A 72,089-nucleotide genomic window follows, 5' to 3' on the forward strand; every position below is an offset into this window, starting at 1 on the left:
GTATTTATTCAGTCCAATTGAGACTGTGAATGGCTTTATACTTCTACAGTAAAACTCAGGAAAAAATATTAGTCTCAGTATTGAATATATATATGGGCAGCACGATGGCACAGTGGTTAGCACTGCTGCCTCACAGCACCAGAAACCTGGGTTCAATTCTAAGCTTGGATCACTCTGTGTGGAGTTTGCACATTCTACCCATGTCTCTGTAGGTTTCCTCCAGCTGCTCTGGTTTCCACCCATAGTCCAAAGTTATGCGGGTTAGGTGCATTGGCTACGCTAAATTTTCCCTCAGTGTACCTGGAGATGCTGGAGTCTGGCGACTAGGGGATTTTCACAGTAACTTCATTACAGTGTAAATGTAAGCCTATTTGTGACTAATTAATAAACTTTAAACATGAGTCTTCACCAAGTAAAGAAACAATTTGCACCTATAAAATGATTTTCATGAGCTCAGGGCATCCAATTAGGTATTTTAAAGTGTTATTGTAAACTTTAACAAAATATTTTGATTACCAAATCTAATGTTCCATAACAGCATGAGGTTTTATTTCAGTTTCACTCTCAGGAAAATTCTCTTGTTCAGGAACGAGAAAGTGACCGGAGACCTGATTATATTAAAATTGAAAATTTTACTTTGAAATATTGCAGTTGCACTAATACAAAATGAATAAAAATATGCATAAACTTTTATAATACAGAAGCTTTTAAGTCTCTAGACAAAGGCATTTTGTGCAATAATAGAAAGGAGACACACCTTAGAATTACCCAAATGTTTCCCTAAAGCAAAACTGAGACAGACAGACAAGTACCATTACAGGAATAATCAATTCAATTTTTTCCATTATATAATAAATAAATGAGCACATTACTTTATAAACCAATGTAATTTTCAGCACCCATGTAGCAAAATAGTCCACACTTTCAGGTAACAGTTAAAATAGAATAACAAAATGGGGAACAGAAAAGGTGTATGGTTGAGTCTTTATCTAAAAGCTACAGGATTGGTAAAGGAGGATGGAAGGCTATAGCAGATGACATTTAAATGGAGGCAGTTGAGGTGATGAGAGTTGTGCAAGAACAAAGGGATTGAGGGTCCAAAGCTAGTGCAGGAAACATTCAAGGGCTAATGGAATGTTGATCTTCATCTCAAGTTGGTTGAAGTAGAAAAACACTAGTTATTGTACAGACTCTTGGTCAGATCCCTCCGAGAATACTACATTGAGCTTTGGCTCCATCCTCAGGAAAGACGTGCTAACGCCAGAGGTAGTATGGGATACAGATAGAATGGTACCCAGGGATTATAGAGTTAAATTATCAAAACAAACCTAATCTTTTGCAATTAGAAAGGTGATCTATTGGGGGAGTACGGTGGCTAGCACTGCTGCTTCACAGCATCAGGAACCAGGGTTCAATTCCTGACTTGGGTCACTCTCTGTGCAGCGTTTTGCACGTTCTCCACGTGTCTTAGTGGGTTTCCTCCAGGTACTCCAGTTTCCTCCCACAGTCCACAATGTGCGGGTTAGGTGGATTGGCCATGGTAAATTGCCCCCCCTAGTGTCAGGAGGACTAGCTGGGGTAAATACATGGGATTATGGGGATAGGGCCTGGGTGGGATTGTGGTCAGTGCAGACTTGATGGGCTGAATGGCCTCCTCCTGCATTGTCAGGATTCTATGATTCTATTCAAGACATTTAAAATGAATTGCAAATCAAGGAAGCATAATTTTAAAATTGGAGCTAGCCATTTGCGAGTGATACTTTTCATAAAGGATAGTGGAAACCTGGAACTTCAGAGAAGACTGGAGGTTGGGTTGTTTCCAAGCCTGAAATGGATGGATTTTTGTTAGGCAAGGAGAATCTGGGGATATGAAAGTAAAGGCAGGTTGGGAGGGTTTGAGGTACAGATCAGCTGTGATCTGATGGAGTAGCTAAATAAGCTTGTGGTTGAATGGTCTACTTCTGTTCCTATGAAAGCCAAACAGGAATGAACAGATAGCAACGAAAATAGTACAGAAATGGTATTGTGCTCTTTTCACAGTTTTTGAAGTTGCTGACTGATCCATAGTTCATTAAAAGGTGGCTTATATTTGAGCATCATAACTTGCTCACTGTTGGTTCTACTACCAATACCTGAAATGGCTTCACAATGTGAAGCAATTACAAAAATTGTAGACAAAAAAATCAAAAATACTGTCAATGCTGGAAACTGGAAATAAATAGAAAATATTGAAGTAGTAAGGTCCAGCAGCATCAATAGAAAGCGGAAGATATGGTTAACATTTCAAGGTCACTGATTTTTTTTAAAATCAGAACCAATCTGAAGCATCAACCCTATTTCCTTATTTCACAAATATTACTTGACCTGTGAGTGCTTTTTTTTAAACAAATAATAGTCTGGGAAGACAAAAGATAGAACATCAAACTTTAAAGCTAAATGTAAACCTTTTTTTTAAAAAAAGGACAACACAGTCAACATTTAAATATTAAATAGTTGCCAAAGCTAGTATTACTCTGTTTAAAAGGGGAACTGAAAGCTGGATTACAACATTACTTTTCAACATACTATAATTTATAACAAGACTCTAAGTGCATCTGCTAACCACCTCCTCACTGATAAAGGTTACGAATTTCACAATAGAAAATCTAACAAGGGAGCAGACTTAATTTAGACAGTTTACATTTTACAAACAAGATGATTCAAATAAACATTTTCACTGAAGACCGCACACGTTTAACATACAATGCACAATGAAAAACAGAAAATTCAAAATAGATTAAATATTGACTGCACAGCACTATAAACGTGCTTAATTTGAATCTCTAACATAGAGTTGTGACATGTACAACTAACAGCAGCGTCAGTTTTACAACTACAGTAGGACAATGCTTGGAAGAACAGATAGCATAGAACGTGATATCACAGCAATGAGAAGTCACCATATACGAAAGTGCTGTTGCCCAGTACTGAATTTTTTGGTAATAGTCATGACTACAGTTTGCCATCAGACGTACGACGGGCCATCACCGAAACATCTCTCTTTACAAGACTCATCCAACTCTGAGTAAAGGTGCTTTAATTTTTTTTAAAAAGCAGAAAAACTGGCACGAATCAGTCCTTTTTAAAGAAATTGGACAAATCTGTGACTGTTACTAATTAGCACTGTAGAAGTTACTTTCTTAGTTATTTCCTGTGATAGCACAGGAAAAAAAACCAAACTGTTCAACTGCAGCAGCATTTTTTTTTGGAAGAACTGCCTGCTTCTCTTAGTGCCCATCATCTTCGGTAGGAATGTAATCGCATCTAGGATTGCTGGACAAGGCGTCTGTAGTGAGGTAACACTTTTTTCTCAGGAAGGTAAAGGCCAAACTCCAAAGCCACAAGCGTAGTGAACTCAAATGAAACCAGCTCTTTTGAGTTCAATCTTAATCGCTCTTCCAGTTTCTGTTCACAAAGATGAAAAAAGTAAAACTGCTGTAAAAATTGAGCACAGTTGTACCATGCATGGAAAACAGTTTTTTTGGTTAATAGAGGCTGAGTTCTTAACATCTGCGTGTTGACGAATTGCCATAACAAATTTACAAATACACCAAAACGCTGACATATTTATATTGAATCAGGACATCAAACCAGATAAGTTTAGGAGGGGGTACAGAAAAATCACTGAGACACAACTAGAATGAGAGGTAATGCATTTTGGAAGGTCTAATAGAGATGGGAAATATACAGTAAATGGCAGAACCCTTAAGAGTATTGATAGGCAGGGGGATGTGGGTGTACAAGTACACAGGTCACTAAAAGAAACGCAGGTGGCGAAGGTAGTCTAGAAGGCATATGGCATGTTTGCCTTCATCGCCTGGGGCACTGAGTTTAAAACATTGGCAAGTCACGCTGCAGCTTTATAGAACCTTAGTTAGGTTGCACTTGAAATATTGTGTTCAATTCTGGTCACCACACTACCAGGAGAGGGTATAGAAAAGATTTACCAGACGTTGCCTGGTATGGAGGGCATTAGCTATGAGGAGAGGTTGGAGAAACTTGGTTTGTTCTCATTGGAACGACAGAGGTTGAGGGGCAATCTGATAGAAGTCTACAAGATTATGAGGGGCATGGACAGAGTGGATAGTCTGAAGCTTTATCCCAAGGTGACAGAGTCAATTAATAGGGGGCATAGGTTTGAGGTAGAGGGGCAAGGTTTAAAGGAGATGTATGAGGCAGGTCTTTTTACAGAGGGTGGTGAGTGCCTGAACTCACTGCTGGGAGAAGTAGTGGAAGCAGATACGATAGTGACTTTTAAGGGGTGTCTGACAAATACATGAATAGGATGGGAAGTGCAAGAGGTTTTAGTTCGATCAGGCAGCATGGCTAGTGCAGGCTTGGAGGGCCGAAGAGCCTGTGCCTGTGCTGTAATTTTCTTTGTTCTAGAAGTTCTAACATTGCAGATTTCAGCAATGTCACTGCTTCTGATGACTTTTAAAACAAAAACACGAGTCCAATTAGGATTAATGGTTTGCATTTTTAAGCAAATTTTCATTTGAACTTTTAAGAATAAATAGGTTAAAAAGTAAAACAAAACAAGCAAAGTTTTAACCTTTAGGGTTAATCCTCAGGTTAACTCAAAGAAACCCTTTGTACAGCCATACTGTATTATCTTGTGCAGTAAACACTTAAGAGGGCTTACCGCACAAGATAATGTAGTATGGCTGTACAAAGCAGTTACTCAGATTAGCTGAAAGTATAGAATATATGCTGAACCCAAGCTCTGGAGAGAGTCAGGATGGGATCTTCAATTATCAGATATCCTCATCAACTGAGTTATGCTGAAGCTTACATTCATATGGTATTAATGCAATATTTACAATAATTTCATGTTGGTGTTGAAGACTAAAGCATCAAACTATTACTAGAAATACTAAAGTGATAAATTATAAAGATACACAAGTTTTATGGATATCTAGACAATTTTTTAAACAATTTTCCAACACTTTTTAAACAAAATTGAACATTAATATACTAAAGTCATTGAATCATGTACACCACAGGAGGGCATTTGGCCCATCAAGTCTATGCCAGCAATCTGATCAATCTCACTCCTCGCCTGATCTCAAGTTTATTTCCTCCAAGTGCCATCCAATTTCCACAGTTTCTGCTTTGGTCATTAGCACTCACTGCATAAAAAGGATCTTCTTCACATTTCCCTTGCTCCCTTGCCTAAGCCCTGAAAAAATCTGTGCCCCCGATTCCCCTAATGGGAAGGATTTCCGTTTGTCTATCAAAGACTCTCATAACCTCGTACACCTCTATCAAATCTCCGATCAATCCCTTTTGCTCCAAGGTGAACAATCCCGATTCTCCCAACATAATCTTGTGATTAAAATACCGCCAATCTGTAGACGTATTCTATAAATTGCCTCTGTTCCAGTTTAGTGACCCTCTTATCGTCGCTAGAATATGGTGACTGAACCAGACATAATACTCTTGTTCGGGGCCTATCCAGAGCTTGGGTTCAGTATAAATTCTATACCTTCAACGAATCTCAGAATAACTACTTTTGAAATTAAGCTTTATCCTGCCAACCCCACCCCATCCCCCACACAGCTGTTTTTAAACTAGTTATTTTTCAAGTTTGGATTCCATAATAATTGAGAGAAATTGGTCGGCTACTTACATCAATCAGATGTTTAACTTCGTGCTTTTTGAGATCACTGCTGATTTTAGCTGCCAGCAGTAAGCAGGCACCAGAACAAAGCTTTCTGTTCTGCTTATTGACTTTGCCTTGGAGTACAAGCTTCTCAAAGTAGACAAAGGATAAAGCCACAGTACAAGGTTCCAGGTTACACTCTTCTGCCAGGTTCCGCATCTCCCGTTTCAGACTGAAGAAAACAGAAAAACGTAAAGTTGCCTTTGTAGTAATAACCCACCAAAGTCAACAAAATGTACCCCAGCACGTATCAAGGCTTGGAACTCGCACATTATGGATCAATAACGATTAGAAATACTTGAACTGAAATAAGTTGATGTGGGTGATCAGTCCATTAAATTCAGTGTATCAATACAGTGAACACAAATCTAATGGAACACATGGTTGATAATTACTTCAATTGAAACATGGAAGGCTAGCAGAAAGGCTACCAGTCAGGATATCATTCTTACCCTTCTTGTAACTAGAAAGCAAAAAATTCAGTGTGATGGAAAAAATGCAGTAAATAACTTCAATAAACGTAATTAAGTCTAATCAGTTTAGCTCAGCTATATTTTGAGATTTATTCTTATCGTGACCTTATAGCAGCAATTAAAGTACAAGAACCACTCAAAGATTAACTCTTCCAGGCACAACAAGGCACAGACCAAAAACACAAAATGCTGGAAAATCTTAGCAGGTCTGACAGCATTTGTGGAGACAGAATAGAGACAATGGGCCTGATTTTACCATTTTCATTTTAAGTGCTGAATCTGCGCGCAATTCAGATCCAACTTGGGAATCCGCTTTCAGATGCCCCAATATGCACTCAGCCTGAAAACAAATCGCAAGTCTGAATCGCACTGTGGGCGGGGCTTATCGTGCCCGAAACGATCGGAGCTCTGAACTGCGCATGTGCAGTTAGAAAACAAATTTGGAAAATTTGTGTCAGACCACTTCCGGGCCGCAAAAAGCGGATAAAGCGGCCCGCGGGCAAAAAGTGGGAGCAATGGTCCCCACAGACATCACTGTCCCCATTATCCAGTCCCCCCCACCTGGCTATCCATGCCAATTGCGACCCCCTGCCCCCTTACCCCTCAATTGCCTGCAGACTGGCAGCGGACCCCCCGGCCCACCCTTCCCCCACCGGAGATCCATTTAACCTCCCCCCAGTGAGCAATTGGGTCTCCCCCCCACTACCAGAGATACACCTTACCCACCTCATCCTCCGTCCCCCCCCTCCAAACCACAGAATGAACTGGCCTCACTCTCTCCTCCCTGCCCCCCTTAAGAATGATTTGACCTCACTCCCCCACTATCTCCAGAGAATGATTCCCCCTCCCCCCACCAAGTACACTTGACCCGCCTCCTCCCCCCACCCACCCCGCCCCCCAGAGAATGATCTGACCCACTCCCTTCCCCCCACCACTGATCTGAGTCTGAACTCATCTCTTCAGCAGCTAGAGCACCAATTTCGGACTGATTCCGGATTGGCAAATGCGGTGGTATATGGGGAAATGCTGATAAACTTGGGCGGGCAGTTCATTAATTCAATTGAAATGCATGCAAATGCTTTTAGATCACCGTTGAGCCTGTGAATCGGATCATGGCCATTCCTGGGCCTCGGTAAAATGGCCATCGGCGCAGATCACGTTAATGGCCTCATACCAGACTTGATCACGTTTTCACGCACATTTGGTAAAATCAGGTGACCAATCAGCTCTGATCAAGGGTCATCCAGACTTGAACTGTTGGCTCCATCCCCTCTCCACACATGCTGTCACATTTGCTGAGTTTCCCCAGCATTTTCTGGGTTTTTGTTTCAGATTTCAGCATTAGCAGCATTTTGCCTTTATCTTAAGACAGACTAGGATGGACCCAGATCACTAGTCCATTCTGAATTAGTCAGCAATAAGACTTTAGGAGCATGACAGCTGGATGTTGTGATGATGGGGGTCGATAATTATGGCTACTTATCCAGAGACACCTACTTGAAGCAGATGTTGAGGGACAGGACTCAGGTCAAATAAGAATACTGGATGACAACCAGTGCCTGTGGGACCATAACCCAACAGTTCCAATGTTCTCAGGAAATGGGGGAAAATCAGCAAGAAATAACTAAAATGTTTCAAAAACTTTTTTTTTGTAGGTTTCGCGCATTTATCCTTACATTATCTTTTATTTAAAAACGTTACACCAGCTTTATATTTTTCTGTCATTATGTAAATTTACCTTCTTATCTTACTAAGCGTCAGCTTAATGTGAGGAAATTTCTCCTTGAAGGTTTCATTCATATCCTTTTTCAGGTCAGATGGTTTTACGTATTCAATCACTGTGGTCTGGCAAAAAGAAAATAAGCTTATTTGTGAATGTAATCACTAGATTATACAAAATGGCAGTAGATTTCTATTTCTCTATAAATGTTGAGTACTGCAGACACAACAATAGCTGTAACTTCACTGAGAATTTTAAAAATCAAATTGGTGGCAAGTAATATACAAATGAATTTTGCTCTGAACAAGGGTCATTCAGACTCAAAACGTTGGCTCTATTCTCTCTCCACAGATGCTGTCAGATCTGCTGAGATTTTCCAGCATTTTCCATTTTTGTTTCAGATTCCAATATCTGCAGTATTTTGCTTTTATACAAATTAATCTTGCCTGTTGAACTACCCATTCTGTAGAACAACCAATTGTTTTCAATGTTCTTTGCAAGTGAAAGATTAATTTACCCAAGTGGAATCTTGATATGAACACCAATGAAAATATACTAGGTATTTTAGTTAGTTATTGTATGAAATCATCAATTGAACGGAGAGATAAACTACTATGGCCACAACATACAAGCAGCAATGGATTTTCAGTTTGTACAATGAGCCTATCTTTATAACAAAAGATATAAAACAAAAGATACTTGTGCATGTTATACAAAAGTACATCCCTTCTTCAGATCGGTCACTGCTAAGCTAGCAACGGATAGTACCACAAGCCAAGACAGATCCATGGTTTGAGAGAAAGTTATCTAGACTGCACTCTGGAATCAATTCTCTCACTATTGGGAAATACCATGGGAAAACATTTGTATCCACGCAAAAATGTAAGGAAAAATAATTAGTATTTAACAAAACTAATCCAGTGGAAATATAGACAGCTGAGGTTGAAAGTAGTTTCAAACAAAAGGCTGTGAATCAAAGGAAACTGGTATACCTCTACAGAATTGGAAGTAGAAAACTGTATTTGAGACACAGTTGAATATTCAACTTATAGTATACTCAATATTGAATATTCAAAAGGTGTTACCATATATGATGCAAAGATCAGAACCCTTTTGTGTTTTCCACACGGCCACTGGGGGTCATCAAGAAGGTTAGGATCATATTCTATTAAATCTCCAGCTTCACTACCTAAATGGAGAGAGCAAATAATACAGGCCTGAGACATCCACTTTTATTTTCAGATGTTCAACATGTGTGAATTTAACATTGTCAGAGTAATTGGCTTTGAGCATAAACCACACTAACAGCAAAATATCACACAAGAGAAAATCCCAAACAGTTTAAGAGATGTTCAACTCTAACTACAGTGCAGCTTTTTTTTTTCCTTATTCTTTTATGGAATACAGACGTCATTGACAAGTTTTGCCAACCCTAATTCCCTTTGATTAGAGCAACTTGCTCAAGCATTTCGGAAGGCAGATCTGAGTCAACCACATATTGTGGGTTTGATGTCACAGGTCAGCCAGGCCAGAGAAGGATGGCAGATCTTTTTCCCGAAAGGACATCAATGACCCAGTCTGGGTTTGTATGACAATAGTTGATAATTTCAGGGTCACCATTACTGAGACTAGCTTTACATTCCAGATTTTGTCAATTAAATTTGAATTCCACCTAGCTGCCATGCTGGGATTCGAACCCATGTCCAGAGCATTGGCCTGGGCTTCTGCATGACCTGTTCAGTGGCAATACCAGCATCCCCTAAATGTTGCCTTGGAACACCATGCAAATCAGGTAGTGTTATCCAAAGTTACGTCTTTCATGGGTCTTGCCACACAAATACGCAATGGGGCCGCAGAACCAGAAACAGACAGAGCTAAATTTAACAGGGGTTTCTGTGCGCAGATTTAGTTGACTGAAGCTGTTCACCATTTCTATATGTCAGATAAGTGTTAAATATGAATATCGAACACATGCATGAAGTTTAAAGTAAATTTGAATAAACAAAGAATTTAGGAAATCAGCTCAGTGCAGCTAGAACAAATTGGCATTCCCAAAGAATTTAAAAGTGTATTAAAATATGCAAGAGCAAAAACTCAGCTAAGAAGCAGCAATTATGCAAATTTCTAATGTCCAAAATACCTGTATGACAGACATACAAGGCACACTTTCTCGGTCAACATAAACATTGTTAAACAATGAGTGCTGTTTAGACATGTATGTGTGGTGTGGTCAGCATGTTCTCCACGTTCTGCATGGTCCAGTTTCCTCCCACAGTCTGAAAGACGTGCTCGTTAGGAGCAACGGCCGTGCTAAATTGTCCCTCAGTGTACCCGAGCAGATGGCGAAGTGTGGTGACTATGGGATTTTCACATTAGCTTCATTGCAGTGTTAATGTGGGCCTACTTGTGACACTAATAAATAAACTTGAACAATTTAGTGCACATTTTCCTTCCAAATATTATTTAGTATGCCACTTTTATTTTACCTAAATCCATTGACATTGCAGCACTTCCATGTCTTCCTGGTGTAAAATTCCGATGCATGCTATTTCGAACCTGTGCTACTGAAGCTGGAACCTCGGGTGGAGCTTTTGGCATCACAAAGGCATTGGTTGGATAAAGGAACTGGGCATATGAAACTGACTGTGAAACAGGAAGAAATTCACAGTAAACAATGTGATTAATTGCAATGTTCAAAAAAGTATCAAAGTTTTGTAATTCACAATCAAGTTACAAAATTAATGTTATAGCTCAATAGTAAAATAATAGATGTGTAATTTAGTTCATCACTGAGCGACACATTATGTGGAAGAAAATAAATTGTGTATCCTCCAATCTGAGTGCAAAACAGAAACCGCATCAAATTTCAGACAGTACATCAAATAAAGGAATACAGATCCAGCAATATGTCCTTATGACTAGCAGAAATATATTTATCATAACCCAGGCTTCAATCGGTTAATTATACAAGACTGGACCCTTAGCACTTATTGAACTATCTTTAACTTGCAAGTGTTAGTTAAATCACTTTAAAACAATGCAACTATTTTGTTGAAAGTAGTAGATTTTAATGACAAAGCAAAATGAGAAGAAGCCATTAATTGGGCTAAAACAAACCTGCTGGAGAAACTCAGCAGGTCTGGCAGCATCTGTGGAGACAGAAGTAGAGTTAATGTTTTGAGTTGAATGACTTTTTCTTCAGATCCCAATGCTGAAGAATTGATTCAAAACGTTAACTGTGTTTCTCTCTCCAAGATGTTGCCAGATATGCTGAACTTTTCCAACAGTCGGTTTATAATTTCTGCTCTCTAGCATCCGCATGTATTTTGTTTTTATTAATTGGGCTGTTTTGTCTACACCTGGGAGGTATTTTAATTTTCAATTTGGACAAACAATAGTATTGAAGGGCTTTAATGCTGTACACCATCATTTATAGGCAGTTTTCAATGCAGAAGCATTTTTTAAAAAAAAGAAACCATGGCAATTAATTTTTTTTGTACAAATGTTATTGCAGGATGAGGTAATTTAAATTTGAAGACTCCCAATTAGCCTAAGTCTGTTGTTTAGCTGCTACATTCACTGGATCAACAATTATTTTAGACTCTGCACCTAAATTCAGACATTGAATGAGAAACATTCCTGAAATACATTCAACCTCTATGCACCTTGAAAGCTCAAACAACACCACTTTATGCAATACAGTTAACTGTTACCTTTACATCTACCCCAAGTTCAATTCCATCAAGTCCAAGCAGCATGTCTGTTGAGGAGGAAACACCACCAGAAGGGTTACGTTGCCTTGGTCCGTCCAGCTTGCTGTCTCTGTGTAAAGAAAACATTAAATCTAACTTTTTTGCAAGCGGTTGAAAGACACTGATGGTCTGCGTAAGGAGTGGTCTAAACATAGAATAGCTGCAAACTACACAATGAAAGGAACTTGTTCCTTTTATAGCTCTTATATAGAAATCAAAGCTGCATACCAATAGGAAATGCTTTCACAAAGAACAATAAAAAGCTTCTGAGAAGCTTATCAGACTATGAAGCAAAACCAGAATTCTGATTATCAGTTATGCATTGGCTGTTTTGCCCCTAACACACCCAAATTAGTTCTAAACTGCAGTGTACCAAAATTAACTGCCCAAACTCCAGCTGAAACTAGACCACAAGGCTTTTTCCTGATAAATGGAGGAAACTTTTTTTTCCTATGAATCTGCCAGCTTTAATTTTCCATTCTGCCCTTTGCAGAATGCTTGCTGCAGTTTCCTCTTTAAAGTATCCGTTCCCATGACAGTGGCCCTATAAATTACAAAAAGGAAGACAGACTGTGAATGCATCGCGCCCCCCCCACCCCCACACGCCACCAACAATATAAAATCTTTACTGACAAAAACAAGTGAAAATCTAAAACTTTAATGTAATTAAAATTACAAAAGGATTTTGACTCTTGCATTGTATTTTGGACATTTAATAGATCACGCTGTGAAACCTAAAAAGCAAGACTGCGGTTAGAATCATCAAGTCAGAATCCCTACAGTGCAGAAGGAGGCTATTCAACCCATTGAGCCTACACTGACAACAATCCCACCCAGGCCTTATCCCTGTAACCCCATGTATTCACCCCACTAATCCCCCTGACATTAAGGGACAATTTAGCATGGCCAATCCATCTAACCTGCACATCTTTGGAGTGTCGGAGGAAACCCATGCAGACATAGGGAGAATGTGCAAACTCCACACAGACAGTTACCCGAGGCTGGAATTGAACCCAGGTCCCTGGCGCTGTGAGGCAGCAGTGTGAACCACTGTGCGCCCCAGCAACACAGTCCTGCTTCCAGTGTAGCAGAATCAAAAGCAGTTAGTGGTACAGTTTCAGCCACACAAGCTGACTCTTCAGAAAATAGGGTCATTTTCCCTCTAGTGTAAAAATGATTGTTTTTACACCAGAGGAAAAACAATCATTTTTACACTACAAAAATGCACTATATGCACCAAGCAGTAGCAGAAACACATCAATTTCATCGAAACTCTACAGTGCAAAAGAGGCCATTCGGCCCATCAAGTCTGCACCAACCCCACCTCAGGTCCTATACCCACAACCCTACACATTTACTCTGCTAATCCCTCTAACTTACACATCCCCGGACATTATGGACAATTTACCACGGCCAATCAACCTATCCCACACATATTTGGACTGAGGAGGAAACCGGAGCACTCAGAGGAAACCTACGTAGACTCGGGGAGAATGTACAAACTCCACACAGACAGTGACCCAAGCTGGGAATTGAACCCAGGTCCCTGGAGCTGTGAGGCAGCAGTGCTAACCACTGTGCCACAGTACCAACTTTTGGTCTCAAAAAAATCAAATGGTTGCTAATCTAGATGTTAGACAACAGACATTTAGGTATATATTTTGTGCAATTAGTGCAATATTCTCAGAATAGAGCCAATACAGCACACAGTGATAAAGCAGACCGAGCCCAGAAACTGGGATGCAGGGATAGACATACATTTACATAATGTGTGCATCAAATCGATTTTAGCAACTTTTAAAAAAAATTCTAATTTTATACACAAGCTCACCAGCCTTCAGAATGATGGATCATCCTAGCTTGGGAAGGGGAGCTAAGTGTAAAGGCAATCATCTTTGATGGAAGCCACAAATGGAACATTTTTAATCTGGCCCTTAAATTGGCAAAGAAATTCAACCATAAGGCTCCCAATTTTCAAATAAACCCTCTGATCTGCCCTTGTGCAACTTTGATTTAGTTTGCCAATTAAATATAATGTTAACATTTATTTATTGGTTTCCCAAATAGGCTAACATTACAATAAAGTTACTGTGAAAATCACCTACTCACCACATTTGGTGCCTGTTCGGGTACACTGAAGGAGAATTTAGCACAGCCAGTGCCCCTAACCAGCATGCCTTTCAGACTGTGGGGGGAAACTGGAGCACCCAGAGGAAACACATGTGCAGGCACGGGGAGAACGTGCAGACTCCGCACACAGTGATCCAAGCCAGGAATTGAACCTGGGTCCCTGCCGCTGTGAGGCAGCAGTGCTGTGCTGTGCCACCGTGCTGCCCCACACACTCCTTATATTTTATATCCTATGTCTTTATAGATCATGAACATGTCTTAGTTGAAACAACTAAGAATGAATGTTTGGGGCTCCTGCCTCTCCAATTTCTCACCTATGTTCTGTGCCCCCGGTGATGTAATCTGAAACTATAATTTTCCATGTATACTAATGGCACACAGCTCACTACCACCTCACCCCTCCATTGTCAAAACTCCCATCAGCAATGAGCATAAATTTTGTCCAACCAACACCAGAAAGACCAAAGTCCCTACCACAAATTCCAACTCCTAAGCACACTGCCTCCATCGGAAGAACAAGAGCAGCAGGTTCATGGCAACACAGCCACCTGCAAGTCACCTGCCAAGATTTAAAGTAAATGGCCAAATGAACAAAGCACTGAAGGAAAAACATTTTCACACAAAGCTTGGAGTCTGGAAATGCATTGCCCAAGAGTATGGTGGAGCCAAGTTCAAATGAGACATTCATTTCAAAGGGAATTAAACTTATATGAAAAGGAAGAAAGTGCAAGGTTATGAGGAAAAGGCACGGAAGTGGCCCTAGGTGAATTGTTCATTTGGAGAGGCGATGCAGACATATCAGGCCAAATTGCCTGTGCTGTAACAAATTTGTGCAGTCAAACACAATGCCGCTTTGGAAATCTATCACCATTTTTCCAGTCTGGATTAAATCCTGAAACTCCCAATGTAATAAATAGCACTGTGGGTATGCATATGCCATACAAACTGCAGCAATTCACCACCAATTTCAAGGAGAATCACAGATGGGCAAGAAATGCTGGCTTTGCCAGCACACCCATTTCCCATGAAGGAAGAAAATGTTCCTTTCCATTGCAAATGAACAAGACGGTTCTCAATCTTGGTGTCATGTATAACCCTGAGATGAACTTCTAACCACATATCTGCGTCATTACGAAGATCACCTATTTCCACCTTCGCCCCTGCCTCAATTCATCTGCTGCTGAAACCCTTATTTGTGCTTCTGTTACGTCTAAACTTGTTTATTCCAATCCCACTGATCTCTCTCATTCTGGCCTCCTTAAGGTTGAGGTCATCCAAATCTCTGCTGCCCTCCTTACACCAATTCTGCGGACCCACTACCCCAGTGCTTATTGACCCATGTTGGCTCTTAGTTCAGATACATTTGATTTTAAAATTCTCATTCTTTTCTTGAAATACCTTGCTTCTCATTTCTTGTCTCTAACAGCCCTGCAACCTTCAGAAATATCTGCGCTCTCCAAGCCCTGATTTTGGTGACTCCAAAGATGGCTATACCTGCAGGAGAGTTATTTAGATTTGAAATGTTAACTGTGTTTCTCTCTGCACAGATGCTGCCAGGCATTTTCTGTTTTTATTTCAGACTTCCAGCATCCACACTACTTTGCTTTTATTTGGCTGCACCTTTAGCTGCCAACATCCTAAAATCGCTGGAATTTCCTCCTTTTAGCTTCTCTGCCTCTCGTCCCTCTTTCAAAATATTCCATAAAGCCTAACTCTCAACCCAGCTTTAGGTCACTGCCCTTATATTTCCTTATGTGACTGTCAAATTTTCTTTGGGTAATACAACTGTAAGCATCTTGGGTTGTTGTTACATAAATGCAAAGTTGTTGTTGTTTCTGATGTGATGCAAAGTGGTTTCAGCTTCATAAGCTTGGTAGTAGAAATTATATATTAAAGATCCAAACTAACTTTGAATGGAGCAAAACTACTCCCCCCGGGGCATATCACCACACATTGGCCTCAGCTCTGGACTGGAATTAGGATTCTGGCTTTGCTTTATGCAAAGTAACATTGCTTTTAAATTGATGCTACAGTGTGGTTTCAATGCACATTTAAAATGAATTGAGTTTCATTTGTGTAAAATGAAGTTTTAGAAAAACTGATGAGTTTAGTCAGTACAACAGATAATTGTGACTTTTGAATTTAGTTGAAAACAAAATATTCTTACCCCATGTAGTTAAATTCTCCATAAGGCAGTACAGAAAATGCTGAGCACAGTGATCTTTTAGCACAGATGAGAACTATCCTTAAATGAAACCGATAAAACCAGGTATTAGTTGACAATTGTATACAGGACTACATGCAGCAGAAAATATCATGGGGTAGTTATTAAGTGTAACATTCAAATACATTAAACTGAATTCTATTCAGAAAAAAAACTTTCACTGCACAATACCTAACTATAGCATATACGCAATATCTCATGATTTGTCCACAATATAATTAAAAAGCATTCACAGATTGTATGTTGGTTCCAATCATATAGTGTGAACATATTTGGATGTGTAAGTTTTGCTGGAGGGTTGCTAATTTAGCACCTCTGTTCAAAAAAAGATTAGTTAACAAAAGACAAACCAGCCTAACCTGCATGTATAAGCTCAAAGAAATTATAGGTTTAGTCAATAGTAGCAAACTCAGATGTGCGATAGTCAAGCCTTTTCTGACCAGTTACCTGAGCTCTTTGGAGGAAATAATAGTCTTGTACATGGGTTTCCAAAAAATGTTTTGATAAAGGTACTTGGAAACATTGAGCCAGGAAGCATAGATGGAATGTCACATGACAGATCACCTTAAATGATTAATAAATATTTTTCAGACTGGAGGGTACTTCAGGGCTTATGGTGAAACCAATATTCTTTTCAATTTATAAGGCAGACATCAAAAGTTAGATAAAAATCAGAAGAACTACGAAAATTGAAATCAGGAATGTGGTAATAGGTTAGTGAATTGCATAGATTGGAGTCATTTGAAATGTAATGTACACAATTGAAGTAAATAAATTCACTGGTTAGACTGCAATTGGAATAGGTAGTACTTTTGTGCATCTTATGATGGGGCAAAGCCTGGACAGTGTACAGGATACTTGTGGTGTGAATGTAGCCCTCAATAAACATGAAGCCACACGATATCAGGAGGTAAGTTAGTGAAGTGATAAGATACACCAACTCAAGAATTATTGCTTGTCATGCCACTTGCATGAATAACCAGTGGAATATGCCAATTTTCATATTAATTACCTGCTATTTCTCGTGTCATATTGCCGCATATTTTTGATAAAGTGAACTTTCTTTGTATTTTTTGGATGGGGCGATCCTGAAGAGGTTCTGCTTCTGCAAAACATAAAAAAAGTTTATTGATTAACGACACCAAGAATTATGTGACGAAAGCTGAGCAGACAGGATGTTTTACCCATACAAAAATTGCAGTTACTGAGTCAGTTATTGAGATGTATACAAGATCTGTTGTGTGACATGCCTATTACAAATTTGTAGCCAAGCCAAACTTCTGTGATCAGAAACTAAATGGCTGTTGGTATCTGCCTCTTAACACTCCCCTCTTCTATTATTTAAGTGTAACCTTACTGTAAAGTGGGAAAACTCCAATATCGCAAAGATCAACATTCTTCAGAAAGACCCTGGCTTTTCACTTGTTTGTGTTTGTATCAGACGAAACAATGGGACATTTTGAATGCAATTAAGGCAGTTCAGAAATGTACTCATTTACATTGTCATTTTTTTGTCAATGAATTCTTCTCACTCACATATGTGAATGTCAAAGCAAGAATTCAATAAAGTCCCTAAACATCTTTATCATGGTGGCAACTGTTGATGAGTTGCTTAAGGACAACATGGAGCCAAGTGACAGATTTCTAGTGGCACAGTTTATAAAAATTATAGTTCAACTTGTGAAAATATGACAGAAGCTTTGGATGGGGTGGTTGGAGAAGAAACAGCAGGTCCAGATTTAAACCGTGGTCCACCCTTCCTCAACTTGCCTTCTATCTTCTTCAAAATCTAAGTCTATTTAAACAATCATTCATGAATTTCCCACTCCCTCAAACATTGGGAAGCAAAAGTGCTACATCAGTGCCTTAATTGCATTCAAAGTATCCCATTGTTAGCTCTGACACAAAGTAGATGTAATATGTGAATTCCGTTGTTTTTCAGACTGAAATTGTATATTTTAATATATTACAATTTTTTGGACATATTCTAAAGTCGTTACAGCTGTTCCATGGAATACTATATGTTTCCACAGAAACATTCAAATCTTCTCATGACAGCCAGCTTCATGGATGCCTAATCATTTATTTAAAGCAGCATGGAAACAGGCAAATGCTAAAAGTTCATTTTTGACCAACATGTTTTTTCCCAGTTAACACGCACACCATAAAAGGTTCGCTTTGAGCACGTTGGTGGCATTCATAATGTTCTCAAAATAAAATTGGCTTGTACATTGCATACCTGCTGCAGCTGTAAAACTGAGTCAGTAATTTCTGATGTGAGTAGAGAGAAATTCATTTAAAGAATTACAGGCTTTCTTCCCCACTGTAGCACATAGTTAAAGTTGCCATTAAAAATGGACTTAGTTGTATACTCGACACTTGCAGTTTCACTGCTAAAACAGCACACGTTTCACTGCTGTACCAATTCGTAAATTATAGTTGACTTCCCAAACAACCCCACCTGAGATTTGCATACTGAAAAAGCAGAATAAAAAAGGGTAGAATTAGCATAAACGGGCCCAACATTGTAACCAGCAGACAGCAGTGACCAAAACACAAACCGCTGAGAAGCCAGGAGCAAGAATAGACCTCCTCTCATTCCCCCCCTTTTTTTGTTTTGTCATCCTAAGTAATATTGACAAATACAGGACCAGCTTCCACATGCACTCTCATGGCACTCAGTTCCAAATGTTTTATCACTTCTCTCAACCACTTAATTCTCTCTATTGTGAATTTGTGTAAGATGCCTTGAATCATTCCTAACTTTCTCTAGCTCAGCATTGAAATGATGGAAGCCAGCTGCTGGTCCCAGCCACAATCCCTCAACCCCTTGCCGTCGGTACAATCCCCTTCCCATTGATACCTTCCCCTATCAAACACAGGTTGAACCAGGCTGTTCACAATCTTGGTATCTCATTCATCCCTAAGCTAGTTTTCAGGAAACATTCTAGTTTCATCACAAAAATAATCTTACTATAACACTGTTTGCTTTAACCATACTGTAGTGCCTGTTAGAACCAGATGAAAGTGGCAATCGTTGCCATAGTTGACTATTCCAACATGCTCCTTGCTGACCTCTCATTCTAGACATCCAAACGCTCCACCTTTGCAACAAGTTTGTCATGCATGTCCTGCTTTCCCATAACCGTCATCTTCACTGACCCACATGGACTCTTTGTCACTAATTCTTTACATCCCCCAAAGTCTTGCTGCACCTTATCTTAGCAATATCCTCCAGTCTTAGATCCTCACCAAACACTGCTTCTCCATGTTACTCTTTTTATACTGCCCCAAAGTCATAAGGCACGATGCCTTCAGCAATTTCAGTTTAATGTCCTCTCAGCCAGCTTGTTCTTCTTTAAAAGCTTTCATCTCTAATCAAGCTTTGCCAATTTCATAGCCCCAGCTCAGGTTTTGTCTTCATAGCATCGATTCAGTGCTTTGTTAAAGGTGCTATAAATGCAAGTTACTGCAGAAATACTAATTTCAAAACCATCAATGCTGATAATAGAAGGTAATTTCATGACAATTGAGATACTGATTATATTTCTTGTCTATCTAGAGGAAGATAAAACACAAACTTCTAGTTTGCACCAATTATATTTTACTCATTGGTCCAGGAAAAGTAATATTTTAAACAATGGGACAGGCTGGATGGACCAAAGAGTCTTTCCTTTGTATACGTTTTATGTTAGAACTTGCTGGAAATGCTAAGATTCCCCACTAATTGGTCACTAGAGCATATTCATAGAATTCCTACAATGCAGAAGAGGCCATTTGACCCATCAAGTCTGCACTGACCCTCTAACAGAATCTTACCTAGGCCCTCTCTCCCACCCTATCCATCTAACCCCACACATTTATCATGGCTAATCCATCTAAGCTTGATATCTTGGGATACTAAGGGGCAATTTAGCATGGTCAATCCACCTAATCGGCACATCTTTGGATTGGGTGAGGAAACTGGAGCACCCGGAGGAAACCCATGCAGTCATGGGGAGAATGTGCAAACTCTATGTATTCATTCAAGGCCAGAATTGAACCCAGGTCACTGGGCTGTGGGGTAGCAGTGCTAACCACTGTGCCACTGAGATAACACTGATCAGCTAGATGGAGCTGGTGCAGAGATTTATAACATTTTGGTTAATTTTCAGAATTAATTTCTTACCATAGAAAATAATCAATTTTCTGATCTCATCTATCTTGCAAGTTTTGTTTTTAAATAGGTGGGAAAATTATTTCAACCCTAATCCATTTAAAAGTGTCACTGACATTTCTGCAAGAACACATAGTACCTTTGAATAAAATTAAGAAAATTACAGCTAAACCTTATTACCAATACAGAAAACATAATTTATAAAGTTTACTTTTGAATCACATCTCAAGGAAACAAAGGTCTATCACGCCACTTCCTGCAATGTAATTCATGTGTCCCTTCTGATAATATTGATTGGTACAGGTTTCTCAGTTTCAGGACCTGGGTTTGATTCTGGCCTTGGGTCACTCTCTGTGTGAAGTCTGCATGTTCTCCAGTGTTTGCCTGGGTTTCCTCCCAGTCTGAAAGACATGCAGGTTTGGTGGATTGGCCATGCTAAATGCCCTTAGCGTCCCAGGATGTGAAAGTTAGGGAAATTAGTAGGGTAAATAAGTGGGGTTGTGCGGATAGAGCCTGGGTAGGATGCTTTATCGGACAGGCAGTGCAGACTTGATGGGCCAAATAGTCTTCTTCTGCATTATAGGGTTTCTATGATTTGCTATGATACTTGCTTGGCAATGACAGTCAACACTGGTGTTTTCACCACATTATTCAGTCTAATCCTCTAATTTCTGACTTTGGTAGAAGCCATTTCCACCCTTTAACCATCTCCTGCTCTATCTTTCTGACCACATTTAATGCAACTTTGTTCATCGCCTTTGCTAAAGACTCTTGTGACCTCAAACAGAAATATGCTATTTCTTGCCCTTTATGCTTTTTGTTAATTTGCTCACTTTTCCCCAAACTCCGTTTCTCTAGTTCTTCTATATTTATACTGATTATCTACCTCATGGAAGTTGTTTTGAATTTGATCTAGTTTCTATTATTCATCAATGGAACTTCAACCTTCAACGCATTCCTTTTTCCTTCCCAAAAGATACTCCATTTGTGTCCCCAAGAGTCTCCTCATATCCTCTCCACGTCCTCCCCCCCTCCCAAATGTCCTCATTTATTTTATTTTTCTGCTCTTTCACAGTGTCTAAATATATTGTGGGCATTAATTTCCAAATATACCCCTATTTTTAGATTGCTTATTTCAACATCCAGAACCATTGCTGGAGAGTCAACATTTGAGTAAACAGCTCAAAGAACAATTTTAAAAATAGAAGTCACATCTCCTACAATTATGTTCACTATTGTTGATAAATACATAGCTTTAACCAGGCTATAAATATCCTCAATGCTTTATTCATTGTTCTGTTTGCAAACTAACAGAGTAGTGACCAATTCTGTTGCTCAAACTGTTTAAATAATTTCTCTATTTAAATCCTTATGCACTTGTTGTCTTTAATTTGTGGTATTCTTTTACCCTATTCCTTCTTAAAGTGTCAGACCAAGGTATATTTAAAAGCCACTGACTCAGCTGTAGCTATTTGTTGTTACAATGTCATGATTTTTCTATTTTAAATAAAGATTAGATGTCCATCCTCGCAGTGTAGATTTCCTTAGTCTGTTATTCTTCCTCCTTTTGGGTTTCCTGTTTTGTTTTCAAGTTTCTTGATCCCTCACGTCTATCTGAGGCTCAACCAGACTGTTTGAAACTTTGTTATATTTGACCATGAATTTATGACCAGATAGCCATGCCATTACTAAGACCACCTAAGATGACCTCCAAAATTGTCTGTCTCCAGCACAGCCTTAGCTCATCTATAAACTAAAACCCCCATCCATTTCCAGACTTGACTAGTCCAACACAGTCCTCATTGGTCTCCCAAGTTCTATACACAGTAAACTTTCGATTATCTGAAAGTTTGCAAGATGAAATTTTATTATGTTTGTTACTCTGCAATCCACAGGAAGATAGGAACAGGAATAGGCCAATCTGCTCGAGTCTCTCCCGTTCATGGATGATTTATATTCTAACTCCATTGGCTGCCTGGTCTCCATATTCCTTAATACCCTTGGCTAGAAAAAAAGTTACCTTACAAACAGCAAGAGGATCAAATAGCTTTACTTCATTCATATCTGACCCCTTATATTAACTGGATTTCAACCTGTTTTGAAAAGATTGGTTAAGTACACATGAAAGACTATATCCAATTAAGATCATGCGGGGTGCAATTGACGCAACCTGGTTACATTATACAGTGAAGAACTGGGAAGTACATGTACATCTGACCTATTTAATCATCTTGTCTGCCCATTTGGGTGGCGTGATAACACAGTAGTTAGCACTGCTGCCTCACAGCATGAGGGACCTGCATTTGATTCCGGCCTTGGGTGACTGTCTGCTGCATGAGGTTTGCACATTCTCTTCATGTCTGTGTGTTTGCTCCGCTTTCCTCCCACAGTCCAAAAGATGTGCAGGTTAGGTGGATTTGCCATGGTAAACATGCAGGGTTACAGGGATGGTGGGGTGCATTTGGGGGGGGGGGGGCTGCTCTTTTGGAGATGGTGCAGACTCTAAGGGCTGAATAGTCTCCTTTTACGCTGCAGGGATTGTTGATAGTCTTATTTGCCCTTACAAGCAGCTAACTCTGTGCTCTTGGTAATCTTCTCACTTGTAATGTTAGCTTAAACCTTGCCTTTTACTTAACCTTCTGTGCTGATATTGATTCCAGATCTGTTAACCCAAGTATAGATTGCCCACTTGGTATAGAAACAGCACTTGAACAAGTCCATTTGATATTCCTTAAACCTGTGCTTATCCTGGATCTTTTCATTGTTCTTAAAATCCCACACCATGTAAGTTCTGCATAACACTGGATTCAATTAATTAATTGAGTTTAAGTCCAATTTGTCGTTTAAAACCAAGTACACTTCAGCTTTGAATGTCGTGTAAACATTCAGCTGCCAACTCATTTGTTAGCCCCTCATTGCAAGTAACTTGTAAAACCCATTTAAACTGCCTCAAAGCAACAGTCAGCACAAACAAACAGCTAATTCAAACACAAAAGAACCATTGAAAAATCAAAAGCAAAGGATCTAGGAAATTAGAGATAAGACAGAAAAGTTGGAAAACTCTCAGATCAGGTGGTGTCTCCTAATTAGGAGGGAGAAATAGAAAGATAACGTATCAGTTTGATTACTATTCACAGAGGGGAAAAAAAAACAGCTAATTACTTTCCCATCTATCAGGTCAAATACCACTCGTTCTACCAACCTCCCAAGACAATGATGAAATAGAATGCCATTCTATCAATCTTTGTTTAGCTTTACATAAATAACTCACCTCTCAATGTGAAAACAATGTTATTTTCAACAGATCCTCTTAACAATGGTTTTCCAACCCACACCTCCTGTACAATGATGGATGCCAAGCTCAGAAGCCATGCACCCTGACATACTGTCTTCTATCTTCTACCGTAGGGAAAAGGATACAAAAGCTTTACGTACCATACGACTCAAGAGCAGCTTCTTCCCTGCTGCCATCAGACTTTGTGATTTGATTTGTCACATGAGTATACAGTGAAAAGTATTTTTCTTGTGCTTATACAGACAAAGCATACTGTTCACAGAAGGAAAGGAGAGGGTGCAGAATGGGTTACAGTCATAGCTTGGGTGTAGAGGAAGACCAATTTAATATAAGGTAGATCTGCTCAAATGTCTTATGGCAGCAGAGAAGTATTTGTTCTTGAGTCAGTTGATATGTGACCTCAGACTTTTTCCCAATGGAAGAAGGTGGAAGAGAGTATGTCCTGGATGCGCAGGTTCCTTGATTATACCAGCTGCTTTTCTGAGGCAGTGGGAAGTGGAGACAGTCAATAGATGGGAGGCTGGTTTGCGTGGTGGACTGGGCTTCGTTCACACCCTTTGTAGTATCTTGCAGACTTGCACAGAGCAGGAGCCATACCAAGCTATGATACAACCAGAAAGAATGCTATCTATGGTGCATCTGTAAACGTTGGAGAGAGTCATAGCAGACATGCCAATTGTCCTTAACCTCCTGAGAAAGTAGAGTTTTGGTGGCCTTTCTTAACTAGCATCGGCATGGAGGGACCACGACAAGTTGTTAGTGATCTGACACCTAGAAACTTGAAGCTCTTGATCATTTCCACTTTGTCCCCATTGACGTAGACAGGGGCATGTCCTCCATTATGCTTCCTGAAGTCCATGACTATCTCCTTCGTTTTGCTGACATCGAGGGAAAGATTGCTGTTGTCGCACCAGTTCTCCAGATTTTGAATGGTCATATCACATATTAAGCTGATCTTTCTTTGCACTCTATTGGTAACTGCAATACTATTCTACACCCTATACTTTCCTTCCTCCATCAATAAATGGTATGTTTTGTCAGTGTAGCTTACAAGAAACAATACTTTTCTCCATACCCCAATACATGTGACAATAATAAATCAATTCAATTATGTGGCAAAATGCACAGAATAAATAATTAGCATTTCCTTATACTTCTCTCTCACATAGTTGGGAGTCTTGTCCTCACAGAACATAAAAGCACTGTGATCATCCTAATTCACCAACTAAAACACTATGTTGAGAATATGTGATTTCTCTCTGCATATTGCCAGTTTAGTGGTCATAAATTGTTTTTCTTCTAATTAGGATTCAATTAAGCTTGTGCACTTCAAAGCAATCTAAAAAATGCAAAGAACACAAAATCATATAACTAATTTAAGATCTAATCTGGAGATAAATCAGCTTTGAAGTATAACTGGTTCAAACAACACAGGATCATTATCACCTATTTTGTTCACGATAAACAGCACTGCAAATGAGCTGGAGTTAGCCGTGGAATTGGATCAGCAAATGACATTATACCATTCACTAGCAAGGAGATAAATAAGTGTTCATGTCTAATGCACAGCATATTCACTCCATTTGCAATGAATGCTTTCACTTTGAAAAAGTTTCCTTCATAAAGCGAAATGAGACTTAAAGAGGATGGTTGAGAAGGAACAGCTGAATAAAAATGTCAGCTCCTCTCTACAACAGACTTATAATGCCCAAAATGGAACAACATACCTGGGCAAAGACAAAACCATTAAAGGACTAAAATACGCAACAGTAGTGGCCATTATGCTGGAAGGCAATGCCCCTTCTAAATGTCTTCCGCTATGTGCAGCCATTTTTAAGCATGGCTGTACATGCGTGGTAGCTTTAAGGGGACAGAATCTGAGCATCCTACACATTGTTTCTGAATTACTGCATGTAGTTTACAGGGAACACTGCTGGTAGGTTCCATTTATTTCAAATTCCAGATTTATACAAGCACATTCTTGACTCACCATTTTGCAACAAATTTCATTTATGTAGCATCCTGTGACACGTTAAAGGAACATAATCAATCAAACATCAACAATGACAAGGAGAAATTAGGACAGGTGATCAAATCTTGTTCAAAGAGGCAAGTTTTAAGTTGTGTCGTAAAAGGAGGATTGGAATGGAAGAGCCTAGTGGCTGGATGGCTTAAAGCACGACTGTCAATGATGAAACAAAGGAAGCAGAGAGTTGAAGGAATGTCATGTTTTCAGAGGCAGTTACAGAGGTAAAATGGGGTGAGAATATGGAGGTATTTGGACAGGAGAATGAAAATTTCAAAAACAGGCAAACCATTGGAGATCAGGAAACACAAGGTTGGTGGGTGAATGGTAGCTGGTATCATTTAAAATCCAGGCAGCAGAATATCTGATGTGCTCATTTACAGAAAGTGGAAGATAAGTGGCTGGCCATGAGACCTTCATGATAGCTGAGACTGGAAGCAATAAAAACCCAAATAAAATATATAGCAGATGGATAGAGGTATGTGATATTATGGAGCAGAAGTAGGCAGTCTTTATGATGAATATGGCATCAGAAGCTCTGCTCAAAGTCCAAAACGACGCATGCTGTGACATTGGCCCATGGGAGGGGATGAAATTAGTGGTTAGGGAACAGAGTGCGTGTTAGGGGATTTAGTTTTTCCCCCAACGTTTAACTGAAGGAAATTGATATTCATCCTGGACTGAATGTCAAGAGAATTAGTCCGACAACAGAGGTGATCACCAACTAGCTGGAAGCCTCTCTTAATTTTCATCCATGATTGAATTCTTTTAGCTTTAAGCCTTAATTCTATACACTGCAAACATTAAGAACCAAACTATACATATTGTAGTTGTTGAATAACTGTTCCCGAATAGAAATTGCCCACAAGAAATCTAATAACTGGTTTCAGGCAGCAGGAATCAATGGCAAAGTTTTCTTTCTCATAAGAATCACCAATGTTTGCAAAGAACAACCTGAAAAATGGATTCAAATCTTGCTTCCACCACCCCCCACAACCCTTACTAGTGAAGTACATGACATGTGCAGATGTTGGCTGTAAATAAATTAAATTTAGCTCAACAATGACCCCAATTTCAAATGTCAGCTAAACAATGAGACCAAGAGAAGCTTACAGCATTCTTTCTAAACAAACCCTTGGTGAAAGGGTCAAACTCGCAGCATATTTTCCCATGCATGCTTTTATAAAAGGCCATGGGATTAGCACAAACTTTTATTAGCCTGCAGTGACTGCACTCATATCAGAGACATCCAAGGACATTATTTATGCTAAAGAGTTTGTGAAACGGTTTCCATCTCATGAGAAATAGGATGGCTGCTCTTGGGCTTCAAATCCATTTCCCTATATGTTCCACGTGTCCTTTAACTCCCAGAGACACCAAAATTCTGTCTATTCCAGCTTTAAACGGATTCAATGATGGAGCACTCAATCATTTGGGATAGAGAATTCATTTGAGATGGAGAATTCCAATGATTCACAACCCTTTGAGTGAAATAATTTCTCTTCAATCCTAAATAATTATCCTAAGCCTCCCGCCGTTTCAGATTCCCTGACCTTCAGGAACACATTAATAAATACTAAGATGATGCAAATAAAATTAGAGCTTAACTTGCGTTTAAACGAGTAGCAAGACTCCCTAGGGTTGGAAATTTCACAGTATTCCTATTTCACAGAATTTCTATAGTGCGAAAGAAGTCCATTTGGCCCATCGAGCCTGTACTGACAACAATCTCACCCAGGTTCTAATCAATTAACCCCATGTATTTATCCTGCCAGCTTCTTGCCCCATACCCCCACCGCCAACATTGAGGGATAATTTAGTATGGCCAATCCACGTAACCTGCACATCTTTGGAATGTGGGAGGAAACCAGAGCACCTGGAGGAAACCCACGCAGACATGGGGAGAACATGCAAAGTGAACACAGACAGTCACCCAAGAATGATACTGAACCTGGGTCCCTGGCATACGTGAGGCAGCAGTGCTCACCTCTGTGCCACCGTGCTGCCCATTTGATGCTATGCAGCACCTAAATCCAGTGCAGCGTCAAATCAGGTGCAAAAATGTTCCAGGGGTTCTATTTGACATTCTGGACATTTCAAGCCAATTAAAACATATGCCCAAGTGATGCCTCACTGATCACTGAATAAAACAGCAACAACTAGGTAGATTCCCATTCACCCTGCTACAGAAAGGGTTTATTGTTTTAGTTGGACACATTTGCCATGTTGTACACTTATTGAAGGTGAAGCATTTCACTAAGGTTATGATCTCTTGTAGTTCCACTTTCAATATGACTGAAAATCAATGATACTAAAGATTAAATAGAACAGTCCTAAGGTCCTTGTGACCATCGGATGACTCACATTGAGGAGCCTGGAGAGCTAAATCAATGTTGTAACAAGAAAACAAGAACGTTGTGCTCCTTTTAAAGGCAAGATATTTTTTATTACAACCAAAAAAGGATTTAGTACCGGACTGGAAGGAAAGGTGACCACCAAGCAGAATGACTGTATAACTATTTATCAACAGAGTAGCTATTTACTCTGCTATCGATGATTGGGAAATCCCACGTTCAGCTCCAGGATTCATGCATTTCGGCCTGATTGGCTGCATAGGACCTTCCGAAACCCTTACCCTCTTAAAGGGGCTCGCTATTACATCTCTCCCACTTTAAATCCCTTAAACACAAGCTATCAAAAGTTAAATTAAGGCTTATTTACTTGAGTCACAATTAGGCTTACAGTAACACTGCAATGAAGTTACAATGAAAATCCCCTAGTCGCCACACTCCGGCACCTGTTTGGGTTCACTGAGGGAGGATTTCGCATGGCCAATACCCCTAACCTAAATTATTTACAATATAACACCATAAATTATTTAGCATAGTCCAATGATGTCCTCTCCCTTTTCGAGCAGCACAGCCCAAAATGAAGTGCCCCGTCTGCAGGGGTAGATTCAGTTTCACTTTCAGAAATCGGACTTCTATCTTCTAAAAGTGCATCAATGCAGATCCCTTCCCCAGTTCCCACAAATTACTCGACCCATCCTCAGAATGACTTGTTTTTCAACCATAACATTTTCAGAACAGCTAAGATCAAGTGTAGTATCGACATGCTGTGCTTGGTTGAAGTCATTAGGTTACATTTCAGCTTCATTTGAAGCAATTTTTTAAAGCAGCATCTCAGCCTTTTGGCTAAGATGCAAATAAGATCAAGCCTTTGAGGAGCAGCTATACCTATTCCAATCAGCTTGGATCATGTAGATCAAGCCCAAGACAGGTGGTGAGAGCCCTGTCTTGTCAGCTTGCATCGGGAATGTCCCAACTCGTTGGGACTCTGAATTGGATTGGAATAAAGTTTAAAAAAAACATTTTCGGAACAGATTGCCCCTCTGGTTCTTTATGTGACTCCAGTGATTTAGATGCTTCTTCAGTCTTTTACCTTGAACTACGACTTCATACGATACCAGGCCCATCTTGGACCGCTCCACAATACCTGGGGCCCAACTTTTACTCCTCCCAAAATTTTTATCATATATTAGATCATCCACTTTGAATATTCTCTCAGTTTTGTATAATCATGTTGTTTCTTTGCACACACTGCTTTGCCTTCACCCTCCCCAACAAATTTGCAAATACGAGAGCCAAGCTGGTTCAAACACCTATTTATCAGCAGCTCTGCAGATCTCCAGCCAACATGAGTGGGGGGGGGGGGGGGGGGGGGGGGGGGTTGTTCTACAGGTAACAGGAAAACACACTAATTTGGTCTGTAGGGATGCCAGTGGTTGCTTTTTCATGGCTGCTTTAAAAGTTTTCACAGCCCTCTCCATCAGTTCATTCAAGGAGTAGTAGAACAGTGTGATACGCAAATGCTTAATGGCATTTGACAACATGAAATGCTGGAACTCCTTGCTGGTGAATGCTGTCCCATTGTCTGAAACCAATACCTCTGGCAACCATGAGTACCAAAAGTTTACCTTAAATCTTCCACTGTTGCCAAAGTAGTCATGGACTTCATTTCATAGATGTCTAGCCATTTTGAATAGTTGAATATGCACCCACTAAGTAGAAACACAGTGCACATGAATGGGCCTACAAAATTAATGTGGATTCACACCCATGGCTGACCTGGCCACTGCTAAGGATACATCAGGGCCACTGATTTGTTGTACCTGGCATTGGTCACAGTGTATAGTCATACTATATCTGCATCCAACCCAAGCCACCACACATATCTGCTAGCCAACATTTTTATCTTGGACATCTGTAGGTGGGCACTGTTAATATTAATTTCCTGCTGGATGTGGGGACAGCCACCCTTGCTGCCTGTAGAAGGATGCCACCTTCCTTATCAGAGAGGATTCTAGTTGTTCAGACACTCCCTGGTAATGCCAACCAGGTAGTGTGTTAAAAAAATTCGAGGCGAGGACAATTTCTTGTGGCACTGGTGGGAGTGTTCTTTCTGGTGGCAAAGGACACGGTAAGGCATTAGCATTTAATATTTATGACTCCGGTCTGTGCTGGAAAGTATATTCATAAGCAGCCATCAATAAAGCCTACTGCTGAAACCAGGCAGGCGCCACTAGAGAGATGGCTTTATTTTCTCAAAATAAGCCTTACAGGGATTATGATCATTCGTCACTGTGAAATGCTGTCCCTAAACATATTGGTGACCATTTCTTTATGGCGAAGATTACAGCCAACCTCTCCTCCTTGATCTCTGAGCATGCCTTTTCTGCATCAGATAGGGCCCATAAGGCATAGCCTTTCTAGCCTATCCTCCATTTTATATGACAAGACAGCTCCAGCAACCTGTCTCTTTCCAGCAATATTTAAATACTAGTTTTAACTACAAGAATTTTAAAGCTCAGAAGAAAAAATAATCTCAAGTGTTAAAGCTTTATCTTTATAACTTATCTTTGACACTGAGTTAGGGATTGTACACAAAAGCTGGGCTACTTTGTCCTGGTCAGATTCATTTCATATGTTCACAGCAGTGCATTAAAATGTTTTAGTGTCAAAGAACTGACAACATCATGGCCTCACAGTCATCCTACCTTTCTCTTTATGCCAACAGTTTTAATATAATTCTACACACTAGGCAATGATTGATGTTGATGTCCATCACAACTCATTCTTTCTGCTGCACAATAATGGTAACTAACAGTCAAACCAAAGCAGTAAGGAAATAAATATGGTATTAAAATTTGTCTTTGGTCTACAGCTGAAAAGAAGAAACCTCTGTTCTCCACATTTCCTGCAGCCTAGAAATTCCTATTTCACATTTAACAAACGTGAAAGCAAGTCTGACATATACTCCTGATCAAGGCTACTAGTAGCTTACAGAATGAAATACTACATAACTGAAAGATGAGGAATACGACACTTCAATCACACAATGCGTGAGCTATTGTTGTTCAAGATTAAAGCTGGCAGAGTTAAATAGATTTCTATCAGTTCCCTACACACACTCTTCACTGTCCACCTCCCTGTGCAATCTTTCAATTAGTATTTGTTTTCACTTATGTATTTCTTTGCAGCTGTTCAGTTTGTGTTAGCTCCAAATCATTTACGCATTTTTTGATAATACCATTCACTAAAGTCTTTTCTGAAGCTGGTAAACATCATGGATTGTGTTCAGATATGTTAAATCTGAGATATACATTTAGTAATGTGAAGTAGTTGATGCCAAAATATTGAATGTATTTAAGACGCGGATAGATATAGTACTTGGGGTGAATGCGATCAAAGGTTAAGGGGAAAAAGCAGGATTAGGCTATTGAGTTGGACGATCAGCCGTGATCGTGACGAATAGCAGAGCAGTCTAGAAAAGCCAAATGGCCTCCTCCTGCTCCTATCTTTTATGTTTCTATGTCAAACATTGCATAGAAGAGATGAGGTGGATATGCCGGTCAGACAGAGCATATAAAGCACAGTTTACAGATTACTGATTAGAATGCGAATCTTTACACCTAACCTGCTGTTCAAGTCCTACAGTGGCCGACAATGTGAGTGGAAGGAGCACTGATCACAGGTTAGAGAGATGTGTATTGTCTCCAGACAGTACAGTAAGTGATGTTTTGCAAACCCAGGCAAGTCACGGGGGTTACAGATAGTGCAACATGAACCCAAGATCCCTGTTGAGACCTAAGGCCAGAACTCTCCATTCACCTGATGAAGAGGGAAACCTCGAAAGCTACTGAATTTACTATCAAATAAATCGGTTGGACTTAAACCTGGTGTTGTCAGACTTTTCACTAGAAGAGATGAACACATACCTGTGCTCATTCACGTCAAGTTACATATCCTACAACAATTGTGAATTATACCCTTTTTTGTACACTGCATGAGCCAGTGTATTTAGGCACTAATTTAGATGGTACGTGGTAACTTTTAGCTAAATACCGCTCTTAAAATTGCTCAAAGTTCAGTAATAGAAATACTGAAATAAACAGGTCTGTCAACATGAGGGGTGAAAAGTCACTTTCTGCATTCAGAATTTTAATCTGCGTTAATCTGAGCCTTGGAAGAGGACTTACACCAGAAATTAATTATTTTCAGATAAGGCCAGGTCTGTTGTATTTTTTGGAAAAGAATTCATATTTCAGTCAGCTTTCTGCCAAAACAAGGAAATTTCATTTTAAAGAAAAGGATTGCATTTTCTATGGAATAACAAAACTCAATCGCTGTCTTGTTGAGTCGAAAGTTCCAGATCGATAATTTACAGTGAACACTCAGAGCAAATTATATATGCTGTATTGGCTATGAGTCAATACGCAGATGACGTTTGTGTGCATTCACTCAGAAACTGAGCTCTGGTCATTGATTGACTCCTTCCTTTAGTAAACTGGAAAAGAGGCCTTTCACTAAATATCAAGAAAACAAAGATCTCCTTCCAAATAGTTCCCATACCAAAACAACTCCCTCCACGGATTAAGATCAATGGCAACATCCTGCAAAATGTGGATCATTTTCTGTACAGTGGAAGCCTCCTTTCGACAAGGGAAGACAGAAGATGAAATTCATCGTCATCTCCAAAGCACCAGCTCAGACTTTGACCAACCAAGGAAAGTAAAGAGTATCCGAGGACCAAAATCTTAAACCTCAGATTATTGGGTAGCAGTGATCTCTGTGCTCCTGTGCGCTTCGGAGACTTGGATGATCTACAGTAGGCACTGAAGTACCACGAGCAGCACTCCCTCCCAAGCCAACTTGCCTAGCGTTAAGGTGCAGAACCAGCTGGGTAGAACAGTCATTTGTATGCTTGAGACCAGACTTCAGAAGCAACTCCACTCACAAAGACAATGGAAATGGTTTCAAAGCATCCCTGAAGAGGCCAAACATATCCATTGATTCTGTGGAGATCTTGACTTGTGACCAACCAAATGGAAAAAGCTCATTCGTAATGGCATTGGATTGTGCAGAAGCAAAGCTGAGGCATTGGAGGGAAATTCACGAACCTTCAAACAATCCACTTAGCCAACTCTTCAAGCACCATCTGACTCAAGTGGCAAAGTCTGCAGATCACACATTGGATTTATCAGCTGTTGCATAACTCATCAAATCAGAGTGGAAGCAATTGTCATCCTCAATCCCAAGAGACTGCCTAGGAGAATCTAGGAGCCCTCTCACCCAAGTCACTAGGTTCAAGTACCACTCGAAGACTCAAGCAAAAACAACACCAATGTATAAGGATGGAATGTTGCACTATCAACAGTGTCATTTTTCAAATGAGAATTTAAACTGAGCCCCCATCAGCTGCCTTGGGTTGATGTACGAGATCCCGAGGAACTATTTGAAGAGGTGGGGAGTTAGTCCTGGTGTCCTGACCAACATGTAGTCCTCAATGAAAAACAGATAATCTGGTCATTATCCCATTGCTGCTTGTGAAAGTTTGCCCCATTTGCCTGCTGTGTTTCCCAGACTAACAGTGTCTACATTTCAAAACTGGTTGCAAAGTGTTTTGAGATGTCTGATGATCATGAAAGTTGCATTATAAAAGCAGTTAAAATGCAATAATTGTGGGATAATGCATTGTATCTCCCCTCAGCTTTCTCTGTTTCAAAGAAAACAATCAAACACATCCAATCTTTCCAATAATGCACGAATTGCAAATGCAATATTTGAGGTGTTACCTTTTCTTTTATAATCCAATTAGCTTTAGGCTTACTCATCACCCAAGCTTTCTAAAAGATTATCAAGATGCAAAATCACTTATGTTCTGAAGAATCATATTGGACTTGAAATGTTAATCTGTTTTCCCTTCACAGATGCTGCCAACATGCTGAGATTTTCCAGCACTGTGTTTTTAATAATGCTAGATCACTTTATGGTCAGAATGGCACAATTTGACAAACCTTAGCAAATCATTTCTTAGTAACATAAAAATAGAACAATTTCCTTTCAACATTGTTGTTTAAAAATTTCCCTGCTACAGGTTTATTGAAAATTGATTGTTACTCTATTTTTATTTAAAAGTAGTATGTTTAAACATGTTTTAAAATGTTTATCCTCAATACACCAAACCCATGAATTTCCTACATCCTCAATTCAGTTACCAAGAGCTTGTGTACTCCTGGAACAGATCTGAAAAACAGACCTGAATTGTCACTACTGTCTGTCACTTTGATATGCTACCATGGGAACATGAAGAGGCTGCAGAGAGAGGTAAGATACATTTCCCTTGGCTTATCAAATATGAAAAAAAGCAGCCTATAGGGAACAGCAGTTTTCTTTGTTCTAACAAGGTGAATTAAATTTAAAACTGAAATTGAGTGCAGTTATCCAAAAATACATGTTCACACAGTGAGGGTAACTAGTAAGAACAATTCTGGTGTGAACCAGGACTTTCAAAAGTCGTCACAGCGATTAGTGCAATGCATCTTTTAAACGTAATTGGATAAATATTTGAAAGAGGACGATACTAGGTTTTGGAAAAAACGGTGTCAGCAGGATCAGTTTTGGATTGCAAGAACTGGCAGATAAGATGGGTCAAATAGCATTCTTCTGTATAAACCCATGCTCAAAAAATAAAAATTTTGCACAGGAATATCTTTAAACAGTTTTGTAACTTAGGATACATTCTAGCTACAAGTTAAGCCCAAGGCAAATTCTGCTTTACACAGACATTAATTGCAATGTAAATCTGGAATCAGGACAATTCCAAGTGAAGCGGAAAGAGAAAATGCCTGAAGGGAACCTGACATTCAAATATCTAACACTCCTGTCTAGTTTTAACTCTACATGAATGTATTGATATTCTCTCTCTCTCACCTCAAACTCTTCAAACATTTATATTTCAATTGTTTGAAGAAGACATGCACTTACCCAGGCATGGCTAGAAGTCTTTTCTAAAGAGGTCAAAGGAAACTTAGCCAACATTACTTTTCTCCTCTATGTGGAACAGCTGTGTTTTGAAACAGTAGTTTAAATCTTTAAATATATTGCAGAGGAACATTAGCAACTGACATAGAAGAAACTAGACTTTAGCAAGGACTTTTACGATTAACTCATAATAACCTATTTCCACCTTGACATATAGTGACAACAACTAGTAAACAAACAAAAAATAGCTTTTTGATCTATCAAATCCTGGAAAAACATTTGAACGACAATAAAGTAAAATTTGTCAATTTCAAACTGATAATTTACCAGGATTGACTTTTGCTGGAAGTTTAATGAAATGCAATAACTTGCTAAATTTTCCATGACTTAAAAGCTCCACATGGCTGCCCTTCAGTTTCTGCCAGTACGTGCCCGCATCCCTCTCTCCTGGCAGTGTGCCTACATCCCTCCACCAGTCTGCATCTACATTCCCTGCCCTCCTGCCAGAGAGAGCCTACATCCACCACCTGCCCACCACCCGCCAGTACGTGTCAACATTTTCTCGCTCTCTGCGTCTGTTATTTGTGTCTGCCTGGGGTCACCATACATCTGTCTGGGTTCTGTCTGGGGTCACTGCTTATCTGTCTGGGTTCCGTCTGGGGGTCACAGTCACTACATGTCAGTCATCTTTTCTCTGTGTGTTTTTTGCATCTGGGTGAGGGACCATTGTTGACTGTGGATGCTGAGAGAAGCTCCCAGCTGCTTCCCCATCCCCACATGCGACAGCACAGTGGTTAACACTGCTGCCTCACAGCACTGGAGACCCGGGTTTGACTCTTGATTCAGGTCACTGTCAGTGTGCAGTTTGCACGTTCTCCCTGTGTCTGCGTGAGTTTCCTCCCGGTGCCCCGGTTTCCTCCCACAGTCCAGAAGATGTGGTGGTTAGGTGGATTGGCCATGCTAAATTCTCCCTCAGTGTACCTGAACAGGCGCAGGAGTGTGGTGTCTAGGGGATTTTCACAGTAACTTCACTGCAATGTTAATGTAAGCCTTACTTGTGACACTAATAAATAAACTGAAGCAGCCGCTTACAATCACCCACCTCTGCTTCTGGAGGTCCAGGCCGAGGAGAGCGGTCCCCGCGGCGGGTGTCAGGCCGCTCTTAGGTAGGGGTGTCCCGGGGCCCGATGTCCCCGGCTGGGCGGCGGCGGCTCCCTCGCACTGACCCTCGGCGCCCAGGCACGGCTCCTTTGGCAACGTGATGGCGGGGCTCACATAGACGGTGCCGACTGCAGGCCCGAGCCGGGGGGTCTGAGTGATGAGCGCGGCGCTCGGCACCCCGGAGATGCAGCTGATGCAGCCCAGGCCGAGCGGGGCGCCGCGGCTGCTGCCCGAGGTCACCACGGCGGCCACCGACAGGGCGGTGCTCTCCTCCTCGGGCCGGTAGCCGTTGCTGAGCACCTCCAGCGGCCGGCGGCCGTCCAGCGAGATGTTGCTGAGGAAGCTGAGGGCGGCCTGCCTCCGCCGGGAGTCGGCGCGTTTCCTGGGCGGCTGAGCCGTTGACTGCGGCGGCGGTTGCGGGGGCGGAAGCTCCTTGGGCCCGGGGCCGCCGCTGTGTTTGACACTCGGAAAGCGGAGAGAGCCGCCGCACGTCGCGGCCGCCATTATCCGGAATGAAAATCGGCGGCTGCCGGGGGGGGCGGGGCTGGTACCCGGAGGGAGGGACCCCTGAGGGGCGGGGCATTGGTCAGAGGGGGGCAGGGCCATCTTCCAGGGGACGGAGTTGCCGCCTCAGGGTCGGACCTCGAGTACACCAAGCGGGTGGAGAATGGGTTTCCGAGGGCGGGGCTTGGACCTCGAAAGGGCGGGGATTGTACCCAGAGAGGGCGTGACCTGCGCTTGAGGGGTGGGTGCTCGAGCCGCGAATGTCGCCGAAGGGGGGGGCCCTGGCCCAAAGGGGCGGGGCTGGTGTCCAGGGACGGGACGATGATTGGTCCGCCGAAAGAGTGGGCGTGGACACACATACGCGCACACACACAGAGCACCTTGCAGACCGCGGACACACCCCGCACTTTGCAGCCAGGCGGCAGCTGATTGGTCGCCATCACGTCAGGGCGCGCCCATTCCGTTGTGATGTCATTGGACAGCTCACCAATGGGAAGTCGTTGACTTCCCAATCAGGATATCGAGATGCCGGCGTTGGGCAGGGATGAACGCAGTAAGAAGTCTCGCAACCAGGTTAAATTCAAACATGTTTATTTGGTCAGATACGAAGGGGAAAAGCCCCAAAAGCTAGTGGCATTTGCTACCAAATAAACCCGTTGGACTTTAATCTGGTGTTGTGAGACTTTTTACTGTCCCAATCAGGGACATCTTTCTTTGTTCAATTTGAATAAAATCAACTTATGGACAACTCAAAAGGAGCAGCTCCCTAAAAGGAGGGGAACCACTGGAAACAAAAAGCAAAGTGGAAAGGAAACTTAAAACATCAAATTAAAATGTGATTAAAGAGGTCAATAATAGACCCCAATTCCTGCAGTGCCCAGCAGGCACGGAAGACATCAACTGTGCCCTCGGACACCGCATGCTCCCTCTACGTCACCGTCAGGGAAGTGTTACTCATCAAATATCACAACCTCTACTGGCCCATCAACCGCTGAACAACCCCCAAATCTTCAATGTCAATGAATTGAATCGCTTTTCGGCCTTTTGGCTAAAATTAAGCCCAAGATAGGGGCCTCATCTTGTCAGCTTGGATTTTGTTTGTTCCCCCTTGAATTGGATTCAACTGAATTTTAAAGTTTATCTTATTATTGTCTCAATTATGTTTACATTAACACTGCAATGAAGTTACTGTGAAAATACCCTAGTTACCGCACTCTGACTGGTGCCTATTTGGGTACACTGAGGGAGAATTTAGCATAGCCAATGCACCTAACCAGCACATCTTTCGGACTGTGGGACGAGACTGGAGCACCCAGAGGAGACCCACGCAGAGAACAAGCAGACTCCACACAGACTGACTCAAGCCAGGAATCAAAACTGGGTCCGTGGCACAATGAGGCAGCAGTGCTAAACACTGTGCCACCATGCTGCCCCACTTTCTTTGACCCCCTTTGATGGGAGTCCAAAGATTAGGGGGATTGGCCCTGCTTGAATTGCCCCTTAGTATCAGAAGGACTGGCAGACTAAATATGTGGGGTTACGGGGGTTAGGACCTGTGTGGGATTGTCGGTGCAGGTTCGATGGACTGAATAGCCTCCTGCACTGTAGGGATTCTATGATTTTTCTATAATACCATGAATTGGATTCAGTTGGAATTTGAATTTGGTCTTTGAAGCAAGCAAGGAATGGATTTTGGCTTTGGAACTTTAAGATTGGAGTAATTTTTTTAAAATTGAATCTTCAAACAGTTGTACTGAAGCACCTCAGAGTGCATCCTTTCACATGTAAACAAAGTTTAACATAACTTTGTGACATTTCTAAGATCATTGCAAAATGTCTGAAATGTTTCCTTTAATGTGTTGAAGTATTTTAGTATGCTATTTGATGTATGTAAAGAACCTGAATATTATTGCTTTTCTTGTGAAGGTCATTTTGGAATGTTTGTAATGTTCCCACAGATTTATGAACAAAGTATATTTTGGAAAATAAAAGATTTGGAGCTTCAACCAAAATGAAACTTATAATAAAGGCAAAATACTACAGACACTGGCATTGAAACGAAAACAGAAATTGCTGGAAAATCTCGGCAGGTCTGAGTTGACTTGATTTATTATTGTTAGGTGTATTGGTATACAGTGAAAAGTATTGTTTCTTGCGTGCTATACAGACAAAGCATACTGATCATACAGAAGGAAAAGAGAGGGTGCAGAATGTAGTATCACAGTCATAGCTAGGGTGTAGAGAAAGATCGATTTAATATAAGATAGGTCCATTCAAAAGTCGGATGGCAGCAATGAAGAAGCTGTTCTTGGGTCAGTTGGTATGTGACCTCAGACTTTTGTATCTTTATCCCAATGAAAAAAGGTAGAATAGAGTATGTCCGGGGTGTGTGGGGTCCTTAATTATGTTGACTGCTGAGGCAACGGGAAGTGTAGACAAAGTCAATGGATGGGAGGCTGGTTTGCAAGATCGATTGGGCTACATTCATGACCTTTTGTAGTTTCTTGCAATCCTGGGCAGAACCATACCAAGTTGTGATACTACTAGAAAAAATGCTCTCTATGGTGCATCTGTAAAAGTTGGTGGAAGTTGTAGCAGAAATGCCAAATTTCCTTAGCCTCCTGAGGAAAGGCATTGGTCAGGTTTCTTAACTAAGGCTTCAGCATGGAGGGACCAAGACAGGTTGTTGGTGATCTGGACACCTAGAAAATTGAAGCTCTTGACCATTTCCACTTCATTCCCATTGAAGTAGAAAGGGGCATATCCTCCGCTATGCTTCCTGAAGCCGATGACTATCTCCTTCATTTTACTGACATTAAGGGACCAATTCACCAGATTCTGCATCTCTTTCTTGTAGTCCATCTCGTTGTTTCATCGACCCAATGCAGTGATGTTATCAAGTTGGAGGAGAATTTGGCCACGCAGTTATAGGTGTGTAAGGATTATCGTAAAAAGCTGAGGACACAACCTTGTGGGGCACTGGTGTTGAGGACAATCATGGAGAAGGTGTTTTTGCATATCCTTACTGATTGCAGTTTGTGGGTTAGGAAGTCTAGGATCCAGTCACAGAGGAAGGAGCTGAGCGTATGCCATAGAGTTTGGCAACGAGATTTGTAGGAGTAATGGCATTGACTGAGGGATTGCAGTGTTGGTTCCCCAGACTAATTCCTGGGATGGCAGGACTGTCCAATGAAGAGAGAATGGTGAAAATGGGCCTATATTCCATAGAGTTTAGAAGAATGGGAGGTGATCTCATTGAAACTTGCAAAATTCTGAAGGAGATAAAGACAGTAGGTGCAGAAAGGATGTTTCTTCTGGTGGGTATTTCATCCCAGAATAAGGGTGTGCCATTTAGGACTCAGATGAGGAGGATTTCTTCATTCACATGGCTGTGAATCTTTGAAATTCTCTCGAACATAAGAACATAACTGTGTAAGGCTGTGTGAGGTCAGACATTGAGTATGTTCAAGACAAATCGATGGATTCTTAGATATTAATAACAACAAGGATTTGGGGGATAACATGGGAAGATGGCACTGTTATGTATGATCAGCCATGATCTAATTAAGTGGCGGAGCAAGCTCAAGGAGCTGAATGGCTTACTCTTACTCCTATGTTCCTACACTATTTTTACAGCCCTTCGCCTATATTTAAAGATTTTATGAGGTCCAAGACCTAGAATTTAAAGCCACAATAAGGCAGGAAGCCATTAGTACTTTAAGAATTATGAAGAAAGCATGAATTCATAAGTGGTAGAGTTCATAAAGTGGGAATGGGAAATGACGCCATTCATTGAGCAACGAAGAAATGAGTCAATGAACAGGGGAAAAAAAGCAAGAGGAACAAAGCACTATAAATGTTTGATATTATTTTCCCAATGTTTAAATTGATGGCAATATAAAGTGCTTTTCTCTTGCATATTGGTTTACTATGGTGTCAAGAAAGCTGATGATAATTTTTTTTGGAGGTTTTTCCTTACAGTTTTGAAATACAATAATAATGATGATGTAAACACAGTCTAATAGGAACAACAAATCTTGGATCTGCAAGTTGCATCAGAACACTTGAGGTTTGCAAATGTAAAGTTTCTTTTCAGAGAGGGCCAAAGCAGTTGACCATAAAGCAGTCAGCTCCACATCAGTATTGCTAGTGAGAAGGTGTTGGGCTCAAATTTCAATGGATATTGCCAGATCTCCAACTGTCTGCGTGTTGTTTCTGGAGAGATTCTGCCCATTTTTTGCTGCTGTATAATCTAGGGTCAGGAATCTCAATAACAAGAAGAACCAGTTTTAAGATTTAATCAAAATGCAATGACATAAGAGCCACAATCCCTTAACCTCCTAGCTCCCCGGCATCAGATTTGGAGTTAACACAAAGATGTGGTGGAGAATCCCTTTTGGAAGTTCTTAAGTACATGGTTGCACAATGGTTAGCACTGCTGCCTCAAAGCACCGGGGATCCATTCCCGGCTTTGGTCATTGTGCAGAGTCTGCACAGTCTCTCTATGTCTGCATGACGGTGCTCTAGTTTCCTCCCACACTGTGAGAGATGTGGTGGTTGGGTGCATTTGTTGAGTGTGGAGACTCGGAGCTTTGCACAGTAATCTCATTGCAGTGTTAATGTAAGCTTATTTGTGACACTAACAATAATAAAGTTTAAGTATTAATTCCAGGAAGGTCCAGGACACTGTAGGCTTTTTGTAGCTAGTCAAGCATACAATCTTCAAAGGAACAAAATTTATGACCATTAACACTCAAAGGAATGTACAAAATAGGGCTTAGGAATTATGATTCGATGGGTTGAATGGCCTCATTCTGCACAATAGGGATTCTATTTAAAAAAATTCTACAGTTGTATGTGTGCCTAAGACTGCTAGATTATATCAAGCAGTCTTAGGCACCTTGATTATATCTTGGATTCAGTAAGAAGTGTCACAACACCACGTTAAAGTCCAATTTATTTGGAATCACGAATTTCAGAGTGCTGCTCCTTTATCATACTTTGGGTTGTCAGAGTGATTCCATTGTGCTCCATAGGGCGACACGGTAGCACTGTGGTTAGCACTCTGTTTCACAGCGCCAAGTTTGATGCATGGCTTGGGTCACTGTCTATGTGGAGTTTGCACGTTCTTCCCATGTCTGCATGGGTTTCCTCCAAGTGCTCCGGTTTTTTCCCACATTCTGAAAGATGTGCTGGTTATGTGCATTGACCTGAACAGATGCCAGACTGTAGCGACTAGGGGAATTCCACAGTAACTTCAAGCCTTACTTGTGACTAATAAATAAACTTTAAATACTTGTGGGAATGGAGCTGCATGAACTCTGTAGCTTCAATAGTTTCATTTTCTATTACCTAGCAATTTTAAAAGTGACAGTGAGACTCAGAAATGAGTTTTCAAAATGCTTGACTTATTGTTCTGTGAACTTCAGTGGAAGTAAGATGTCTCCAAATTTGGTATTGTTACAAATTTAATATAATTCAGTTTGTACCTATGTCCACATTATTTATATAACTGGTGTGGTGATTGGCTCTTTAAGAGCAGAAGAGGGTTACCTGCCTTGAAGGGCAATTAGAACTGAGAGTGGGGAATCACCCCAGGGGATGGAGTCCTCCTTTAGGCAGTAGATATGTTGGAAACTAGAGCAGCCGTGCCAGCTGCTGCCCTGTACAATTTTTCTTATCCATAATTTTTTTTTGCGTTTCTAATGAAATCTGTGAAAGTGCATCATTACATCTGGAAAATTGAGGCGATGCCACCACAGATCCAGGGAGCACTAAAGAATTTCCATTTATTCTAATATTTAGAGTTTTCCAGACAATTTCATTCATTAACACATTTCACTGAATATCAGCTTCTTTCATTTTTATTCTCCTTAATTGGTTTCTTATCCTAGATCTTCTGCAAATTCATCTTTCTGAAGTAGAAATTTTCACGATTTACAGCCTGCAAGCAATATCTTATGAATTATATTTGCATTGTGAACAATACTTTTCACTGTTTACTAACACACGTGACAATAATAAATCAAATCAAATCAAATCAAGATCATTGTAGTGTACGTGAGCTGTGGTCTTTTGTTAAGGCAGTGGTATGAATGTGTTCTCACAATGCTATTAACTGGATTCCATGATTTTGAGCATGACAATCTAAAAACGCAATATATGTCCAAGTTGTCCCTGCAATAATGACACAGCAGGGATATTTCCAAGTCAGGAAAGTGCACGACTTGGAGGGCACTTGCAGACAATGGTCTTCCTGTGCGCCCACTGCCCTTGTCCTTCTAGGCAGGAGTGGTTGAGGGTTTGAAAGGTTTTGTGGAAGGAGCAATGTTGTGTATTGTAGATGGTGCACACTACTGCCACAGTGTGCCAGTGGTGGAGGACAGCATGGTGGCACGGAGGTTAGCACTGCTGCCTCACAGTGCTAGGGACCCAGGTTCAATTCCCGGTGTGGATAACCGTCCATGTGGAGTCTGCACAATCTCCCTGTGTTTGTGTGGGTTTCCTCCGGGTGCTCCAGTTTCCTCCCACAGTCCAAAAGGTGTGGTTGGTTGGGTATATTGGCCATACTAAATCCTCCTTCAGTGTACCCAAACAGGCAGAGGTATGTGGCAACTAGTAATTTTGACAGTAACTTCATTGTAGTGTTAATGTAAGCCTACTTGTGACACTAATAAATAAGGTTTAAGTTTAAGGGATGCTAATCAACCAGATTTCCAGCATCCACAGTTTTTCTTTGGTCCACTTCCTTTTTCCTTTTGTTGGATGAGAGTTTAGGAGGCATGGTTAGTAAGTTTGCAGATGACACCAAGATTGGTGGCATAGTAGACAGTGAAGAAGATTATCTAGGATTGCAATAGGATCTTGGTCAATTGGGCCAGTGGGCGAATGAATGGTGGATGGAGTTTAATTTAGATAAATGCGAGGTGATGCATTTTGGTAGATCAAACCAGGGCAGAACTTACTCAGTTAATGGTGGGGGTTAGGGAGAGTTATAGAACAAAGAGACCTAGGGGTACATGTTCATAGCTCCTTGAAAGTGGAGTCACAAGTGGGCAGGATGGTGAAGAAGGCATTCAGTATGCTTGGTTTCATTGATCAGAACATTGTATGCAGGAGTTGGGATGTCTTGTTGAAGTTGTACAAGACATTGGTAAGGTCACACTTGGAATACTGTGTACAACTCTGGTCACCCTATTATAGAAAAGACATTATTAAACTAGAAAGAGTGCAGAAAAGATTTACTAGGATGCTACCAGGACTTGATGGTTTGAGTTATAAGGAGAGGCTGGATAGACTGGGATTTCTTCCCTGGAATGTAGGAGGGGATGATCTTAACGAGATCAATAGAATAATGAGGGGCATAGAGAAGGTAGATAGTCAACATCTTTTCCCAAAGGTACAGGAGTCTAAAACTAGAGGGCATAGGTTTAAAGTGAGAGGGGAGAGATATAAAATGGTCCAGAGGAGCAATTTTTTTATACAGAAGGTGATGAGTATCTGGAAGGAGCAGCCAGAGGTAGTGGTAGAGGCGGGTACAATTTTGTCTTTTAAAAAGCATTTAGGCAGTTACATGGATAAGATGGGTATAGAAGCATGGGCCAAATGCGGGCAATTGGGAATAGCTTAACAGTTAAAAAAAGGGTGGCACGGACAAGTTGGGCCAAAGAGCCTGTTTCCATGCTATAAACCTCTATGATTCTATGAATGAATACAATGAAGATATCAACACTGTTTCCAACTGCCTTTGTCGTATTAATGCTTCTGAATATCTGTTGTGTTTATTATTCAATAACCTTTCATCACATTCCATTCACAAGCTTCATCATTATCCACAGCAGCACAAAGCTTGGATCATGTGGCAGTGGGCTGCAGGTTCTAAAATGATTTGGAATAATGCCAGCTATGCTTTTTGGTGGATGAGCCTGGATTGTTTTATCAGATTACAGGAGCCTAGTCCATTGCTTTGGTTGCTAGATTTCATATTAGACATAAACAGATAGAAAGAGAATCAATGACAACCTGGATGTGGGCATCACTGGCCAGGCGATCAACTGACTGACATGTTGGGCCATTACAGGGGGCAGTTAAGAGCCAATCACATTGCTGTGGTCTGGAGTCACATGTCAGACCAGGTAAAGACAGCAGATTACCTTCCCTAAAGGACATGAGTGAACCAGATGATAATAACTGTCATGGCCACCATTACTAGGACTACCTCAATGTTCCAGATTTTTTTAATTGAATTTAAATTCCAATAAATGCTATGGTGGGAGTTGAATCTGCATCCCCAAAGTATTAGCCTGGGTCTGGGGATTAGTAGTCCAGTAACAATATTTCTACGCCGCTGTCTCCCCATTGTAGGATTCCACAAACCCATTGCTTGGTATGTCAGAAAAGAGCAAACATTTTTATTCTTTTGTCAGTAATGACTTTTCTGGGATATTCTTCCATGGATAGCAGCAGTCCTTCTACTGCTTTGCCCAAGAGGTATTTCCTCATCTTTGTACTGGGACAGTGAAGGTTTGAGTTATGATACTCATAAAGAGTTAGGAACTAATTATTAGGCAAATATAAAGCATCCAGGGTGCCACATTTACGCCGCACCGCTGTCAAGTGGCGAATAATAGGGTATCAGGCCACCGGCCACATGGAGAGCTTCGAGAAAGTGTAGTTATTTTGAGTTTATGGGAACCAGGAGCCATAACAGTTGGCGAGCTATTTCAGCAAGGAGGGCCACACTCTGCCATCCAGCTAGGATGAATGAATGTAAAACTGTAGACATGCTTGGTGCAATTTGCATAATGTGATGATAGGGCGGCGTGGCAGCTCAAACAACTCGCTGCTTAGAGCAACAACATATATTTAAGAACATAAGAAATAGGAGCAGGAGTAGGCCATCTAGCCCTTCGAGCCTGCCCCGCCATTCAATAAGATCATGGCTGATCTGTCGTGGCTCAGTTCCACTTTCCCGCTTTCTCCCCATAACCCTTAATCCCCTCTCTTATCAAAAACCCATCAACCCGCATCTTAAAAATATTTAGCGAGGTAGCCTCCACCACTTCAACGGGCAGAGAATTCCAGAGATTCACCACCCTTTGAGTGAAGAAGTTCCTCCTCAACTCCGTTCTAAACCGCCCCCCCTTTATCTTGAGGCTGTGCCCCCTAGTCCTACTGTCTTTTTTGAGCGGGAAGAGTCTCTCCACCTCTATCCTATCCATCCCATTCATCATCTTATACATCTCAATGAGATCTCCCCTCATTCTTCTAAACTCTAACGAGTACAAGCCCAGTTTATTCAGCCTCTCCTCATAGCTCAACCCCCTCAACTCCGGTATCAGCCTAGTAAACCTCCTCTGCACTCCCTCCAAGGCCAAAATATCTTTGCGCAGGTGCGGCGCCCAAAACTGCACACAGTACTCCAGCTGCGGCCTCACCGATGCCCTATACAGCTGCAGCAAGACCTCCCTACTTTTATATTCAATCCCCCTCGCTATGAAGGCCAGCATCCCATTCGCCTTCCTGACCACCTGCTGCACCTGCAAGCTGGGTTTTTGCGACTCATGCACAAGGACCCCAAGGTCCCTCTGCACTGTCGCCTGCTACAGTTTTTCGCCCCGTAAGTAATAGTCCTTCCTACCATTCTTCCTACCAAAGTGGACCACCTCACACTTGCCAACATTAAATTCCATTTGCCATTTCCTGGCCCATTCGCCCAGCCTATCTAGATCCTTCTGCAGACTCTCCACACCCTCCGCACACTTTGCCGTTCCACCAATCTTGGTGTCATCAGCAAATTTCGACACCCTACACTCGGTTCCCTCCTCCAGATCATCTATATAAATGGTAAAAAGCTGAGGCCCCAGCACCGACCCCTGGGGCACTCCACTAGTCACCAACCGCCAATCTGAATAGCACCCGTTGACCCCCACTCTCTGCCTCCTATTTGACAACCAATCCTCTATCCACGCTAACATCCTACCCCCAACTCCATGTATTCCACATTTAGCAAAATGTCCCAATGCACCTCAGAGCAAAGTTATCAAACAGTAAGAACATAAGAACACAAGAAGTAGGAGCAGGAGTAGGCCATCTGGCCCTTCGAGCCTGCCCCGCCATTCAATAAGATCATGGCTGATCTGAAGTGGCTCAGTTCCACTTTCCCGCTTTCTCCCCATAACCCTTAATTCCCTTGTCTGTCAGAAACCTATCTACCCGTGTCTTAAATATACTTAGCGAGGTAGCCTCCACTGCTTCAATGGGCAGAGAATTCCAGAGATTCACCACCCTTTGAGTGAAGAAGTTCCTCCTCAACTCCGTTCTAAACTGCTCCCCCCCACCTTATCTTGAGGCTGTGTCCTCTAGTCCTGCTATCCTTTCTGAGCGGGAAGAATCTCTCTACCTCTACCCTATCCATCCCTTTCATTATCTTATACGTCTCTATAAGATCCCCCCTCAACCTTCTAAACTCCAATGAGTACAGACCCAGTCTATTTAGTCTCTCTTCATATTCCAACCCCCTCATCTCCGGTATCAGCCTAGTGAACCTCCTCTGCACTCCCTCCAAGGCCAAAATATCCTCGCGCAAGTGCGGTGACCAAAACTGCAGACAGTACTCCAGTTGCGGCCTCACCAATGCCCTGTACAGTTTCAGCAAGAGCTCCCTGCTTTTATATTCTATCCCCCTCGCTATAAAGGACAGCATCCCATTCACCTTCTTGATCACCTGCTGCACCTGCAGACTGGGTTTTTGCGACTCATGCACAAGGACCCCCAGGTCCCTCTGCACCGTAGCATGCTGCAGCTTTTTGCCCTTTAAATAGTAATCCCTCCTACGATTATTCCTCATGTTTTACAATGTTTTACAATGAACCATATCAGGTGATATTAGGACTGGGCTGACCCAGAGCTTGGTCAAGCCAACTATTATGGGTTAAAAAGGCGTATACGATCATGAGAGGCATGGATAAAGTGAATGCACTCAGTCTTTTTCCCAGGGTTGGGGAATTGAGAACTAAAGGGCATAGGTTTAAGTTAGGAGAGGAAAGAATTAATGGGAACCTGAGGAGCAATTTTTCTTACATAGAGGTGGTACGTATGTGGTATGAGCTGACGAAGGAAGTGGTTGAGGCAGGGAGATTGGTAATGTTCAAAAGGCATTTGGACAGATACAAGGATAGCAAACATTTAGAGGGATATGGACCAAATGCAGGCAAATAGTTGATATGGACCAGTTTGGGCTGAAGGGCCTGTCTCTGTGCCACAGATTCAATGATTCTAGGAAACAGTTAGAGTGTCTTAAGGGAGGAGAGAGAGGCAGCGATGTACAGGGTTTTACAGCAGGGATCCCAGACAGTTGGGACACAAATTTCTTGGATAAGATCAAGGGTCAGATCAAGCCCAAGGTGGGGTACAACGCCTTATCTTGTCAGCCTGGATTTTGTTTGTCTCTTTTGTGGGGAATATGAATTGGATTCAATTAAATTATGAATTTGGTTTTTGGAGCAAGCAAGGAATGCATTTGGACTTGCCTGTCCGTTCATGGGTTTTTTAGCTTTTAGAGTAAAAAAAAAGTTTAAATTAAGAAATTAAAATCAGAGATATGTAAAAGTTCAGACTTGGAAAGGCACAGACAGTTGTGGAAGAATTTAAAGGGAGCAGTGAGGCAGGCCGAGCCTGAAATCAGAAATTGATGCTGTGCTGGTCCCCAAGCCACTCTCGGGCAGTGGGTACAGGGCTGATGGGGAAATGGGACTTTGTGTGAGTTATGATACAAGCAGTAAGGTTTAGATGTGCTAAAGTTTATGGAGGATGGAAGCTGACCACGAGAAAGAGCTTAACAAGCTGGACAGTGTCATAGAACCCCTACAGTACAGAAGGAGGCCAATCAGCCCATCGAGCCTGTACTGACAGCAATCCCACCCAGGCCCCTATCCCTGTTAACACACATATTTAACCTACTAATCCCCCTGATATTAAGGGTCAATTTAGCATGGCCAATCAACCTAACACTCACATTTTTGAACTGTGGGAGGAAATCGGAGAACTCAGAGGAAACCCATACAGACACGAGAGAAATGTGTAAACTCCACGTAGACCGGAGGCCGGAATTGAACCCAGGTCCCTGGTGCTCTGAGGCTTCAATGCCAACTACTGTGCCACCATGCCGCCTCAGTGTCTTTGGATTATCTTTGGACAGCATTGGGTGTGGACCCTTAATTTTTGGTGAAATGTTTGCCCCCTAAACTTTAACTGTGTGTTCTTCTCCTGCGACTGCTGACAGACCTGTTGAATGTTTCCTGCATTTCCTGTTTTTCTATTGATTTCCTGCGCCTGTAATTTTATTGCTTTCTGCTTTGAATGAACTTGCATCCCCCAGCCTTGACTTCTATTTGAACCCAACACCAATTGGCAATAATTTTTGCTTCTCAATTGCAGAGGAACCCAGGAATAATTTCAGCATTAAAATCCAAAGCATAAAAGCAAAGTTTGGTTTGAAGAGAAGTCGAGGTGAGCCTGAAGTGAAAGTTGACAAGAATTGGGGGACAAGATTTTGTGCACTTATTATCTGTTTGAAATCAAATCCTAAGGGTACTGGAAGCCCTGAAGACTCCTTTTTGGTATTGTGAAATATTGGCCAGCTGCTGCTCCAAGATGAGAACAAATAAGGGCTCGGAAACACAGCTGACTGCCTCTACCTCTGATATGCATCCTGGGGGGACATAGAAATGGAGCGTTAGGCTATGTAAGAGTAAAAAATTATAAGGTCACCAAGAGGACATGGGTGAGGGTAGGTACCAGAGTTAATGAGATGTTAATTGTCTCCTTAGAAAATTTTATTAAATGTTATTGCACCCCACAGCTGTGACTCATCTGTTTGTGACCGGCCTCCCGCAGAGAGTTCCGAACCTCAATTGTACCTAAAGTATCATTCAATGTGAGAGAGGCTTGTCTCCCTCCACCCCCTACACCACGCCAACCATGTAGGCCCACATACAGCCTGGGATGGCATTTTCGTCACCCACAGGACCCTAGACCTGGTTCTCCTTAACCCCCCCCATTCTCTACTCCCAGGGCATTGGGCCACATGGTGGCACCCCTGACCCCCATTCAGATGTGGGTCCTGGCACCAGCGTGCAGTCAGAGAACAGGTCAGAGATAGGCTTCTATTGCACCAGGGCAACACCACAGCATGCCGCATAGTGAGTTGCCATCCTGGACATGACACAGGTGGCTAACACAACCAACCTTTGCCCATCATTCTGGTGTAATGTCAATGAGGTCCATGTTGGGGAGTATGGGCAAGTGTTTGCGGGGGGGGTGGGGGGTGGGTTTGGGCTCCATGGGGATTGTGTTGGGTTGGGGGTGGTTGAAGACTCCATGGGGGTAAGGGGTGTGAATGGATGTTGGAGTTGTGGAAGACCATGCCTCCTAATGGGAGAAACTAGCGATGATGAGAGCTTCTCTTGCCATCCTGCCTGTGAACCCTTGCCGCTGCCTGGGTAAGTGCTCAGCTTTTCTATTTCAGTTTTCATCAGAGCTGGGCAAGCCCTCAGCATTTCAACAGCCACTTGGCCTCTGGCGCTCTAACCTTGATGAAGTGTGTGGAGGAGAGGGACTGGGGATGTCCTATGAACGGGAATGTGGGGAGAGTTTCCGGGGGTTGGGGAGTGTTTACCTGCAGCTGAGCATTGATCGTTCCTCGAGTGCGGGAGAGACATTGCACAGTCATTCTCACTCAGCAGGGATGAAGCGTTGGGTGTGCCCAAGAGTTCACATTGCTTTCAACACAAATTACAAGTTGAAGACTCTGTGGGTAAAATAAGTGAATAATCTAAAGCTATATGCACTGGTGACCTTTCAACACTTGTGTCTACCTTCACTTGTGCCAACTAGGTGCTTATAACTTCCAACCCTTCCTTACACTCACACTACATCTAGGTGTTTCCCCAGGATCCAAGGCTGAGGTTGTGGAGGCTTGCTGACTTCCATGCCATGTTGTCTGAGATGACCTTGGCAGGCGTCCCCTGGTGGGCCTGGACATTACCAGTCTTGAACTGCTTTTGCGGCTGGAGGTCTGTCACTCACAGAGAGGGAACAGTCAGACACATGTAGTGTCTCCTGGGTGAAAGGCCCCATCTGTGCCCCAGACAATCCTCATCCTTTCGGGTGTGTCTGATGGCTGCTGTCCCTCTACCCCCAGTCCCACGGGGTAGAGGGACAGCAGCTGTGAGATCCAGAAGTCCCGCTGCCAGCTGTTGCAGGCAGTCGCGAATTCCCTCCGACATGGAGGTCGTGAGGTGAACCATGATGCGGACCATGGAGTGCATCTCCTACGCCAAGGTCTCCACCCTCGCAATGTTGGCCTTGTTGTGCTGGAGTGACGGCACCATCTCCTCAGACAGAAGATTCCTCCAGTCAACCTTGCAATCCAAGGAGGGATGTTGTCTCCCCTCTCTGATGCTCACAGCTCTGCCTTTGTAGCTCCCTCAACCCTGGAATGACTGGACCCAAGGGCACATCAGCAGTCAGGGGCCCAGCAGAGTCCTGACCTCCAGCATCCCTCCGAGTGCTGGTCCCTGGGACGTCTGTGCCTTTGCTTGCTGTGGACCTTCAGCAGTGCGATGCTCAGCAGTGATTGACCCAGAAGCCTGCCTACTGCCCACCAAGGAGTGATTATCTACACTGGAGCCGGGTGTAGGTGACGCATCTTCAACTGTAGAGTCTGAGAAATCTCCCTTAGAGCTGCTTTTCTCCAGGGTGTTCAGGGAGGCAAGGATGATCTGGATGGCCTGGCTGCTTTGCCTGCAAGAGAAGGGAGATGGTATTAATGTATCACAGGGGATAAAGGATAGAACAGTGATTACTCACTTGAGACTTGAGGAATGATTGCATGTCTTGAGGATTCTCACTTTACCTGCTGCTCCCACTTCAGCACCAGTATAGGTGTGATCTTCCTCCTCCCTGGCCAGCACAAGGTCTCTCCTTGATGGACATGATGGTCCTGAGCTCTGACATTGTTCTGGCTGGGTGTATTTCTCACACTTGTTGTGGTTGAGTTTTTCCTCCAGTGATGCAGATGGGGAGCATGTAGGTGGGAGTTGTGATATTGAAGATGGTGATGAGGTGTGGCATGTGTGGGGCTTGAGTGGGAGCTGGAGTTTGAGGAACATGGCAGCTACTGAGGGGAGAATAGTGATAGTGGGAGGAGGACCTCGCTCCTGGTGTTGGCAACCCCCAATGTGCCTGGGTGAGAGATGGAGTTGGAGGTGGGAGGGGTGCGCGAGGGGGTCCAGAGAGAGACTGGAGGTGGTTCACTTATCCTGGCTGAATGAAGAAGATCATTTATCTTCTTCTGACACTACTCTTTTGAAATGAGCTGGCACTCACAAGGGCTGCCACTGCAAGCCAGGAGGGGATAATGACCCTGCTGGAAGGTCTTCTTCTGGAATGGGTGGGTGGCATGGTGGCACAGTAGTTAGCACTGTTGCCTCAAGTGTCAGGGACCCAGGTTTGATTCCCGATTGGGTCACTGTCTATGCAGAGTTTGCACATTCTCCCTGTGTCTGCGAGGGTTTCCTCTGGGTGTTCCGGTTTCCTCCCACAAGATGTGTGGGTTAGATGGATTGGCTATGCTAAATTGACCCCAGTTTTGGGGGGATTAGTAGGGTAAGTAGGTGGGATTACGGGGGTAGGGTGGGATTGTTGTCAGTGCAGACGTGATGGGCCGAATGGCATCCTGCACTGTAGGGATTCTATGATGATAACTGTAAGTGTATCCCGGTTCTGCTGCACACCATCCAGCAGTCTGGTGAGGGCTGGCTCCGAAAAGCAAGGTATGGATTTCTTGGCTGCCATTCCCTGGGGTGGACTTGGGACAAATGCCGGGGAATGCTGGGGGGCTGTTTATATGGAGCTTTCCAGTGACTGCAGTGATTAAATTGTGGCAGGGCGGATGAATCAGAAGAAACATGCCTTGAGCGTGACATGATTCCCGTGGTGTACAAATTATTACTAACGAAGTACAAGATTTGTTCAAAAACACTGCCAGAGGCATCGTTTGCCGTGTCGGAGTTCACACTCTGCCAAATTCAGATTCCGACACACATGTTGGAAAGTAAATCACAGGACCTTCACTTAGGAGCCAAATAGTATTCTAATCAACAGCTCTCTTTTACTCAACACTTTGTTATGCACTGTCTTGGAGCAATCTAACAGCCACCCAATCCACTCCCAAGACTTTGTTGTTCTTTTGTCAATTAGAAGGAGCAACACAATCCTGTAATTTCCCTTCACCATGGGGCGGTATCTAACCTTCAACCAGTGTCACTGGTAGGAAATCACTGCCACATGCTTACAGGCTGGCACTCGGTGGCACAGGACACTAAGGGCTGCAGCGCACCATGCCATCATATTGTTGTTTTGGTGATCATAACACGGCAAACACTGTTAAATGATTGCATAGAAAAGTATTCCAGCAGAGTACGTGCCTTGTGCCAAACCTTTATCGGAGTGTAGGGAAGGAGATGATCTTACGTGGTAGACACAGAACCTGAAAGCTGTTTTCCCTTGGAATCATAGAACCCCTACAGTGCAGGAGGCGGCCATTTGGCCTGAGCTTGCACTGACCATAATCCCCATAACCCTACTTATTTACCCTACTAACCGTCTGACACTGGGGTCAATTTAGCATGGCCAATCAACCTAACCTGCACGTCTTTGGACTGTGGGAGGAAACCGGAGCACACAGAGGAAACCCATGCAGACACGGGGAGAATGTGTAGACTCCACACAGACAGTGACCCAAGCTGGGAATTGAACCTGTGTCCCTGGCGCTGTGAGGCAGCAGTGCTAACCACTGTGCCACCGTGTTGCCCATTGGAAAGATAGGAGCAGGAGGAGGCCATTTGGCCATTCATTAAGGTCATGGCTGATCATCTAACTCAATAACCTAATCCTGCTTTTTCCCCATAACCTTTGATCGCATTCACCCCAAGTGTTGTATCCAGCCGCCTCTTGAATACATTCAATGTTTTGGCATCAACTACTTCCTGTGGTAACGAATTCCACAGGCTCACCACTCTTTGGGTGAAGAAATATCTCCTCACCTCCATCCTAAATGGTCTGCCCCGAATCCTCAGACTGTGACCCTTGGGTCTGGACTCCCACCATTGTAAACATCCTTCCTGCATCTACCCTGTCCAGTCTTGACAGGAGTAAAGGTTGCGTGCAAATATTCAATAAAAACATTACTTGAGCCTTTATGGAGGACGCCTGTATATATACTGAAACAATTTTATTCGGTAACATTTTTCACATCTTTTCTCTTGATTTACAAGTACGGCAAACATTTTTCTACTGAGCATTGCACAGTTTGATCATTGCGATGTGAGAAACAGACAGGCTCCCAAAGAAATAATAAAAAATGAGCAACTTTGCTGTTGAGTTAATACAAATGCCTGTTCTTCACAAAGATTAGAAAAGAGGTGAAGCGTAGCAAAAGGAAGGAGGGAGAACAAATTCTTGAATTAGCTGCACAGCAAAACGCAATGAAGATACATTTCCATCATAGTGCAAATAGAATGCAATTTAGCCATTTGTGCCATTTGCAATACTGTTAAACTATTGAGGAGCCAGAACAGAAAATTGTAGCAAGAAGGCAGTTGCTTCAGTAAGAGTGGTATTCCATTTTACAGTCTGCAGTTTTACAGTTTTTGAATTAATTCAACACCGAAGGTCAGTTTTGTGTAACACTTGTCATTTTGACCTGCTTGTTGGAGACAGTATTTCATGAATAAGAGTTTCTGAGACATTTTGACACTTTAGCCTGTATCATTTCAACTCCAGTTAGAAATAAAAATTTAAACAAACACATGGGGTTTATTTTATAGCCTGTCCTCAGCTGGCTCACTGTTGAACACTTACATAAAATGCCTAAAAACTAATTTAAATAAATGTTAACCAGTACACAGGGGAACGTTATACATATGCATCAAATGGTGCTGGAAATTAAGCCTGCTGATGTTTATCTATAGGACAAGCACGAATGCTTGACTGCACACCCAAGTTAGCCCATTGTCTACAGATTATACCGACACTATTAAGTTGCATATATGGGCCACAATTCTCCCATTGCGACCCACAACTTTTCTGTTGGGTCGTGATGGGAAACACGCGTCTCCAGCCTTGAACAGGGATTTGCGCATGCACTGGCAATGCATGCGCATCTCCCAGAGCCGGTCAACAGTCGCTGGCCAGACCACACTGAAATTGGCGGAAAGGCTGGAAAGTCATTTAAATCTTTTCTGCACGCGTTTTAAATGTGTACATGAGTTAATTATCGGCACCTTTTAGGCCTCAATTGAATCTCTGACCCCGCCAGGAGTATTTCATTCTGGCGGGGTTCAGGCTAGGTCCCCACGTTCGGGGAACTAGTGGGAGACCCCGCTGGAATGAAGGGGGGGCAGTTGGGGAAGTGGTGCCTCCTGGGCATGGGCACCCTGGCAGTGCCAGCCTGTGCCCCTGGCACTGCCCAAGCGGCAAAGTGCCCATGCCTGAGGCACCTTGGCACTGCCCACTGGGCATGGGGCAGTGTCAAGGGGGTGGAGCCTATTGTGAGCAGTGCTTGGGGCAATTGGTGGGGATGGAGGGGTCCTGCTGCCACTCTGCAGACAGGATTGGTCTGGGATGGACAGAGGACAGCAATTGGGGAGGGCTGGGTGTGTGCTCTGCTGAAGGGAGTGTGGGGCCTGCCTCTGGGGGAGGTCAAACCCCAGGGGTGGGGTCATGGGGGGTGTTCTGCTGGGTTGAGGGGAAACAATGCTGTAGCTTTTGCTTTAAATGTACCCTTCAACAACCCATACAATGGAACATTTCAATGACTTTATGTTGAGTACGGAAGCAGGGATGTCTTGATGCAATTATAGTGAGCCTTGGTGAGGCCACACCTGGAGTACTGTGCACAGTTTTGGTCTCCTTAGCCGAGGAAGGATGTTGTTGCTCTAGAGGGAGTGCAGAGAAGGTTTACCAGGCTGATTCCTGGAATGGCAGGACTGAGGAGAGATTGAGTCAGTTAGGATTGTATTTACTGGAATTTGGAAGAATGGAGTTGGGGGAGGGGGGGGATCCATCTCATAGAAACCTACAAAATTCTGACAGGACTAGGCATGGTGGATGCAAGAAGGGTGTTCCGGAACTGGGGGTCACAGACTGAGAATGCAGCGCAGACCATTTAGGACAGAGATGAGGAGAAATTTTTTCACCCAGAGATGGTCGGCCTATGGAATTCACTATCACAGAAAGTAGTTAAGGCCAAAACATTGAATGATTTCAAGACATAGCGCTTGAGGCGAAGGGGATCAAAGGATATAGGGGGAAAGGTTGGATCAGGCTACTGAGTTGCATAATCAGCTGTGATCACAATGAATGGCGGAGGAGGCTTGAAGGGCCAAATGGCCTCTTCCTTCTCCTTTTTTCTATGTTTATGCTCTTAAAATTCTCTTTGCTTTATTAGTGCGGGATTACTTTAAAAGCAGCTTTTACACTGGTTTTAGAAGCACGCTACCACCAGCTTTCAAAGCTTGGAGGCTATGAACTGAGCACCAACCTCAGCGTAATGTTGCTGGATTCGCTCGCTATTGGAAACAACAGAAATACAGATCCTGTTCTCAACCGCAATCAACCATCTTTACACTGAACCTGAAACAGGCGCATAAATTTGATGTGCCAGGGACAGATGGCACTAGGAACGGATGACACTAACACTACGCCCGGTCCAAGTGGATGCCTCATTTATATCTTGATTCTCTTATTAGCATTTGAAATGGTACAAAACCTAAAATACACTTTAAAAATATCACTATCTAACTAAGCACTCGAAACAAAAATGTGGATGAAGACAAGATACACGTGTAGTTTTTTTTTTGTGCTTCCTGTTTCTGTTCAAACCTCACCTATTATTCAGTACCCTTTACAATGAATATACCCCAGAGGATGATACAATGCCAGGTTTTGTGTTATCTGAAAAGTTCCAGTGGGTTATGCAGATGTCCATCCTGAGGTAAATTGTGATTCTCTTCTCAGAACACTTATGCAGGGAAGTCAGAAATTGAGAAGAATGTAGTTAGAATCATAGAATCATACAGTGCGGAAGAGGCCCCTCGGTTCACTGAATCTGCACCAACATGCAAGAAACACCTAACTTCCTATCTAATCCCACTTACCAGCACTTGGCCCATAGCCTTGAGTGTTATGACGTGCCAAGTGCTCATTCAGCTACTTTTTAAAGGATGTGAAATATCCTTCCTGCACCACCCTCCCAGGGAGCACATTCCAGACCATCACCACTCTCCAGTTAAAAAAGGTTCTTCCTCACATCCTCCCTAAACCCCCTGCCCCTCACCTTGAAGCCATGCTCTCTCCTGACTGACCCTTCAATTAAGAGCATCAGCTGTTCCTTATCCACTGTATCCATATCCCTCATAATCTTGTACACTTCGATCAGGATCAGAAGACCCCTTAGTCTTCTCTGCTCCAGTTAGAGCTGAATAAGTTGTGTAATTGTTGATGGAATGATTTACTGTACTGGGGTATCACACCAGAGAGTGGTAGGGCCCAGTCACATAAACTCTGGCTGACCTGGGTGGGAATGAGATGGTGGAGGTGAAGGCTTTCCATTAATCATAGAACATTGCAACACAGTACAGGCCCTTCGGCCCTCAATATTGTGCTGAGCTATGCCCAATCCCAAGATCAAGCTATCCCCTCCCTATAATTCTGGAGTGCTCCATGTGCCTATCCAATAACCGCTTGAAAGTTCCTAAAGGAAGAAAGGTCAGAGGGAAATGTCTAAAAGGGGGTTTTCTCAACTGTTCACTTCAAGGAAAGTGATTCATTTGAAAGGCCCTAGGACATTGAAGAATTTGCAAGTAAAATAAGACTTGTATAATGGTCAATAATAGTCTTAAGATTTCCTCACTTTGTTCTTTGTAAGGTTAAGTGAATTTAGGGAAAATCATTCCAGTTCCCAGTATGTGAGCATACATACCTCACATACTCTTAATTTGGCACTAAATTGGCAATCTCATTTGGAGAAGCTGTAGAATACCTGGGGTTGGGAAATGGAAGAATGTACAACAATAGGAACGACAAAAGGTTAGGGTTAAGATATATAATTGGGACAGAGGTATAACTCAACTGTAAATGTTTACCAATACGAGTGGAAGTGCCCCATTTCCTCAGAAATTAAGTAATTTTGGGCGGCACGTTCGTTAACACTGCTGCTTCACAGTGCCAGGGCCCCGGTTCAATTCCCCGCTTTGGTCACTAACTGTGTGGAGTTTGCACTTCTTCCCATGTCCGCGTGGCTTTCCTCCGGATGCTCTGGTTTCCTCCCGCAATCCAAAGATGTGCATGTTCCGTGTATGGGCCATGCTACGTTGCCCCTTAGTGTCCTGGGATGTGTAGGCTAGAGGGATTAGCGGGGTAAATAAGTGAGGTTACAGGGATAGGGTATTGTTAGTGGGGCCGAAATGTCTCTTCCTGCACTGTGGGGATTCTACGATCGTATGAACTCAACTTGAGAAGAAAATGCTTGTTACAAATGGCAGGTTTCTTTTTAAATTAAGCACTGGGCCAGGTAACACCTAAATTATTGTAATCCTGCTAATGTAACATCTTAATTTAATCTGGACATGACATTAGTAAGTAACATGACTGATCATAAGAAACAAACCTAATTTCTACTTTAATAGTAAATGTTCAATTCTAATGAGCTACTGAGCCACCAGAGGGTTTGGCTGATTGCTGTTCAGGTCATGCAGAAAATACATTGGAAATTTGTGTGACTGAACTGCAGTTTGAAATGTCACGTACATATGGTAGTCTTAACTTCTGTTCACAGAGAGTCTTCAATCTTCAGCTCCATTGCTTGGTAATAAATCTCCTCCGTTTGAACTACAGAAATAAAACATGTATTGTCAACATGCTAACTGGATATTGTAACAAAGGCTGATGAGTATTAATATACAGATCTACAGGATGTCTCTCATTAGAAACACCAACAGTTTTCTATATATAAAAAAAATCAGTAGAAAACCGAAGAATGAACATCTCTATTTCATTTTTTTAATAGTGCAGCACTCTGATTATTCTTGATGTCATGTTGCCCAATTATTCTATTGCGGAACAATACAGAATTTTTGCACCATAAGTATCAAGACCGTAAGACATAGGATCAGAATTGGGCCACTCAGCCCATCGAGTCTACTTCGCCATTCAATCATGGCCTTCATTTTTCTCATCCCCATTCTCCTGCCTTTTCCCCTGATCTTCTTATTAATCAAGAACCTATCTATCTCTGTTTTAAAGACACTCAATGACCTCCATTTATTAAGTTAACTTTTATAACTATTCTTAGATTGTATGGGTGAATTTGCTGCAAAAATTTCCAAATCTGCAGCAGCCTCAGCAACAAGAATGTGTGCCACCAGGATTAAATTTAGACCAGTGTTCCTATCACGCTCTCCCAGTTATTAGATTGCAGCTATACTGCAACGTTAGTTCAAGCCCATAATGTCATTGTGTGAACCCCCACTTTCCACTACTTTGACAAAGACGTTCGTCTCTTTAAAATAAGTAGGCTAACACTTTTATTAAAATAATACAGGAAATTGTGATCCTACATTTTACTCATGTTCAATGCTAACATTAAATGTTAGCGCAAGAAGTAAAAGGATCATCTTCCAAACTACTTTGTTTTTCAATTCCACAGGCACTTCCTAGTGGTATAAGAGAAAAGTTGTTGTATTAATTTGAACATAATTTGTCAGGTAAAGTTGCCATAATCCCAGCTGACCATAGGCTGCTCTCCTCCTTTGAGCAGGAGAGCTGACTGGTGGTGATTTTAACCTGAGGAGCACCACACCTCAGGCAATGGGCAAGGTTGAGAAGATGGGCCTTCAGGAATAACCTCAGCTGGTATGGAAATCAAACCCACACCGTTGCCATCACTTTGCACCACAATTTAGCTGTCCAGCCTTCTGCAGTAACCAGTGACTTGTCAGCAATAACAATATGCAGTCATATAGACAGTTTAACACTGTGAAACGTTTCAAGGTTCTTTCCTAGACCCCAAGACCTCAAGAACAGCTTCTTCCCGACTGCCATCAGACTTTTGAATGGACTTACCTTGCATTAAGTTGATCTTTCGCTACACCCTAACTATGAATGTAACACTACATTCTCCACTCTCTTTAGTTTCCTTCTCTATGAACGATATGCTTTATCAGAATAGCGCACAAGAAACAATACTTCTCACTGTATACTAATACTTGTGGCAATAATAAATCAAGTTGAATCAAAATAGAGCTTTATCAAATAAAATTTGACTCTGAGCCACATTTTTAGTAAGAAGTCTCACAACACCAGGTTTAAGTCCAACCTGGTGTCGTGAGACTTCTTACTGTGTTTACCCCAGTCCAACGCTGGCATCTCTACATCACCACATTATTAGGACAGTTCAACAAAAACTTGGTCTTTAAGGAGTGCCTTAAAGGAGCAGAGAAGGGCATGGAGGTGGGAAGGTTTAGAGAGGCAATTCCAGAGCTTAGGGGCTCGGCAACTGAAGGCATCCATGTTGGTCAGATGGATATCAGGTGGGCAACAGGCCAGAATTGGAGAAGTGCAGTGTTCTCGGAGGATGTGGGGACCAGGGGGATTTACAGAGATGGGGAGGGGCAACATCATATTTGGATTTGAACACAAGGATGAGGAGTTTTAATTTTGGGGTGTTGTTAAATGGAGGGCCAGTGGAGGTCAGCGATGGATGAAGGGGTCTTGGTGTGAGTTGGGAGAGGGATGAGCTAAATATTAGAGGGTGAAAGATCGCGGGCAGGAACTTCCCCGTCCCACCTACCATGGAAATTATTGCGGTCCATGCAAAGGTATGTTGACCTCAGCTGGGAATTTCTGGTCTTGGGGCATGTGAGGCCAGAAAATTCCACTCCAAGAGTTTATGGAAATCGGTAACAAAGGAATGAGAGAGTTTTACCAGGCAATTATTTGAGGCATTTTAACAATAATAAAATTTATTTATTTATTAGAGTCAAAAGTAGGCTTATATTAACACTACAATGAAGTTACTGTGAAAATCCCCTAGTCACCACATTCCACTGCTGGTCCACTGAGAAGGAACTTAGCATGGCCAATGTGCCTGACCAGCTGTCTTTCAGACTGTGGGAGGAAACCCATGCAGACATAGACAGTGACCCAAGCCGGGAATCGAACCCGGGTCCCTGGCGCTGTGAAACAGCTCTGTGAGACATTGTTTGAAACTCAGCAGGGCGGCACAAAAAAAAGTTAATTTAAAATTGGTTTGTCTTTGTGGACAAGTCCCCAGGACCGGATGGAATGCATCCCAGGGTTCTGAAAGAAATGGCGGAGGTGATAGTGGATGCCTTGGTGGTTATTTTCCAAACGTCGCTGGATTCCGGGGAAGTGCCGGATGATTGGAAAACGGCTAATGTTACGCCGTTGTTTAAGAAGGGTGCCAGGCAAAAGGCGGGGAATTATAGGCCGGTTAGTTTAATGTCTGTTGTAGGTAAAATGTTAGAATCTGTCATTAAGGAGGAAATTGCGAGGCATCTTGAAGGGAATTGCTTGATAGAGCAGACGCAGCACGGTTTCATTAAAGGGAAGTCGTGTCTGACAAATTTACTGGAGTTCTATGAGGATGTGTCTAGGGCGGTGGATAGAGGAGAGCCGGTGGATGTGGTCTTTCTAGATTTTCAGAAGGCGTTTGACAAAGTGCCTCACAAGAGGTTATTGCAGAAGGTCGAGGGACATGGAGTTGGGGGTAGGGTGTTAGCGTGGATAGAGGATTGGTTGTCAAATAGGAGGCAGAGAGTGGGGGTCAACGGGTGCTATTCGGATTGGCGGATGGTGACTAGTGGAGTGCCCCAGGGGTTGGTGCTGGGGCCTCAGCTTTTTACCATTTATATAGATGATCTGGAGGAGGGAACCGAGTGTAGAGTGTCGAAATTTGCTGATGACACCAAGATTGGGGGAACGGCAAATTGTGCGGAGGGTGTGGAGAGTCTACAGAAGGATCTAGATAGGCTGGGCGAATGGGCCAGGAAATGGCAAATGGAATTTAATGTTGGCAAGTGTGAGGTGGTCCACTTTGGTAGGAAGAACTATTACTTACGGGGCGAAAAACTGCAGCAGGCGACTGTGCAGAGGGACCTCGGGGTCCTTGTGCATGAGTCGCAAAAACCCAGCTTGCAGGTGCAGCAGGTGGTCAGGAAGGCGAATGGGATGCTGGCCTTCATAGCGAGGGGGATTGAATATAAAAGTAGGGAGGTCTTGCTGCAGCTGTATAGGGCATTGGTGAGGCCGCAACTGGAGTACTGTGTGCAGTTTTGGGCGCCGCACCTGCGCAAAGATATTTTGGCCTTGGAGGGAGTGCAGAGGAGGTTTACTAGGCTGATACCGGAGTTGAGGGGGTTGAGCTATGAGGAGAGGCTGAATAAACTGGGCTTGTACTCGTTAGAGTTTAGAAGAATGAGGGGAGATCTCATTGAGACGTATAACATGATGAATGGGATGGATAGGATAGAGGTGGAGAGACTCTTCCCGCTCAAAAAAGACAGTAGGACTAGGGGGCACAGCCTCAAGATAAAAGGGGGGCGGTTTAGAACGGAGTTGAGGAGGAACTTCTTCACTCAAAGGGTGGTGAATCTCTGGAATTCTCTGCCCGTTGAAGTGGTGGAGGCTGCCTCGCTAAATATTTTTAAGACGCGGGTTGATGGGTTTTTGATGAGAGGGGATTAAGGGTTATGGGGAGAGGGCGGGAAAGTGGAACTGAGCCACGACAGATCAGCCATGATCTTATTGAATGGCGGGGCAGGCTCGAAGGGCTGGATGGCCTACTCCTGCTCCTATTTCTTATGTTCTTATGTTCTTATATTTTGTTCCATTTTATTTCTTTTAAATTCTATTTTATTCCTTCCTCTTCTTCTCTCCTCACTTCCCAGATATCATCACCTTTCATGGGAGTATAGTTCTATGGGCAGCAGTCATCTTCTGCTGCCTTGCCATGTGTTAATGTGGATATTTCACCATCGAGGACCAATATATTCAAACCCATTCAGAAGCCTGTCTGTTCCTGCAATCCAATTTCCAGCAGGGGGCAGTAATCAGGAGGAAATCCAGCTGAGTCTGGTCCTTGTATTACTGGAGTGCTCAAAGCCAACTTCAGCACCGCTGCTGCACTCTACTGGCAATGAGTTCCATCAGTAAATAACAGGATTGAACTCAGGACTTTTCTAGTGTCAGAATCAGCTACGACTTAACCAGCTGGATTAGTGAGGCAGTTCCACCGTGTTATAATATCGACAACATCTTATATTAATGCAGTGGTGGCCGGCCATCTTTATAAGGCAATGCTTTGTACTGTGGTGGTCAACTTTGTTTAAGCATCACCTGTTGTGGCTGAGGAGTCACACTCAGAAGGATAAAAGCAGTTTGGACTAGTATTCTTTCCCTGTCTTACTGGTGTTCCATTTTTCAGTATACAAGACCAGTTCAGACAGTATTCTTCTGTCCCAGTTTTACTGTTTTTTTACCTTCTGGGCACTGTGGCAGTCTTTGCTGCACTTGCTAATCAGTGGGCTGAGAGGTGGCACGATTCACTAGTCCTTAGTTTTCTCTGGGTCTTCTTATCTGTCAGCTAAGCCTTTAGATTCTGCTCACTTCTGCCAATTGTCTTCCCCTGCTGAGGTTAATATTGCCGACAAAGACCACAATTATCAGTGGACTGCACGCCCCATGTCGGAGAAAAATTAGAGCGTGAGGGGCCTAGACAAAGAGGATGGAAAGAATCTATTTCCCTTAGTAGACAGCACAGAGATTTGGGGGGGTGGGGTGGTGGGGTGGAGGGGGGAAGCATGGATTTAAAGTGATTGGTAGAAGGATTGGAGGGTGATGAGGAAAAACGTCTTCAATTGTACTTGTGGCTCCATAGCTCAGGGGTTACAGCACTGGTCTTGTAAACCAGGGGTCGTGAGTTCAAATCTCACTGGGGCCTGCTTTGGATTTTCCTTATTAGGATGCTACTGGGACGTGATGGCTTGAGTTATAAAGAGAGGCTGGATCGACTGGGGCTCTTTTCCCTGCAGTGCAGGAGACTTAGTGCTCATGTTATAGAGGTATAAAAAATAATGAGGGCATAGATCAGCTAGAAAGCCGACATCTTTTCCCAAAGGTAGGGGGGGACTAAAACTAGAGGGCACAGGTTTAAGATGAGGGATACAAAAGGATCCAGAGGGGCAATTTTTTCACACAGAGGGTGGTGACTTAAGAAACATAGAACATTACAGCACAGTACAGGCCCTTCATCCCTCAATGTTGAGCCGAACTATGTCCAATCCCAAGATCAAGCTATCCCCTCCCTATAATTCTGGAGTGCTTCATGTGCCTATCCAATAACCGCTTGAAAGTTCCTAAAGTGTCCAACTTCCACTATCACAGCAGGCAGTCTATTCCACACCCCAACCACTTTGTCTGGAACAAGTTGCCAAAGGTAGTAGTAGAGACGGGTACAATTTTATCTTCTAAAAAGTGTTTAAGACAGTTACATGGACAAGGTGGGTAGAGAGGGATATGGGCCAAATGGGCAATTGGGACTAACTTAATGGTTAAAAAAAGGGGTAGTATGGAAGTTCGGCTGAAGGGCTTGTTTCCATGCTATAAATCTCTATGACTCTATGACCCAGAGGGTTCAGGAGACCTGGAACTCGCTGCCTGAAGGCAGAAACCCTCGACTCATTTAAAAGATGTCCAGATGTGCAGTGAAAGCCCCGTAACCTTCTGGGCTATGGACTGAATGCAGGAAAATTGGATTAGACTGGGTGGGGGACTTGTTTTTTGATGTGACAAGCAGACTGGCCTCACTTCTGCTGTAAAGTTTTCTACATTTTCTAAATATATGAAAAGAAGGAATGTGCAGGGATATGGGGAGAGGGCAGGGAAGAGGCAGTACACAAATTGCTCTCTTGGAGGGCGGTACAGATATGAGTTTCCCCCCTCTGCTTGATACTAGCCTGTGCAGCAAATACTGCTGGGTTACCCACCTAGCATGGGCCTCCCCGTCATGAGTAATATAGCAGCAGGGTTGGAATGAGGCATTTCAATGGCCATTAATTTAAATGGTCACCTAAGAGCCTCAACAGGCCCAAAGTTGGGTCGGCTACCTGACATCTCCATTGCCTAGCATAAAACAGGAGACAGATCAGGGGCTGGCAGGTAGGCAGTGGAAAGGTTATGAGGTGTATTTTACAAGTCCACCTGTCTTCAAATGTGGCTGTGGGTGGTGTGGGGCGGGGTAGGGGTGAGTGCGGCTGTAAGATCATAAGATCATAAGACATAGGAGCAGAGTTAGGCCACTCGGCCCATTGAGTCTGCTACGCTATTCAATCATGGCTAATAATTTTCTCATTCTCCTGCCTTTTCCCCATAACTCCTGTAAAATCCAGCTGGGAACGTTTTTGGGGATATGGCCATCATCCAATGAACGTGGCATTTGCGATATGTGTGTATTAATTTCAGCACGAAGTGACAGATATTTGGTGATTGTGGAGCCAAGATATGTGAAGCTATTAACAATATCCAGCTTGTTTTCCCACAGTGCGAGGAGTAACTGACTGCATTCATGTTACCATTAGAGCTGCCTTGGAACAGCCAGCAACATGTGTGAACTGCAAAGGATTCCAGTCTCTAAACATCCAACTAGTCTGCAACTACAGGCAAAGAATCATGCAGGCTTGAGCTTGTTTTTCAGGGAGTAATCGTGACTCATATCTTGGGAAGCTCATAGCTTCCTAAGCTTTTTGAGGCCTCTTCTTGGGTTGATGGCTGGATCCTGGGTAACAGGGGTTCCTCTTCTCAACCTGGTTGATGATATCAGGGAGGCAATTGTCTCCCATGCAGCAGAAGAGTGCCACAACAAAGCCTACACCTCCACCAATGCCATCATCAAAAAGACTGTGGGCATGTTGAAAATGCCTTGACAAATCTGGCGAGAACCGGCAGCAAGTACCCACCCAGGGTTTCAGAGATATTTATGGTATGTGGTGCACTGCAACGTGGCAAATGCAACATGGCAAACCTTTGCCCAGAAGAGCAACACTCCTCGTCAGCTAAGGGTGAATGTGCATGAGTTTGAGGAAGAGAACCTTGAACGTGCATGAGCCTCTACTCGATGTCAGGCCCATTGAGGCATGGCCAGGGATGATCTCAGATATGCAATATTTGCCCAAGATTGAGGGATCTACATGATTATTGTGCGAATGCCAGGTCATATCTGCCTGCTTGGGGTACCAACTTTCTTCCCAGGCGTTACCTCTGAACCTGTATCCTGTACAACCCTGAATGGCAAAGGGAGTGGATCTCTGTCACACACACTGTTATAAAAGCAAAATATTGTAGATGTTGGATATCTGAAATAAAAACAAAAAATGCTGAATAAACTCAGCACACCTGGCGGCATCTGTGGAGAAAGAAAGAGTTAACTCTATATGACTTTTACAGACTCAAAACATCAGATGCTGCAGACTCGATGGAGTGAATGGCTTCCTTCTGCATTGTGGGGATTTTATGATTCTGCCAGACCGGCTGGAGTTTATGTAGCATTTTCTGTTATTTTTTAACCAAAAAAAGCCAAGTCCTTGACTTCACAAATGACAGTACAAGTGTCCCTGTGAAACACTGGCCTGGATTTTCCGGGTTTTGCCCGTGGTGGGAATCGTCACGGGCGGGATGGAAATTTCAGTTTGGTCAGGAATCTCTGCTCCCGTAATGGGCAGGAGTGGAAAATCTGGACCATAATCTCCGACAATCTCCAGGGTGTATAATGTAGTGTCTGCAGAATTCACATGTTCCTCTATGTTCCATAGACAGACATTAAAATAGACATGTGCATGAACATTACAGCAAACACACAACATAACCACCCACATAGGAAAGGGGCAGTTTAAAAAAAATTACTTTTCTATATGTTTGGTGCTATATTTTTCCATGTTACCTTTCCATTATAAAGTGTTATTTTACTTAAATTTTTTGAATTTTTTCATATCTGAACAACCAGGGAAGTTTGTAGAAATTCAAAGAGCTGTTAGTGTAAAGTTCCCCAAAAGTTGATTGATTACAAACATTTCCAGTATTCCAAATGGATAGCAAAAACATCTACAAAACAGGGTACTTATGAATGGTTCTGCTGATACAGAACTTCCACAGAGCTCGGGGACTGTCAAAGAATGTAAATGTACTCTATGGCATTTGCTTCTTCTCAGATGATCAATGGATTCTCTGCAGGATCAAGCACAGTATCAGTCCATTTTCTCAGTGTCAAACAGATGACTAACTGTTGTACCCGTCAACGTGGCCAACTCTTTCACCTCCTTTCCACTAAATAGGGCCAGAAATGTGACACAATGGGCTGGATTTTGTGGCTTTGCTGGTCACAAAACCCCACCTGAGATAAATGGACCTTTCCATGATCTGATTCTTGCCTCCTCCAATTTCCGTAGTGGGCGGGATGGGAAAATTCTGGCCAATGTTACTATCCTGTTGAACTTCCTGAAATACAAGCAGCCACGCGATCGTCCAGGCAAGAGGTCCTTGTTCCGCCTTTCCCAACCCCAGTTCTCCTTTTAACCATTACACCACCACTCAAGTGTACTGATTGTGCTCTCCGGAACGTGGGCTTGCAAATGCTGGCGTGAAAATCCCGGTGGTTAAAATTGTCCTTTGACAAGCTGGTCACTCATTTTACATCCTGCCCATAGGCAGGGAATAAAACAGATTGCTGGTTGAGTTTAAGGATAAAAATTGAGTGGCTTGTGGCACAGGTGATGGACTGTACATGTGCTGCAACCAAGTGATCCTTCATACCAACGCATTAACACGAAACCTAGCAGAATTATAACAATGTAATATATCATTCATCGGGCCTGATTTTACCATTTTCATTCTAAGTGCCGAATCTGGGTGCAATTCAGATCTGACTTGGAAATCTGCTTTCAGGCACCTTCATATGCACTTAGCCTGAAATAAAAATTGCGGGTCTGGATCATGCTGTGCGCAGGGTTTATCGCGCCCGAAATGATCGGAGCTCTGAACTGCGCATGCTCAGTTAGAAAAAATTTGAAAAAGCACGCCCGTGTCAGATCACTCCCAGGCTGTAAAAAGCAAAGAAAGCGGTCCGGGAGCGAAAAGTGGGAGCGATGGCCTGCACAGACATCACAGTCCCTCCTTATCCACCCACCCACTTGCTACCCAGAGCGATTGTGACCCTCTGCCCCCTTCCGCCCCACCGATCACCTGCAGAGTGGCAACAGGCCCCCCCCCACCAGAGATCCATCTGGCCTCACCCCCACCCACTAGTGAACGATCAGGCCTCCTTCTCCTCACGTAGCCCCCCTCCCCCCACCAGAGACACATCTCACCCGCCTCCTCCTCCCTCCCCACCCCCTCACCAGAGAATGATCTGGCCCGCCTCCACTCCCCCTCTCCAAACAAACAACGATCAGCCCCCCCCCACCGCCCCCCCAACAACCAGACAACGATCGGGCCTCCTCCCTCCCAAGAACCAGATGATCAAGCCTCCTTCCTCCCTAGACCAGAGAATAATCTGACCCGCCTCTCTTCCCCCTCCACCTCCGAGTCAGAAAGCCATTGGAAGCTCTGAACTTACCTCTTCTGGAGCTGACTTTTATTCAGCATGTTTCAGCGCGATTCCGGATTGGCGAACATGGTGGTAAAGGGGGAAATGCTGATAAAGTTGGGCGGGCAGTTCATTCATTCGATTGAAAGGCGCAAATTAGATCGCGGCCATTCCTGGGCCTCGGTAAAGTGGCCAACTGCGTGGACGCGGGCACGGATCGCATTAGTGGCTTCACACCCAACTTTATCACATTTTCGCACCCAAAAACAGGCATGACGCAATGGTAAAATCAGGCCTATCTTGTTTGCACATGGCGACAGCACGAAATCAAGAATGTTTATGGGTATTTAGAAAAATTACTACTGAACTCTTACCTTTCTGGGACTAACTCTGGAAGATCGGTTGTTTTGTTTTCTGGAACTCCTGAACTGCATTCTGTGGCATGTGTGGGGGCTGACGGTAGTGGTTTGCCTCGCTTGATTCTTCTTCCTGTCTTGTATGCAGCTACAAGTAAACAAACGATTAAATGTAGACAGTTAGGTTGGTGCTACGTATTGCTTTTGATGATTATTCCGGCACTCAGTTAACTACTGAACAATTGGAAAGGGAAAATAAAACAAATTAGTTCTAAACCTCGAATCTTCAAAGTGGGTGCATGATTCCAGTCACTTTACATAAGAACCAGGAGCAGGAGTAGACCACTTGGCCCCTCGAGCCTGCTCCACCATTCAATAAGATCATGGCTGACCTTTTTGTGAACTCAGCTCCAGTTACCCACCCGCTCACCATAACCCTTATTCCTTTACTGTTCAAAAATGTATCTATCCTTGCCTGAAAAACATTCTGTGTGGTAGCCTCAACTGCTTCACTGGGCAGGGAATTCCACAGATTCACAATCCTTTGTGTGAAGAAGTTCCTCCTCAACTCAGTCCTAAATCTGCCCACCCTTATTTTGAGGCTATGCCCCCTAGTTCTAGTTTCACCTGCCAGTGGAAATAACTTCCCTGCTTCTATCTTATCTATTCCCTTCATAATCTTATATGTTTCTGTAAGATCCCCCCTCATTCTCCTGAATTCCAATGAGTATAGTCCCAGTCTACTCAGTCTCTTCTCATAAGTCAACCCTCTCAAGTCTGGAATCAACCTAGTGAATCTCCTCTGTATCCCCTCCAGTGCCAATATAATATAAGGAGACCAAAACTGTACAGAGTTTTGATTTTGGCTGATCTTATTCCGAGTGTGTTGCCCTGACAGTTGTTATTGAATTGTTTTATTTAATTAAATTTTTATCCCTCTTTTCTGCATTGGGAATATCAGACAACAGGAATCAGGTTGCCTCCCTAAAGCCACTTGCAGCTATACAATTGTGACCCCAGATTTGCAAGCAGGAGAACTGATAGTGGAAACCTGTTAGGTTGTTTTATATATGCGGTTACCGTGGATCCAAAATATTTTTAGCTTATCAGCAACAGTGAGTGATACAAATCAGAAGTAACTATCAATAGTGATCACATTGCATCAGAGAAAGGAATATTTATTTATTGGTGTCACAACTAGGCTTACATTAACACTGCAGTGAAGTTACTCTGAAAATCCCCTAGTCATCACACTGCCAAGAATAGTGAGATTATGTCATTTAGAATGTGAATTGTATTATGCAATAATACTACTGGTTGAAAAAAAACAATTAACTTTACATTTAGTAATTATATTTGCATATAATGTTAGGTACAATTGTATATATTAGTGTAATTTAATATATATAAAATGCATATGCTGCCCAGTGTGAAGCATCCTGATGACTGTAAGACAAAAATCTTTGACAGGTCTCTTTTTCAGAAATACCCACGCACAAAAGTATATATAGTTGCATATTCTGCACTATCTGGTATTTTATAATCCATGCATTGTTACAGATATTCCTTTTTATAATGAAGGGTACAGATGGAGGGAGTGAATGTTTTGTGGAAGGGGATTTCCATCAAGTGGATTGCTTTGTCCAGGATGGAGTCAAGCTTCTTGAATATTGCTGGAACTGCACTCATCCAGGCAAATGGAGAGTATTTCATCACCTCCTGGCTTGTGCCTTGTAGATTTTGGACAGGCCTTTAGGGAGTCAAGTGGTGAGTTACTCACCACAAGCTTCCTAGCCTCTGACTTGCTCTTGTAGCTACAATATTTATATAGCTAATCCAATTGAGTTTCTAAGACCATATAGGATATAGAAACAGAAGTAGGCCATTTGGCCCATTGAGTCCGCTCTACCATTCGATCATGGCTGATATGCTTCTCAACCCCATTCTCCTCCCTTTCCCCTGTAATCTTTGATCCCCTTACCAAGAACCTATCTCTTCTCAAATCCACTCAATGACTTGGCTTTCACAGCCTTTCATGTTTATCCAGCAGTAAGGATATTCTAGTTGCAACATTATAAGAACTAACTTCACAAAGCAAATCAAATCAAAGGTTTAATGGAAAAAACCCTTCATTACACCACCACTCAAGCCACACTCTACAGCCACAAATGCTCCTCAAAATCCCCATCTGCTTTCTATTTATACTGGGCTAGCTGGTCAACTGACCACCACCCTACTTTCCCATTGGTTATGTTGTCCACTAAGTCAGCTGACCCTCATAGCATGTTAGCATTGGTTACATTATGACAATGCTAAATTGCCCCTTAGTGTCCCAAAATGTGTAGGTTCAGGGGATTAGCAGGGTAAAATATTTTGGTTACAGGGATAGGGGTTGGGTGGGATTGTTGCCGGTGCAGGCTTGATGGGCCAAATGGCCTTTTTCTTCACTGTAGAGATTCTATGATTTTAATAGCACTCTGTGGCAATCAATTCCACAGATTCACCATCCTCTAGCTAACGATATTCCTTCTCATTTTGGTTCTAAAGGGTTGTCTCTTTACTCTGAGGTTGTGCCCTTGGATCCGAGTCATCTTCTCCACATCCACTCTATCCAGGCCTTTGCGTTCTGTAAGTTTCAAAGAGATCCCCCTTATCCTTCTAAGCTTCATCGAGTACAAGTCCAGAGTCCTCAAATGCTCCTCATACATCAATGGTAACCCCCAAGCTGTTGATAGTTGGGGATTTGGTGATGAAAATGCCATTGGATGTCAAGACCTGATGGTTAGATTTTTTTTACTGTTAAAGATGGTCATTACCAGATACTTGTGTGGCATGAATGTTACTCGTTAGCCTTAGCCTGGATATTGTCCATGTCTTCCTTGCATTTGGATATGGAGTGTTCACTATCTGAGGGGTCATGAATGGTCCTGACATCAGGTCACTGATGAAGCAGTTGGGCCTAAGACACACCCCTGAGGAACTCCTGTAGTGATGCCCTGGATTGAGATGACTGAGCTCTAACAACCACAATCATCTTCATTTGAGTCTGGTATGTGTCCAATCAATGGACAATTATTCCATTGACTCCAGTTTTGCTAAGGCTCCTTGATGCCACTCTCAGTCAAATGCAACCTTGATATCAAGGACAATCACTCTCACCTTGGTTTGTTAGATGGCTACCGTGTGACTTGGAAGAACTTCAACAGTGCAAGTTTGATTCTCAATCTGGCAGAGGTAGACTTGGGACCTCTCGCTTCCCCTGTGGGGAAGGCACTGGCAAGTCAACAATTGCCAAGAAAAACAGTTCAGGATGAGTCATCAGCTGAATGAGCCAAGCCTCTGCCTTCCGGAAGAGCGCACATGAATAATTGAACAAAGAACAATGTGCATCAATGAGGGTGGGGTTGACAGGCAGAGGACAGATTCTTGTGCTGCCAGCTCTGGAGAGATCAATGTCACCACATGTGCCAAGTGAGTGGGCAGAAGATTGGCAGATTGAATTCAACGTGGGAAAATGTGGGGGTGTTAATTTTGGAAGAATGATTATT

The 72,089-nt window shown here is 42.7% G+C and overlaps 2 protein-coding genes and 1 non-coding gene across 4 annotated transcripts in view; 1 reads left to right on the forward strand and 2 right to left on the reverse strand.

Moving 5' to 3' along the window:
• Positions 1-544: 544 nt before the first annotated feature.
• LOC145353857 (CDK5 and ABL1 enzyme substrate 2-like) lies at positions 545-36,465 on the reverse strand. Its single transcript, XM_080204755.1, has 9 exons — positions 35,903-36,465; positions 17,013-17,105; positions 15,944-16,021; positions 11,608-11,716; positions 10,381-10,537; positions 8,980-9,083; positions 7,913-8,019; positions 5,669-5,873; positions 545-3,444 (listed from the first exon to the last, which is right to left on the reverse strand). The coding sequence occupies exons 1-9, from the start codon at positions 36,463-36,465 to the stop codon at positions 3,304-3,306; spliced, it is 1,557 nt and encodes a 518-aa protein (XP_080060881.1). The 3' UTR covers positions 545-3,303.
• Positions 36,466-50,591: 14,126 nt separating this feature from the next.
• LOC145353858 (uncharacterized) overlaps positions 50,592-72,089 on the reverse strand; it is a 47,543-nt gene continuing 26,045 nt past the window's right edge. Inside the window, exons 7-9 of one of the 2 annotated variants that reach the window (XM_080204757.1) lie at positions 68,560-68,689; positions 58,339-58,419; positions 50,592-51,270 (exon numbers count right to left, since the gene is read on the reverse strand). In XM_080204757.1, coding sequence (XP_080060883.1) covers positions 58,374-58,419; positions 68,560-68,689 — 176 coding nt within the window. In that variant the 3' untranslated portion in view covers positions 50,592-51,270; positions 58,339-58,373. Of the gene's footprint in view, positions 51,271-53,756; positions 58,420-68,559; positions 68,690-72,089 lie in introns of those variants that run through there. The other variant, XM_080204756.1, reaches the window with a different exon arrangement.
• Positions 63,478-63,550, forward strand: trnat-ugu (transfer RNA threonine (anticodon UGU)). The gene has a single exon. It is a non-coding gene; the product is annotated as a tRNA-Thr (tRNA).

Source organism: Carcharhinus amblyrhynchos, chromosome 16, assembly GCF_965287045.1.
Source record: "Carcharhinus amblyrhynchos chromosome 16, sCarAmb.v2.hapA, whole genome shotgun sequence".
Lineage (NCBI taxonomy): Eukaryota > Metazoa > Chordata > Chondrichthyes > Carcharhiniformes > Carcharhinidae > Carcharhinus > Carcharhinus amblyrhynchos.

Bases quoted from the DNA above. Each gene is read 5' to 3' on its own strand.
- LOC145353857 (XM_080204755.1), bottom strand. From the start codon at position 36,465: ATGGCGGCCGCGACGTGCGGCGGCTCTCTCCGCTTTCCGAGTGTCAAA. The intron at 16,022-17,012 runs GTAATTAATATG...GTTTCATTTAAG, and splicing joins TATGACACGAGAAATAGCAG to GATAGTTCTCATCTGTGCTA. The intron at 8,020-8,979 runs GTAACACCTTTT...TCTTTTTGCCAG, and splicing joins TGATCTTTGCATCATATATG to ACCACAGTGATTGAATACGT.